Raw genomic sequence first — 71654 nt, 5'->3', positions numbered from 1 at the left:
GAGTCTTTGACTCATCTATCCTTTAGTTGGTGTTAGTGGAGTCTTTGACTCGTGTTTCCTTCTCTTTTAGAGAGTCTTTGACTCATCTATCCTTTAGTTGGTATTAGTGGAGTCTTTGACTCGTGTTTCGATATCTTTTAGAGAGTCTTTGACTCGTCTATTCTTTAGTTGGTGTTATTGGAGTCTTTGACTCATGTTTCCATTTCTTTTAGAGAGTCCTTGACTCATTTATCCTTGTAGTTGGTATTGTTAGAGTCTTTGACTCATATTCCTTTTCTTTCAGAGAGTCTTTGACTCACTTGTCCTTTGCGGTGTTATTAGAGAGTCTTTGACTCATTTGCTCTTATAATGGTATTATTAGAGCCTAGTTTCCCCTTTTAGCCCTAGGATTTTGGCCATAGGGTGTTTTTTTTTTGTATTTTCCCTCCGGTCTTTGACCAAAAGGGTGAAAACATCATAAACCTATAATCCAAAAATATCGAAGCATTTGAATTGTTTTAAAATGTTATGAGTGTAGTTAGAGAGTTCGTTTCGAACTACGTTGGCTTGATCCTCTTCCACGAGGTACGTAGTGCAGCTTGGGATCTTCATCCCAAGTCCAGCCAAACTTTGTAAATAAAAAATGCTTTAACCCTTCAACTTTAAAACCTTGTTTTTAACAAAAATCTTCCTCTAGAGTTAGGAGTTTGTCCTAGATAGAGAGTTTTAGAGTTAGGAGTTCGTCTTTGATTTGTTGTGTGCTTGTTTGTGTTTGTTTTAGAGTTAGGGGTTTGTCCTAGCTAGGAGTGCCTCCGTCCGGTTAGTTGGCGATTCACATCGCCGACTGATGACTAGGTCTTGGATACGTTAGCAATCCTATTGTTTTCCTTAGGGCACACAGCCTAGTTACACATAGGTTGTAGGAACCACCTGCATTAGCTTAGGGCTAACCTGCATTTAGTTAGGGCATATAGGGTGTCCTAAAATTCACAATTCACTGGAATTTAAATAATCGTACAATAAACTTTAATAATTGGTCCGGTCTTTTAGATCGAGTTTAGGATAGAGGTCTAGGTGTCTCAGGCATCCTAGTTTAGAATAGGCGCGAAGAACTACGTTGCCTTGATTCTCGTGGAGGCGGGGATACGTAGGCTTCTTTGGATGAATATCAGACCATCCGAGGACTCGGGCTAATAATTTAGAGTCTTAGGATTTGTTGTGTTGTTATATTGTATATTTTGTTGTGTTTTTCTTACTTCTTGTGCAGACCTTATACCTGTAGTTGTAGCATGCATGTGTTCGTCCACCAGAACTTAGACACCAGTTAGGTATGTCACTCATAACCTAGCAATCATTAGGCGACACATCTTTCATTTTATTTTATGGGTGTTTATTATCTTTGTCCTCAGGAAATGCATGCTTAGGTAGACGACTCCTGAGGATTGTTCCCATTTCATATGATTTTCTCTTGAAACTCTTCAAGGTTAATAGTAAATGGCATAAGAGACCAAGTGTTCGCACTCGGGCGAATTGGGGGCGCTCTTCGGACCTTCCCCATTCGTAACCAGGCACGGACCTTTTGTATCTCTGGTTATCCATTGCAAACAGAGCATTTGTTTTGGTTCCATGGCTTGTCCATGGGTGGCGACTCTGAGTTATTTTCAGATATATCTTGGTTTCGAGCCCTGGCTCCGGATCAGGATGTATCTCTCTCTTTTTATATATCGCCACTCCTGCTATGCTGTGAGGGTGGCAACAGTTTCGAGAGTTCCTTGGTAGAGCTCTCTCTTCCGTTGTGGAGATCTTAGAGGATTGCAGGAGGGATCTCGCGTCCCTCGCCGCACTCGTCCTCTCGGATCGGGGTCCACAGGCTGGCGACTCTGCTGGGGACTTCTTGAAGCATTGCCTAACTCTTTAAAAATGCCATTTTTATTAACTTTGGAGAAATTTAAGCTAAAATCATTTTAAATGGGAATTTTATCGTTAGAATCCAGGGGCACCAGATAGGTGCGTAATTAAAACAAGGGATTCACACACTGCACATCATGCATTGTCATATTTTTTTATCTTTTTCATTGTTTTTCATTGTTTTTCATTATTGGCTCCACGGGATAGATTCAATGCGTGCCCGACTGGGATGTTATTACACCTTGATGGTACTGTTGAATCTATTTCCAAGCTATGCGCCGGAGCTGCAGCCGTAGACACTGGGTGTGCTGGTGTTCTACAGCAGCCGATGAGCGGTGAACATACTCTGTATAATGCTGGGCGTGCTGGCGTTATACATCAAGGGTATGGTCATATGCATAGTACCCATTAGATTGAGTCCGGAGCCCTACTTTGTTTTATATATATTATGTATATACTTACTGACTTAGTGAAACTCAACTAGGAAGTACCTGTGTTTATATACATCTGTATTTCATTCACATAGGGACGAACATGTGTTGCTTACACATGTAAAGCCTAGAGTTAGGAGCTTTGTCCCATTAGTAGACTAGGGTAGCTCATTTTATATGGCTACAGCGCGGTCCTAGTTCACTCATCAGTCTGTCTTGAGTCGAGACTTCCTCGACTCCGCTAGATTAGAATTAGGGCTGGTGCCCCTGGTTAGGATTTGTGTGTATGTGTATATATTTATATATACTGATTATGTATATTAGGGTTCTCCTCTTAGTTAGAGTTCCTTATTCATTTCAATTGGTTATATCCATTCTTTATTCAGATCTAGATCTAGTCAGTGGCTTTTGCTTGCCATTACCTTGGCCGTGATCTGTTATTCGATCTGTTGTTTATAGGATTTGACCCGTTATATATGTTCTCACCTTTGGTCGGTCCTTCATTTGGTCACCTTTCTCTGGTAACCATATTCTGAGCTTATCTTACCACCGTTACTCATATACCTTTGGTTGAGTTGTGGGAATCCTTCCTAGCGTCGTCATGCTGCCGGATTTTGTCCAGAATATTTTGAGCATGACCGCTATCCTTTAGAGTTAGTTAAACCATGGGTTTACCTTACCTTGGCTTTCTTGTCTAGTCGTTATGCTGTCGAATTTTTCGCAAAATATTTTGAGCATGACCGCTATCATTTAGAGTTAGTTAAACCATGAGTTTACTTTACTTCGACCTTCTTGTATAGCCGTTATGCTGCCGGATTTTACCTGGAACATTTTGAGCATAACTGCTATTCTTCAAAGTCAGGGATAGACCATGAGTTTGTTGTATCGTGATCTTTTTGTTTATTCATATTTATCCATTTGTGGATTATCATCAGATTCTTGACTTTGGTCATTATCTATTTTTTTATATCTTTTGGGCATATGATTGATTCATATTTTCCATCATGGATTTACCTTTCTTATATCATGATCATTGATGGATTAGCTAAATCTTGCCTATCAGTCGCGAGTGCATGATTGTTGTTGAGGTCCAAACTCATTTAGATTAGGGGTGTTTATCATTCTTAAGTTTTTCGTACCTCAAAAGAGAGCAGCCATATCTCAAAAAGACTTAAAGGAGTGGATTGAGAATTACTGGAGACCCTGTTGATGTAGGTCGTATTATCATTGCCTATTTTTTCCTTGACCTTCATAGACAGTATCTCTTTGACTTCAAAGATAAAATGCACATTGATGTGTTCAAGATTACTTTTATCTTTATTTGTTTAGAATTTTTATCCCATGACTATTGAGATAGTGTGATTGCTTCTAAGTCAAAAGTCTGTGTTCAACAAAAAGCCCTTCTTCCAAAAGACTGACAATTTCTGAATTCATTCGATACAACAGTCTATTGCTTTACCCACATTGTCAGCATAAGCCTTTTGTTGCCCCATTTAACCTAGACCTTGTGGAGTTGCCTTTTCTGGGATTCCTACTTCGGGATCGAACTTTGTAATTATCATTATCATGAAGAAAGGTGTATCACCTATAAACTTTCAGTGCCGGTTCACTACCTTTGAAGAAGTGTCCTGTGTCTTTAGATTCGTCTTTCTTTGAGTGTACATCAACTTTCTTCTCTCGAAGTTGGAAAAGTTCAGTTATGTTGATGTTAAAAAAAAGAAAAGAAAATGTGTCATGTCAATCAGTCTTTCTCGTTCAGAGTCAGTGTTTAGCTTTTTGATTAAATTCAATGTAGAGCCTACTGAGGCGCGTTCAAAGTCATCTATGTACTTCAAAGTATTTCAATTCAATAAAGCATTTGAGTCTGTATCTTCAATATTTTATGATTCACTCTTGGATTTAATGCTTAAAACAACTAAAGACCCCCTTCTCGGATGAGAATGCAGACGAAATTCACCTCGAGATCTGAAAGATGGTCAAACGAGAGGAAGAGCGTCGAGCTTAGCCACTTGAAGAAGAAATCGAAGCCATTGATAGTGGTATCGAAATTCGAAACTCGAGAAAGATGGAGTGGCAAAACTTTATCTCCCGAAGAGCGCAAAGAATTGATTAACCTGTTTATAGGGGTTTGAGGTAGTCTTGTTTGATCCTATAAGGATAAACCAGGGGAATGCCCTGTCGTTGAGCAAAGCAAGACTTCATCGGCTTTAGACATCCAGTTGAAGAGTAAAATTTTAAAGAGATGAGCATCAGACATCCTGTGGAGCTGATGAGATAATGAGGGAAGGCTTTCATCCAAGGAATTCGTATTATAAATTTAAGCTTTAAAAAGAACAATCGGGCTGCATATTTTCAGTATGATTTCAAGGTGGAACATTTCAAGAGTACAAACATTCCACATGCTTAAAAAAAAAGAAAAAAGAAAAAAAAAGAGACAAGGAGTTGTGGAACCTTAAGCTTAAATTCAAGATCTTCGAGATGGGAGTGGAGCACAGCGGTCGAAGTTTTGCCTAACATGCCGTCACACTCCTCGGAAAAAAATTCTAAGCCTTTGAACCTTAAGCAAAAGAGCTTGTACATCAAATACATCAAGAGGCCATCCTTGGACGTCTGAACTTTTATAGCCAAAATCCTAACATTTTAAAATCCTTTTGAGAACTCTTTGGGCCAACAATTTAAAGCCAAATGTTTCTTTCAAAGACATTATAAACCCGGGGCATTTATGCACCCGAACTACGTCGGACCTGATCCCTAACTCTTCAGGGGTACGTAGGCAACTTGATTAATTCAGGTTCGGTCAAGCCTTGGGATAAAATCCCTTTCAAAATTTTGAAGCTAAATGCTAAACCGTTCTTTGAGAAACCCCAAAGCGAACTACGCGGATCTGATCCTCCATTTTTGGGGTACGTAGGTAGTCTGGCTAGACCAGATTCGATCCAAATCGTTTGAACTTTAAATATCACACCCTTTTGAACCTAAGCCTTCCTAGAAAGTCCTTCTAGTGCAAGCAAAAGTTGAGACAAGTGGTCTTTTAGACCGAATACTGGAAGGCAATGTTGTGACTTCCTGTGAAAAAAGAAATCAAGGAGACAGAGAAGCAATCTCAAAACAGGGCAGGACCCTGGAATCCGAGTAGTGTCGACAAGACTTACTTTGATATCCTTTTAAACTAGGGGCATTAAGAGTGAGCAATCCGAAGGGGGTAATAACTATGACGGAATCCTGATGGAGAAAATTAGATCCTCTTGACATGGTTTTTTAGAGTACTCTAAGGGTGGCTAGCCTTACCATAATAAAATAACACATTTTATCTAAGGGTGAATCAAAAGTGAGTCAAGTCCCTTGAGTAATTTGAGTCTTCTTTGATTGAGTCATTGGAAGTCTTTCCCTTATTTTTATCATTTTTCTCTCTCTCAATGTCCGAAGCGTTTGGCACTGGAAGAGCGAGCGTATACCTTTTGAAATGTGAAGAAAATTCAGAGTAGATCCTGGTTTAGAAATCAAGGAAAGGGCAAGAGACATTTTGTTCAAACTTGTCAGATACATCAAAGCCTCAAGTAGTGAGCAATGAAAGAAAGAAAAAAAAAATCTCAGACTCATCCATTGTGGATATCCTCTTGCTTATACACCAAAGAAAGAACCCATGCAAGCTTGAATTTTCTTACCTGTCCTGGTTTTGCTCTCCAATGAATCCTGTCATGGAAGTAATCATACTAGGGGCATCTTTTATGACCTGCGTCATAAAAGATATCAAATACAAGATAATTGAGATAAATATTTTCAGCAAATAGAAGCAAGAGACGCTTGAACACTCTCTTGAATCAAATTCCTCAATTGAACTCATTATTTGAAAGAGTCAATGTTTCAGAAAATCTAGTCTCCAGCGGAATCTAGAACCTGCTTTTGCAGTTTTCAAACCCAGCAGAATGTAGTTCCCTTGTTAAAAGGAGTCAATACCCTAAAATTCTTTCAAGTTACTTGAGTTTGGTTTTCAACAATGATCATGCACTCCCATTTATTCTCGGCTGGAGATAGCTATGCTATCATTGAACTCGATATAAGATCGATAAATATTTTTGTGTCGGTTTGAGACTCTTTGAGTATAAATGTTTTGTGTTGTGTTTGAGACTCTTTGAGTAGTTGAGACCCTTTGAGTGTTACAGACTCTTCGGGTTGTTGAGACTCTTTGAGTATAAATTTTTTTGTGTTGATTTGAGACTCTTTGAGTAGTTGAGACCCTTTGAGTGTTACAGACTCTTCGGGTAGTTGAGACTCTTTGAGTATAAATGTTTTTGTGTGTGTTTGAGACTCTTTGAGTAGTTGAGACCCTTTGAGTGTTACAGACTCTTCGGGTAGTTGAGACTCTTTGAGTATAAATGTTTTTGTGTTGATTTGAGACTCTTTGAGTAGTTGAGACCCTTTGAGTGTTACAGACTCTTCGGGTGGTTGAGGCTCTTTGAGTATAAAAGTTTTTTGTGTGCGTTTGAGACTCTTTGAGTAGTTGAGACCCTTTGAGTGTTACAGACTCTTCGGGTGGTTAAGGCTCTTTGAGTATAAAAGTTTTTTGTGTGCGTTTGAGACTCTTTGAGTAGTTGAGACCCTTTGAGTGTTACAGACTCTTCGGGTAGTTGAGGCTCTTTGAGTATAAAGGTTTCTGTGTGTGTTTGTTTTAGGCCTCTCGGAGTGTTACAGACTCTTTGAGTGATTGTTTCACATTTGTTTGAGTAATTGACTTACATCTGCATTGATAATGGTCTGCATTCTCTAAAAGTAATTTCATTGTGTTAGTTTTCTTAAAACTTTGTTGTTAAAAAGTGTGTTTGTGTTTGCTTTAATAGAGCCCTTGCGTATTTGTTTTAGATAGTTGAGTCGTGAGTATTAGAGAGAGGCCATCTCATTGAGATGTCGTGATTGCCGAGTTAAGGGTCGGTGAGAGGTCATCTCCCTTTTGCTTCTAGTCTTTCAGTCTCGTAGTGCTATTTTGTTGTTTTACCTTGGTGAACATCATTTAAAAAAAAAAAAAAAAAATTTGCTTTGCTTTGATGTCGGGTCGGCCAAAATGAGTTGTCTTGTCAGCTTTGCCATTCGTGTGACAAGCACCCTCTGCCAAAGAGGGGCATCTGTAGACACCCCATTTTGACCGAACCCCAAATAAATCTGTCTGAATAAATCTCTTTAAAACAATTGAATTTGTGTCCCAAAATCAGTTATAGGGTAGTTCCAGATCCTAAGTAGGTCTCAGCAAGGTTTCAAGTGAATCGAACGAAGCATAGTAGAAAAAAAAGGAGGCGAGCTTGTGCCATCATCCAAAGTTAAGTGTGTGGGTCTCATGTTTCTTATCAACAGGCAAACCAAAGAGAAAAGAGAAAAGACAAGTTGAGTCTGTGTCAATATCAATCCGCGGAGGTGCCCATATCATTTTCCTGCAGGAAGCAAAAAGAAAAGCAATTCATGTTCCCCCTGTTTTCCATGGACCCCCCATATAAGGTAAAAGAGTAGTCAAAGTACGCGATGAGGGGGGGTTGTCCCAAGAGAGAAAAGGGGTGTGATATATCATTTCTTTTTTAAAAATTTGTACCCCTGCTCTTACCAAAGACCACCCCTTGTAGAGTGAAGGAGTAGGCATAAATATGCTAAGTGGGAGCTGTTCCAGGGAGAATGGGGGGGGTGCAAATTTATCGTTTCTCCTTTTAAAGCAGCAAATTAGGGCTTCAGAAAAAAACCCATTTTCGTTGATAGAAGGGGAGTTAGGGTTTTCGCAGAAGAGGGAGCCGCATAGCAAAAGCAGAGGAAGAGGAGAGCTCGCAGCGAGAGAGAGGGAGTTGCAGAAGAGAGGAGCAATAGCAGAAGGGAGAAAAAGGGTTTCTAGGGAAGGAAAGAGAAGCTAGTTCAACTTCAACCTCTTCCATCTTCGGCCGATCTTCACCACCATCGGCCACCTTCGCCCCCGACCACCATCTTCCCCAATCGGAGCTCCGGCCCAACCTTCTTCTCCATTTTCACCTCCTACCTCCCCTCACGACCACCATCTCCGGCCGCCGCCATTAAACCCGACCCAAACCCTTTCAAACCCTTGAAACCCTCTCCTCCGGCCACCTCTGTCACCTCCGGTTAGCACCACCACCACCGAGCCACCGTTTTCCCCTCTTATCTCCACCCTAAACCCATTCTCTTAACCCCATCACCCATTCCCCCAATCCTAACCCCCATTAAACCAGCTCCAAAACCCTTTTTATTTTCCCTGTTCACTTTCCACCTCCATTGATTCTGGTGGCTTCGCCAAGGTCCGATCGCTCTTCCACGGCTGCTAGCTTCGTCATCTCCATGCTTCTCCCCATATCAGCAACTTCATTTTCACCTCCAAACCCACCTTCTTCAACCTCGGACTAATATCTCCTCCACCGAACATTTCAATCTCTTTCTCTTTCTGACTTTTGTAGAAATTCCTACGGGTTTTAAGGAGGAAGTAGAAGAAAATGAAATGGGTTCCAGGGGGAAAGGGTTGCAGGCTTTTTAGGGTTCTAGAGGAGGAAGAAGAGGATTTGAAGGAAAGTAGCTTTGCCTTTAGGGTTCGGTGAAGAAGAGAAAGAGGAGAGGGTTTGGCAGCCATCAGCATAACCCCTTTTCCACCTCATCACCCCCCATTTTCTCATTTCCATCAAAGCCCTCTTTCATCTTCTCCTCCTCGGTGGTATTTCCCTTTATGGAATGTCGATCGGATCCGGCCATCATGCAAACAATGCAATCAAGGTCTTGTTCACCCGAAAATTCCGACAGCGAAGTTTAAGATCTAGAGCCCATCTACAGACAGTGTTGATTTCCAATGACCACATCACTTAAAGGAAATGTGTAATGGGCCCCATTTGATTGCATTTCTACTGATTCGGGATGTTGGTGTATATGTCTAAAAAGAAAAGGTAATCTCCTTTGTCCCTTTGCTCTTTTTCTAGTGTTTTGGGTAATTCTATCTTTCCCCTTTCTCTTCAATCAATTGATTTGAGGACTGCAACATTAGCTTATTCCTTCTTCTTTTTTTTGTATATTCGTTGCTGTGTTTGTGGTTTGAGCTTTCCCTTTCCATAAGGTCAGTGAATTTCATAAAATCTCAGGGGTCAAGTCAAACCTTTAATCACAATTCTCCAATACTATTGTGGAAAACTATTGATATTGCCATCACTGTGTGTTGACAGTAGAACAAATTTGTCTTGCCATTATTGTTTAAGCAATTGTCCAAGGTATATTTTTACCATTGATGTCACCCCTTTTCATGGCCTGTGCCACTTTCTAACAAATTGAAACAACTTGTCCATGAGATGCCTCAGCCTCAGTTCTTCCCTTCATTGGTCTGAAGTGCTCATGATGATTTCCATATTTGGGTTGGCTATGTTTTCTTTTCTTTCTCTTGGAGCTACTAATGTATTGATCCAGGAGAAGGGTAGATGTGGATTGTCCTATAATTTGCCTTTTCCTTCAATCCATAATTCTTATTGCTTGCACCTAGGATAAGATTGGGTTGTGTTTTAATGACAATTTCACCCTATCCTTTGGCCTTCTATGTTCAGGTTCAGATGAGTTTTGGGAGTATATTCAATTTATTCTCGTGACCATTCTCAGGCTTAGTTACGAAATCAAAGTGTGCAAGCTTATTTTCATATTTCCCAATAGTATCTCTAGTCTTGTTTAGTGTCCGTTGGGAAAGCTGCCTAGCATGTTTCTAGTTTGAAGTTTGGGCAATGAAGGCGATAGCCCAAGCCCATCTTTAGGGGACTCGCTCAATCCAAGTAGCGCTCCCATCTTCTGTTTAGTAGGCCTGCCCAACCTTTTGGATTTCTTTTAACCATTTTTTTTTTTAAAAAAAGAACCCTTCTCTGGGCAATGATAAGATTACTTGGAGCCCGTCTTTATGTTTTGTGGCTCACCGCTTCGCACTTGGATCTGCACAAGTTGATGTCCCCTGTATGCACTGAAATTTTTACTAATTGGAATTATCATAATCTTTTGATATTTCTAATACTTTTCTTATCTTAAGCATCGAGTTAGGTTCTGAAGATAATAATGAATGGACTGTTCAGGTGAGACTATCTTGAGGCCTATCATACTTGTATTTATTTAAATAAATTGTTTAAGTGGAGAAGGAAATCAGATGACTACTCTATTCGATGTTATCGACATGAGTACTGTCTGATTTCAAGGCGGTTGGTAGAAATATTATATGTGTATTGAAATCAGATGATTACTTTGGCATCATCTGATTTCGTTGGAGTCCCCGTATTGGGGTTTGTGGTTGGTTTTGAAGTGTTTAATATCATTTTTTTTTACTTCATTAGGCTACCCAGCGGCTGGTCTGGGCTAATTAATGTTGTTTACCATTTTATGATTGATATTCTTACAGATTGTGCACTCTTTAGTTGTAAATCATACTTTGTGGATATTTGTTTTGTTTTTATAATAATTGATTGGAAATTTGAGATTATCTGGTATCATTTTTCCTCTCTCTTTGGATAGACTAGCACAGTCTTTTAGATTTTTGTTAGATTTCTTTAGATACTATAACCTGTACTAGGAGACATACTTTGTCTCGTTAGGCAATCCTCCTTTGGAGGCAAGCCTCTTTTTTTAGTTTAACCTCGGGGAGGTTGCTTTGATTTTGATAAATGGTGTACCTATAGGAGGCATGCGTTGCCTCATTTAGAGAGCCTTTGAATCATTCTTTTGTGTGGTGATGTTATCGGGGGAGTCTTTGACTCATTTGATATTTATTAATGTTATTAGGGAGTCATCTGTCTTGGCTTTGTAGGTATTTAGCCTTTAGAAAGCCTGCTTGGCCTCATTTGTAGAATCCTCTCAATTAGTTGTCTTAGCCTTGCTTACCCCTTGCAAGGGCAATGATAAGGTTACTTGGAGCCCATCTTTGTGTGTGTTTGGGAGACCCGCCCGGTCTCATTCTCTCGTTAGTCCTCCTCTTTGTGCGCTATTTGGTTTTGGGAGAACACCCTACTCGGCTTGGCTTCATACCCCTACCCTTATGGGTATTGGGTTGCACATTTGTTGCACCCTAAGGCTAGGTAGCTGTCCGGCCCGGCTGGGTGTTTTACCTCTGCCAAATGTGCAAATTCGCGTTTCCTTTTCTTTTAGAGAGTCTTTGACTCATCCATCCTTTAGTTGGTGTTAGTGGAGTCTTTGACTCGTGTTTCCTTCTCTTTTAGAGAGTCTTTGACTCGTCTATCCTTTAGTTGGTATTAGTGGAGTCTTTGACTCGTGTTTCATTATCTTTTAGAGAGTCTTTGACTCGTCTATTCTTTAGTTGGTGTTAGTGGAGTCTTTGACTCGTGTTTTCATTTCTTTTTAGAGAGTCTTTGACTCATCTATCCTTTAGTTGGTGTTAGTGGAGTCTTTGACTCGTGTTTCCTTCTCTTTTAGAGAGTCTTTGACTCATCTATCCTTTAGTTGGTATTAGTGGAGTCTTTGACTCGTGTTTCATTATCTTTTAGAGAGTCTTTGACTCGTCTATTCTTTAGTTGGTGTTAGTGGAGTCTTTGACTCGTGTTTTCATTTCTTTTTAGAGAGTCTTTGACTCATCTATCCTTTAGTTGGTGTTAGTGGAGTCTTTGACTCGTGTTTCCTTCTCTTTTAGAGAGTCTTTGACTCATCTATCCTTTAGTTGGTATTAGTGGAGTCTTTGACTCGTGTTTCGATATCTTTTAGAGAGTCTTTGACTCGTCTATTCTTTAGTTGGTGTTATTGGAGTCTTTGACTCATGTTTCCATTTCTTTTAGAGAGTCCTTGACTCATTTATCCTTGTAGTTGGTATTGTTAGAGTCTTTGACTCATATTCCTTTTCTTTCAGAGAGTCTTTGACTCACTTGTCCTTTGCGGTGTTATTAGAGAGTCTTTGACTCATTTGCTCTTATAATGGTATTATTAAAGCCTAGTTTCCCCTTTTAGCCCTAGGATTTTGGCCATAGGGTGTTTTTTTTTTGTATTTTCCCTCCGGTCTTTGACCAAAAGGGTGAAAACATCATAAACCTATAATCCAAAAATATCGAAGCATTTGAATTGTTTTAAAATGTTATGAGTGTAGTTAGAGAGTTCGTTTCGAACTACGTTGGCTTGATCCTCTTCCACGAGGTACGTAGTGCAGCTTGGGATCTTCATCCCAAGTCCAGCCAAACTTTGTAAATAAAAAATGCTTTAACCCTTCAACTTTAAAACCTTGTTTTTAACAAAAATCTTCCTCTAGAGTTAGGAGTTTGTCCTAGATAGAGAGTTTTAGAGTTAGGAGTTCGTCTTTGATTTGTTGTGTGCTTGTTTGTGTTTGTTTTAGAGTTAGGGGTTTGTCCTAGCTAGGAGTGCCTCCGTCCGGTTAGTTGGCGATTCACATCGCCGACTGATGACTAGGTCTTGGATACGTTAGCAATCCTATTGTTTTCCTTAGGGCACACAGCCTAGTTACACATAGGTTGTAGGAACCACCTGCATTAGCTTAGGGCTAACCTGCATTTAGTTAGGGCATATAGGGTGTCCTAAAATTCACAATTCACTGGAATTTAAATAATCGTACAATAAACTTTAATAATTGGTCCGGTCTTTTAGATCGAGTTTAGGATAGAGGTCTAGGTGTCTCAGGCATCCTAGTTTAGAATAGGCGCGAAGAACTACGTTGCCTTGATTCTCGTGGAGGCGGGGATACGTAGGCTTCTTTGGATGAATATCAGACCATCCGAGGACTCGGGCTAATAATTTAGAGTCTTAGGATTTGTTGTGTTGTTATATTGTATATTTTGTTGTGTTTTTCTTACTTCTTGTGCAGACCTTATACCTGTAGTTGTAGCATGCATGTGTTCGTCCACCAGAACTTAGACACCAGTTAGGTATGTCACTCATAACCTAGCAATCATTAGGCGACACATCTTTCATTTTATTTTATGGGTGTTTATTATCTTTGTCCTCAGGAAATGCATGCTTAGGTAGACGACTCCTGAGGATTGTTCCCATTTCATATGATTTTCTCTTGAAACTCTTCAAGGTTAATAGTAAATGGCATAAGAGACCAAGTGTTCGCACTCGGGCGAATTGGGGGCGCTCTTCGGACCTTCCCCATTCGTAACCAGGCACGGACCTTTTGTATCTCTGGTTATCCATTGCAAACAGAGCATTTGTTTTGGTTCCATGGCTTGTCCATGGGTGGCGACTCTGAGTTATTTTCAGATATATCTTGGTTTCGAGCCCTGGCTCCGGATCAGGATGTATCTCTCTCTTTTTATATATCGCCACTCCTGCTATGCTGTGAGGGTGGCAACAGTTTCGAGAGTTCCTTGGTAGAGCTCTCTCTTCCGTTGTGGAGATCTTAGAGGATTGCAGGAGGGATCTCGCGTCCCTCGCCGCACTCGTCCTTTCGGATCGGGGTCCACAGTGGGCCAACACAAATGATCCAAAGTCTATAGAAGAAGGCTTGCCTAGAAACTCAGTCACGTTAACTCTTCATTTGGCTCTACAATAAGTGCTTTTGCACAGCACTAAGGGTAAAGTTGTCATTTTGATTTTCAACCTTTGTTGTAATAGGGGCTATGTAAAGCCTTCCCACCCAATTTTCATGTGGGACCTACTATTTTCATTCGAATAGAATTTGGGGAAAAGTTGTACTCGTTGTTTTCTCACAAGAGGATCATTTAAGCTGGAAATCTAAGCTCCTCCTCTTTGATTTTCTTCTTGATTCCTTGTAGCTTGCAGGGAGAACTCTATACAGAACTTGTAGCTAGATGCCTCCATCATTTAGCTCATCTCTTGAAGAAAGTTTTCTGGATTTTGGAAGCTTCTACAAGGTCTTGATGTTGCTGAAACTGAAGCTGAGCATCTCTTTGCTAGCTGAACATTGGATCTGAGATTTTACAAGTTTATGTTCGTGCATTTCTTCTTATGGTTTGAATGCTTGTTCAATGGTTAGATTCATCAGAATTCCTTGCTGTTTTGTCCATCGGTAATCATCTTTTACTTTGACCTCATTAGTAGGATTTCAATCTATTTGAATTTCAGAGCAAGAACAAGAACAAAAATCCAGGATCTATACTCTGTTCTTGTTCAAGCTAGTTTCAAGGAAAACTTCTAATATTTGGAAGTCTAGCTTCTATTCCTTCAAGATCTGCTCTGTTTGCTCTGTTTTAGATCCGTCAAATCCTGAACAAGGCAGTCCGGATCTGAAGTTTTGGTTTCCTTTCTCCACCAAAATTGATCTAGGAATAATTGTTGTGGAAGAATTGAACTGAACACTGGAACTTCATTAACAGGCTTCCAAATTACAATATAGATCCAATAGTTATCCATAGAAAGTAATCCAAGCATTGCTAGATAGGAGCTCTGTGCTAGTTTACTTGTGTTGAATTTTTCATCTTGCACAAGTTTGTGTTTGAACCAAAAATGTCTCTCATTGAAGCTCAAATGTTTGATGAAATGTGGCATTGAAATTGAATGAAACTATCCTATTGAGTTGTTCAAGACAGGTTCAGTAATTGAATGTACTGTGGAATTGTCCTCTAGTTGTGTTCGTTATAGTTTGGAAATTCTGAATTTAGTGGACTACAGCCAAGTCTTTTGTCTCTTAAAGCTTCTCCATTATGTAAGAAACCTCTCTACTCATCAGTGTCTTATCTTTACCATTTACCCTGCATCAGTGTGCAAATAAAAGAACCCCAACACAAGGATAGAAGCTAGACATGGTTTATCATGGGGAGTGACTAGTGGACTACATCCATGGAAAAACTGATAACAAAATGAATTCACTGTCAAGAAGAAATTATATAATAAGGGCACACGTAAGGGGAAGTATAAGGTATAAATGATCAAATCAATCCAACTCTAAGAGCTTAATCTTTTGGAGTAATTAGTTTTTTTACATAATTAACAACCAAACTCAGAGATGTCAATACCCCTATTGAGAAAATCTGTCAGGCAATTCCGATCTGATCGTGCAAAAAATATGATAATGATTTCGTCTTTTTAAATTTCGACCAAAAAGTCTAAAATTTCAGTGTAAATTTTGGCAATTTCAGTGAAAATTTCACAAATTTAGGTGGAAATTATAACATTTCAGTGGACATTTTTAAAATTTCGATACAGTGGACATTTTTAAGATTTCAATATAAATTTTGTAAAAAGGGTTAAAACGAAATTTCAACAGAAATTTTGGTGAAATTTTGCCTAAATCTTGTAAAGAAACGACTTCAACCGAAACCGAAATTTTTCGGCCATTTCGTTTCATTTCAGCCGAAATTTGAAACCATGCCCAAGAGAACCCTGGCCGGAATAAATCCCAATAGGCAATCCGAGAAGAAAACCTCCTCTCTCAAATTGCTAGCGTCCATCGCAAAAGGCTTTTCGCGGCTGGTCTGTTGCACGTCAGACCAGCCACCTTGTGAATGGAGAGAAAAGTTGGCGATCGAGCTTAGCAAATCCCATCTTATAATTAGGATTTTCAAAACACAAGGCACTTTCCCAACAACCGCAGTTGTTTGTATTCCCAAGAAGCACTCTTTATTATTCACAGAAGGTATTTCGCGAGCTGGCTGCTGCATGAGAGAGCAGCCACCTTACATGAATTAAGTGAATAATACAAAATCTATTAAAAAGTGAGCCTATGTGGCTGCTCTCTCATGCAACCACCGGCCTGCGAAATGCCTTCTGCGATCCTCCCTGGCAATTGCCCTTTAGCAATATTGGAACATACTAAGAAACAAGAAACAAGAAAAAATCCTCCCAGGTAGGAAAAAACGTATAAATTGCTAAGAAGATTGTCCTTTGTTAATTCTCACATCCAGCCCTTCGATCGTGTCTTTGAACATTAGTATCGATGATAGCTTGACAAGAAGTAAACCTCCAGTTCCTAGTGGTTGGTATTTATTTATTTTTTCTTTTTCTTTTTTTTTTTCTTTTTGTGTGAAAGATAAAAACAATTCATTCCATGAAAAAGAAAGGTACAACCGTACAAGAGGGACTGAAGGGGGCAAGCAGTCCCCAGTATCAGCACCCCTTGCCCATCTACTTTTAATAGAGCCCCAATACAAGGCCTTGGCATGCCTGTTCTAAATCGGGTTATTCGCATGCCTTTTGTACAATCTTCAATAGAAACAAAAGAGTGTGCATTTGTCTGAAATAGAGCCATTCACATGGCTAATAGCCTTTGCGAGGTGGGGGTGAAGGTGATTTGTAAATATATAGAGGAGGTGGTGGTGATCGGTAGATGTATCGCAGTGGCAGAGGGGGTGGAGGTGGTGGTGATCGGTAGATGTATCGTGGTGGCGGAGGGGGTGGAGGTGGGGGTGAATGAGGTGGGCTAGGTGGTGGTGATTTTAAGTGATAGGGAGGTGCAAGCAAAGGAGAAGGAGGTGGGGGAGAGTAACTCCTAGCAGCTGCTAAATTGGTTGCTAATACTATGCACAAGGCCACTGCTAAAACCAAGCGATACCCTTGCAAGCCCTTGTTGAGACTATCCATTTTGTGCTAAGTTCATGGCTTGCATTTGAAGAGGCTAAACCTTTTAATAGCTTTGCCCTTCAATAAATGTCCAAAGACTTTTTGTTTTATTAGGTTTACAACCTGTATGGCTGTATGAAAACAACGTGCCCATGGATCAAAATCCAAAGACTTCTTGTTTAATTAGGTTTACAACTTCAAATAAATTTGTCCAAAGACTTCTTGTGTAATTAGGTTTGATTAGGTCTTGCTATGGATGGGACGTGGCCTCTAAATGGATGGTGACACAATTGAAAAAAGATAGAGTTACGTATTCATCGAGAAAGCATCTACAGATTAGAGGGTTAGAATTGTCCGATGGATTTGATCATTGCAATGCCTAGGAAATTAATGGTTTGGATCATTGATTATTAAGTGGACCCCACATGCATTTTTCCACTATAGTATGTGAAGCCCTTGGTCAAATTAGTTAGGCCAAGAACAAGTCAGGAAGAACCAAGATGGAAATTAGGGTTCGGAGAAAAATAGGGCTTGGCGTGGGTGGGAAGTGGGTAAGGTTGTGCTGGGTGAGGGATTTTTTAAAGCTAACTCATGCGTTTTGATTTGAACAACTTCATATGCAGTCTCATGAATTAGCACAGACCGACATAGGAGTCGTGGTTGATTTGGAGGCTTAAGTCAAATTTTCCAAAGGCCTAGTGGTACATTCCCCGGACAAAGGAAGTTGGTATTGGGGGTATGTAACGGTATATTTTGGACCAGGCAAGGGCGATAATTTTAGGGGGCTGATAAATTAGCCGCCCCACTCAACATTTGTGAGCCCTGACAACTAAATTGTGTAGATATTTGTACTTAGTGTGGCCAACAATGAATGGCTTAGATCTTTGAAGAAGGTGGACACTATAAAAAGTAGGGCTGCAACTCGGGTTGGGTGGGTCGGGTTTTGGAGAACCCAACCCTACGCGAGAAATATCTCGGGTCGGGTCGGGTCGGGTTTTTTTTCGGAAAACCCACGATTCCCAAACCCGGCCCTACCCATGATAAATCTCGGGTCGGTTCGGGTCGGGTTGGGTTTTTTAATGTTGATGCAATTTTTTAAGGAAAATTCTTGTTTGGCAAGGCAACTCAACTCATAGAAGCAAAAATTACACTCACATTACACTTGAATCAAACAATGATGTAATTACACTCACATTACACTAATCAAACAATGTTGTAATTACAATCAAACAATGCTGAATAACACTTGAATCAACTCAACTCATAGAAGCAGAAATTACACTCACATACAATAACAGTGGGTGCGTGAGTTTTCACTTTTTAACTTTTAACTAACATTAGAAAAAAATGTACATACTATAACTTATGTAACTCGGGTCGGGTCGGGTCGATGCGGGTCGGGTAAAACCCAGCTCGAGTTGCAGCCCTAATAAAAAGTTGTATTTCAAAAAAAAAAAAAAAAAAAAAACAAAAAAAACTCTTGGACTCGATCACTCTGTTCAAAGATCCAAACCGTTCATTTGTTGCAACTCAACATAAATAGGCCTTGTCCAAAAATCATCTCCCTAGGACGATATGAACTCTTCGATCGTAGAGATTTATCTACTGTATCTTCGTATTAGATCGGATGGTTAGGATCGTCCGATGGAGATTATTTTTTAGGCACAGCCTACTTACATTGACACTCAATCTGGATTTTTAAACAAAGTGACCCTAATGAATTTGCTAAAAATAGTGTTATATGATGCATGAACATAGGTGCCATATAATAGGTGTGCCCAGTGTATATTGTGTCGTTCATAGGTGCGCATAATTTTTGAAAATACAATTAAGCTCACCTTGTTTGAAGATCCAACCATTAAATTGTTGGGCCCAATTACAAGACTGCACCCCAAAAATTATCTTCATTAGATGATCCTAACCCTCTAATCTGTTGATAAACTACCCCATATAGAAATCTCTGAAGATCAAAGAGTTAGGCAAATCCAATGGAGATGATTTTTGTGGTATGACGTATTTAGATTGGAGCCTAACTGAATAATGGTTTAGATCTTTGAACAAGATGGGCCCCACTCTATTTTAAAAAAATATACATACGTATATAACACGTATTTATTAGAAAATTCATTACAGCCCAAATTATTCGAATATCGTTCATTTGATGGGTCCCAATGTAAATAGGTTTTGCTCTAAAATTCATCTCCATATAATGATCCTAACTCTCCGATCTGTAAAGGCTGATCATATGGTTTCAATCATCCTATGGAGATGATTTTATGGTTGAGGCCTATGTACATTAGGGCCAAGAAATTTACAGTTTGGATCTTCAAACCTGGTGGGCCCAAGTGATTATTTTTTTTAAAAATACTCTTTTTAGGGTGTCCACCTTTAAAGATCTAAACCGTTCATTGTTGGGCCCCACCAAGGGTTTGCCATGAAAGAGAGAAGAGAGAGGGTAGTATTGGTGTTGAATATGGGTCGGGTTCAACCCGAACCCGACAGGTTCAACCCGAATTTGGGTTGGATCAGGTTAAGCTTTTCGCAAATCGGGTTAGGTTAATGTTGGGAAAAATCAACCCGAATTGGAAATCGGGTTTGGGTGTCCGGCAACCTGACCCGATCCAACCCGAATTGGAAATTTCAAATTTCCATTTAGTAGTGATGTTAATTCCAACATATGCATATGATCCTAGTTAGTTTATATTAATATTACTGTATTCCATCTGAAGAAGTTCTGTATGTATTTTTCTTCTTCAACATTGAAATAGTCTTCACAGTCCACAATGGACGGTTTGGATAATCCTATGGTGCGGGCCATACCGTACTTTAATAAAGTGAGGAGTGTGATCATCAAAATATAGTAGTATGGATAACATTTCCCTTTGCTAATTGTTAGTCCCTGTTTGTTTTGGATTTTGAGAACAGATTGTGAGTCCAAAACTGATTATTGGTGACTCACTTTTGGTTCTCAAAATCCAAAACAACCCGGCTTGAGTTGAGGTGGTCAACTGTTGGTACCATATCAAATTGGGTCAATCCGACCCAACCCGACCAAACCCAACCCGAATTGGAAATCGGGTTGGGTTGGGTTGGGTTGGGTTGAACCCAGCCAGGTTGAAAATCGGGTTGAGTCAGGTTGGGTTGGAAAAATGGGTACAGGTGAAAATAAGTACAGGTGAGACCTCCCTTGTTCCAAGATCTAAACAATTCAATTGTTAAGCCTCACTTCATAGGATGATCCAAACCGTTCATTTGTTGGGCCAAAATGTAAATAGGTTGTGCCCCGAAAATCATTTCCATGTGTGGGAATATCCTAACTCTGACCAATAGAGGGACTGCAGAATATGGAAACCTCTATTGATGGGAAGGTTTGGATGATCCTATGGAAATGTTTATCGGGGCATAACCTATTACCGTTGTGACCCAACAAGTGAACGGTTTGGATCATCCTATGAATTGGGCTGTAATGTACTTTTTAAAATACTGAACTGTACAGCCATAAGATTTAGGCTACTGATGTTGGAACTACCATGTTTTAATAATTGCAGAAACTCAGCTTATTACAGTTCCCAAAAGCTCTCAGAAGCGAATAAAAAAAAGGGAAAAAGACAAATTGCATTTGTTCAATTATTAAGACATGGTACTGCCAGCCTCATTAGCCAAGATTTAATGAGTAGAAATAGAGAACAAGGGATAAAATTTTCGGTCATTCCAAGGACCTAGAACAAAGCAATAAATAGATGACTGAGTGTAACGAAACGAAGACAACAGAAGGAGAACAAAAACTATACAAAGGAGGTGCATATACAAAATATCTCTTATATGAGCAAGCATATCCCACGATAAGGACGGCGAGGAGAATACTTCTCGTTGAGATACTTCTTTTCTTATATGCATGGAACATATCAAAAAATTCCCTCCTGGAATACATATGAACAGAGCATGCTAAATCTAAGAGGTGAATTATTTCAAACAAACTTCACCCTGTTGGGAAAGTTGCCTTATTTCCCACCACCGTTGTGTGGTGTGGTGGGAAAGGCAGAGGCAAAAATAAGAAAGCCTCTAAATTCGGTTTTTAGGTTTTCTAAAAACCTAAGGCATGAGAAAAAAAAAACGACTGCAAAAAGAGATAGTGGCGTTTCTCTTGTGGGCAGCGGCAAGAGTCTTGGGTTGGAGGTGTGTCGTCTACCTCTTGACCAGGAAGAGAGGGAGACAAAGAAAGAGAAGGGAAGAGAGAGAAAGAAGCGTGTATTCTTCTTGGGTCTTTTCTTGGGTTCCCCTTCGAATTTCTCTTGTGGGTTTCTCTCGGGCTACTCTTGGGTACGATCTTGGGTTTGTGAAGCAAGGAAAGGGTTGCGGGTTTTGGGTTTTGGGTTAAATCCATTGTAATCCTTGTATATTATTTTTCTCATAGTCGAAGATCGTTTTTCTCGCCCGTGGAGTAGGCTTGGCCGAATCACGTAAAATCTTGGTGTTCATCTTGTGGCTTGTTTGTTTATTTTACTTTTCCGTTAAATTTGTGCACGATCAGATCGGATTGCCCGGTGGCCCGGCGGATTTTCTCAACAAGCTTTTAGGGGTGAGTTCTACCCGGTTTGATTCCCTACAAATGGTATCAGAGCTGGGGCGTGGTAACTCCCGGGAAGATCTCGGTAACCCCGGTGTGCCTCCGAGGATGGTGAAATTCCATCGGAGAAGATCTCGTCGTTCCCACGTTGCTGCCGCGTGAGGGGCGAGATGGTCCACGGTGCTTCCATGTGGAGGGAGAGATTGTTAGAGTTCCACGCAAAAGCAAATAGTCCCACATCGGTAAAGTGATGGGGATGGAGCTGGGTTATAACGGAATGGGCACCCTCCCTCTAACAGCTAGCTTTTAGGGGTGAGTTCTACCCGGTTTGATTCCCTACACATCGAGGGGATTCGCAGACAAGAATCCACATCTCTACCGAGTCAAGATACTTTTTTCCTCCTAGAGTATACATGAGCAAAGCACTCTCAATATAGAATCCAAGCATCATGACAAGTGTAATTACATGTGGAGGCAGTGAGAATATCCCCAATTATTTTGCTATGCTCATCCATTACTGTTGTCGCTATATTTCCAGCACTATTGTCCAACTTGTCAAATCGCTTTGAACAGTAATCCTGCCTGGTGTGACCATAAGCTTTGCAATGATTATATTGTATACTTTTTGTTGACCCTTGATCTCATCCTTTTAATATTTTCAGATCCCCTGCCAGTCAACCTTCCTTTTCAATTGGCTCTTAATTCTATCCTTTCAACACATTTAGGTTAATTAACAAATTAGGAGTGTTGATCAACGGTCTAGCCATCAACCATCGTACAGATCATAGAACCCCAACATGTGGACTTCGAGCGTTGATCACAGAAGCCGCCTGTTGATCTTAGAAAAACTCAGTTTAAACCTGAATGTCCACCACCCATTAAATTCTGTCAATACGGATTTACATGGATTAGAATCATTATCTTAAGGGAATATGCACCCTCCTTCTAACAGCTAGCTTTTAGTGGTGAGTTCCACCCAATTAAATTTCCGACAAGTGGTATCAAAGCTGGGCGTGGTAACCCCGGTTTGCCTCCGAGGACGGGAATGTCCCTCGGAGAAGATCTCGGAAACCCCAATTTGCCTCCAAGGGCGGGAATGTCCCTTGGAGAAGATCTCAAAAACCCCGGTGTAGTATCTCGTCGTTCCCACATTGCCACTGCGTGGAGGGGGAGATTGTCCACGTTGCTTCCGCGTGGAGGGGGAGATTGTTGGGGTTCCACGCAAAAGAAAAATAGTCCCACATCATTTATGTAAGATGGATGGGGATGGGTTATAAGGGAATGGGCACCCTCCTTCTAACAGCTAGCTTTTAGGGGTGAGTTCTACCCGGTTGAATTCCCGACATCCTCCATACTCACGGCCTAGGACGATCAAAACTAAAAGCGAACCCGACGTTCAAGCTAAACTACCTTCCACTTCCCAGATGTCCTTGTCCTTTTTGTTTCTCTTCACTTTCTCCACTCACATTGCCCTTCTCTCACGAATATATAGAATTTCACACTTAGCCAATGACCTAGTTCTGGTCTAAATAGAAGACACCTAGACTAACTTTCTATCCTAATCCAACTAGTAACAAAATCATTACAAATTACACCAAGTAACTATTACAAGAAGATCCCACATGAAGTGAGAAACAAGATAAAACCCAAAATAATCCAACGAGAAGAGATTTTGGTGATGAGGCGAGATTTAACAATGCACACTCCACTTAATAATGTCTATTCAAAGTATGTATGTGGATTATCCCATGCTCATAATCCTTGGAAGGAGAAGATAGCTAGACACAAATGAAGAATTAACAACCAGACTAAGATATGTCAATATCCCAAGTGAAGGTATTCTCAAAAAAACACTTTTTATTATTTTTAACAACATTGTGTCCTACTAAGAAACAAGACAAAGAAAACATCCTCCCGGATAGGGGAAAATAAAAGAATAAATTGGTAAGAAGCATGGCCTTTAATTGTGAGTTCTCACAACATCCATCCCTTTGAACAGTAGCATCGATGATAGTTTGACAAGAAGACAACCTCCAATTCCCAGATGTTTGGTTATTTGTATGCCTTTTCTTCATTCTGCAATTAATAGAAACAGAAGAGTGTGCATTGTTTGAAATAGACTTGAACAAAATATAAAAGAGCCATTGATATGGCTAGTAGCCTCTGTGAGGTGGGGGTGATGATGGTGGAGGGGGTGGTGATCTATAAATGTACTGTGGTGGTGTGTTGAAGTGAACTGCACGTTGTGACAATGGAGAGGGTGGTGGAGGAGAGTAACGCCGAGCAGCTGCCACATTGGTTGCTAGTATTATGCACAAGGCCACAACGAAAACCAAGCTATGCCATTGCAAGCCCTTCTCATGACTACCCATTTTGTGCTAAGTTCATGGCTTTCATTATAGAAGAGGCTAAGCCTTTTTATAGCTTCTTCCTCTTCAATAAATTTGTTCAAAGATAATGCTTGTTTAATTAGGTTTACAACCTGTATTAAAACAACGTGGCCGGCCATTTTGAAGTCCATGTTCTTTAAATGGAGCAACTTGGTCAATGATCTGACCGTTGATTTGTTGGGCCTTCCTATGAACGAGCCGTGGATAAAATCCAGCCCCATCGGACGATTTTAACCCTCTGATTTGGGGCCTCTATATAGATGGTGAGAAAATTAAAAGACAAGGGTCTCTCTCTATTCAAGGAGAAAGCATCTACAAATTAGTGTCAAATAAGTTAGGCACCCATCCATTTTGCAAGGCCTAGGAAATCAATGGTTTGGATTATAGATTATAAAATGGACCCCACATGTACTTTTGGACTATAGTATAAAGAAAGAGAAAACAGTTTCTATACAAGTGTAGATACGTTATCTATACACTAGCTTAAAATACAGTGGAGGGCATATTGTTTGAGTGATCCAAACCATTCATTTGATTGGCCCTCACATAGATAGGGTGTCCACAAAAAATCAGCTCCATAGGATCATCCCAACCCTACAGTTTGTGGAGGTAAAATGGACGCGTATAAACCTTCACAAATATGTCCATTTTTTGCCTCCACGGTTCGAAGGGTAGGATGATCCTGTGGAGCTGATTTTTTGTGGACACCCTATCTATGTGAGGGCCAATCAAATGAATGGTTTGGATCACCCAAACAATGAGGGCCTCAGTTGTTTCTTAAGCTAGTGTGTAGATAACTTATCTACACTTGTGTGTAGAAACCGTTTTCTCATTAAAAAAACCCTTTGTCAAATAAGTTAGGCTAAGAACAACTCAGAAGAACCAAGTCGGAAAATAGGGTTTGGAACCGTTTTCTCATTAAAAAAACCCTTTGTCAAATAAGTTAGGCCAAGAACAACTCAGAAGAACCAAGTCGGAAAATAGGGTTTGGAGTAGATTAGGATTTGGGGTATGTGGGTGCGAAGTGGGACAGGTAATTATGCTCGCTGAGCTTTTTCCCAGACTTAATGTGTTGATTTGGAGATGGTGGCACACTCAAGTCAAATTTGGGAGTTTTCCACTAGGTGTTATTTCCAAGGCCGGGTGTTAGGAGTCGTGAGATTAAGGAAGTTGGTATTACAGACATGTAAAGCGATCACAACCATTTATTTGTTAGGGTCCATTTTACCATGGAGACTGCATATATAAATGGCCCCAATCACTAGACAGCCAACAATGTGCAAGGGGAGACTTTGGCAAAGTACGTACCAATCGTTTATCCCTTGTTTGGTTGCAAAAAGTCCAGCATTTGTAGGGGGTTTTACAAGAGATGTCTCCTGGTTGTCTACTCCTTGTCTGCTCATATTCATCTCTTCCCAACAAAATTCAAGCAAAAAATAAAAAGGATCAATTACCAAAGGGGGACAAAAATTAGGCAGAATTATCAACTGGACCCATGCTTTTCAGAAATTACCAATGGGGGACAAAATCTGCCTTGTCATTAAAAGCTGGACGAAAATGCCATTTTCTTAAGCAACACGTTTTGCTTTTCCACTTTTCCCTCTTCTCTCTTCTTTCCCTCTTTTTTTTCACTTTTCCATTTTTAACTTGTTTTTTTTGCCCTAGCAGTCATCTTCTTCATCATTTTAGCCACCATTGGAGGAGGGAAAGCTCAAAAACTTGAAACGTGAGTTCATTCCCATCTCTCTCTATATCTAGGTTTTGTTTTTCAATTGTTTTAGGGTTTTGTATTTCTCCTTCTCCCTTTCAATGGAGGATGAGGAAGATGAATCGTACGGTACAAAGAAAAAAACGTGAAAATGAACGAGTGAAAAAAAACAGGAAGTAAAAAAGTGTTCATAAGGCACTTGATAAGCCCATTCGGAATTTGGTAACCCCATTTTGATACTGGATAACCCCAACTCCAGAGACGTGAAAACCCCCTTCCAAAACTCCAGTACCCTTGGGCAATTTTAAGGGACTTGATAAGCCCATTCGTAAATTGGTAACCCCATTTTGATACTAGATAACCCCAATCCCAAATACTTGAAAACTCCTTTCCAAAACTCTAGTGCCCTCTGCCAATTTTTAGGGACTTGATATGCCCATTCGGAAATTGGTAACCCCATTTTGATACTTGATAACCCCAATCCTAGAGATTTGAAAACCCCATTCCAAAACTCCAGTACCCTCGGCCAATTTTCAAGGACTTGATAAGCCCATTCAGAAATTGGTAACCCCATTTTTTATACTAGATAACTCCAATCCCAGAGACTTGAAAACCCCCTTCCAAACTCTAGTATCCTTGGCCAATTTTCAAGGACTTGATCACCCCATTCGGAAATTAGTAACCCCATTTTTTATACTAGATAACCCCATTCCTAGAGACTTGAAAACCCTCTTCCAAAACTCCAGAACTCTCGGCCAATTTTCAAGCACTTGATAAGCCCATTTTGATACTAGATAACCCCAATCCCAAATACTTGAAAACCCCATTCCAAAACTCTAGTACCCTCGGAAAATTTTCAGGGACTTGATAAGCCCATTCTGAAATTGGTAACCCCATTTTGATACCTGATAACCCCAATCGTAGAGACTTGAAAACCCCCTTCCAAAGTCAAAACATGTTGTATATGCCAAAGGGTATTTTCGTCCAGCTTTTACTGACAAGACCTCTTTTGTCCCCCGTTGATAATTTTTGAAAAGCATGGGTCTTGTTGATAATTTTGCCTAATGTTTGTCCCCCATTGGTAATTGGTCCAAATAAAAATAAAGGTAGTCTCTCTCTCTCTCTCTCTCTCTCTCTCTCTCTCTCTCTCTCTCTCTCTCTCTCTCTCTGTGTGTGTGTGTGTGAAGGCGCCCTCTATCACTACTCTATAAGGTTGACAACCAAACACTTCTTACCACCTTACCACTATTCTACAAGGCAAGTTCCAGGTAAATCCAAGGGTTGTCTCCTCCCTATTGACTACTTACACCATTACTCTACAAGGTAAATACCTACTATTGCTGCTGAAATCTTGACTAACTCTCGGAAGAGGACACGGGCTGAGCTGGCTCTGGAAGGGGAACCTACAAGTGCAGAATGTTAGAAAGAGGGCCGGACTCAGACTCCAGGGGACTCTCCGATGCCTAAGTCAAACATGGTAACAGCAGTACGAGCTGAAGTGAGCTCAATGAGAATGAGAGAATGAATGAGATTGTTAGATGTGTAGTTCTTGCCTTCTGGGGCTCTTTCCTGGCCAGGCCCTTTTCCTAGTCTCTTTCCAAGTTTATCGCTAAGGCGGTTTCTAGAAGGGTTCGGATTGAGAAACTACCCTTTTGCCCCTGTTGCCTTTAAGTCTTCAAGTGCCACATGTCAACTCCTTATTGGTTGGCGAATTTTACCCCCAACACCTTCGTTCTTCAAGAATTTAATGATTTCCATGTACTCCATTCAATTGTCTGCCCTAAAGTATTTTACCTACTTTTCAACTTATTTCTTCTACTGATTGAACATGGTGAAAACATCTAATTTACACTCAACAAAATAAACTCATACCTTCTGCGAGTGATTGTCTATGAAACAAAGTAATGTTTCCAGCCTTACAATGATACTCATACTTTGTCAAGTTCCACGCCATGCTTAGTTCACTCGTATATATGGCCTAATAGCATCTGCCACACATTCGTATTATCGGTGTTGGACTCTGCAGGGATAGAAACTGCCTTATCATTAATGTTGCACTCTACATGCATAAAAACCACTAATAGCATTCTTGGCATATGCTATGCATGGGTTTAAAAAGAAAAGACAAGCTACATTTCTGCAACTATTAAAACATGGAGACTAATTGTAGAAATAGACAAAGGAGGCCTATGCAAAATATATCTCTTATATGAGACTAATTAAGCATATCCCACGATCACGGATTGGAGAGCGTTAATGACTGTTATCTCACATCGACTAAATCCGGCACTCGACACAAGCTTTCTCCATTCTTTTTCCGTCCTCTCTTTTCCTCCTGTTGATATCATCATTATCACGTCAAAGGCGTATCGTGTGCGGGTTATGTTGTGACCTTCTTCAATGTCCATTACAATATCCACTATAATCACCTTTCCGCCTTTTTCAGGTATGGCTTCTTTGCATCTCTTCAGAATCTTCACACAATCTTCGTCGTCCCAATCGTGAAGTATTTTCTGCAACCAAACAGTATTAAGAAATGAGACCCATTGAAAGAAGTGACATGTTTGTGTGTCTAATGGAAAACACGAGTTTTTATATGGTGTAAGCCCTTATAGTCCGTTATTTTTCAAAAAGTATTGTACGGACCACACCATAGGATGATCCAAATGGTCCATGTGATGGAACACAGCTCAAATAGTGATTGGAATACAACGCAAATAAGTTGTGCCCCAAAAATCATTTTGATCCATAGGATGATCCTAGTCATTCAATCTAAGGAGGTTCCATAATATGCAGTTCCTCTATAGATCTGAGGGTTGGGATCATCCTATGGAAATGATTTACATAATCCACTTGTTTAGTGGTGTCAATACACAATCCAATCTTGGTTGACCACTTTGGTGGTATCAACAAAAGATAGAAGTTACATGAAGTATTATCCAAGAGGTTGGTACGTAATTTTACTGTAGTGGTATGTCGTTTTACCTCTTAAATGGGTAGTGAATAAATCAACTAAAACCCACTTGTGTTGTTATCAGAACAATAAATAGGTAAAAATATTTTCTACTTGTCGCTTGGGTGCCTCTTAAACTGAAAAGTTCCTTCAGATGTGGCTACGTGCCAAAACCAAACTTTAGTAGTGCTATAACTTTTGTCAGTTAGAGGGCTACGGTAAATAGTAATAATGATATATTATTATTATTTTCAACTGGCTTGGTTACCTATATCAATGGATTTACATGACACAAGAATCTCGTTTTTATGGATAGGAGTGTAGACCCACGTAGTCAAACTTATGTATAAGGTAATAAGAGACCCATAATGCGTTGTTTAATAAAAACAAGGGTTGAGGTTTTGATTTATCTAAAACCTTACTCCAGTTCGGTTACCTATATCAATGGATTTACATGGCATATGCCACCCACCAACAAGTCATCTTGCCCCCACTTCTGCAATGCAAAACCCAGACGTCAAGCCTTAAGTATTGCCCATTAGTAAACTACAGCATATGTATTTGTAGCCTTTTGAATCAAAACTACAAGGTGGTTACCATCCTTTTCTCTGTAAAATGAGAAGTGTGATAATTTATTTATTTATTTTGTCTCTCTGTAAGCTTTGTTCTCTCAACTAAGTTTGCAAGCCAAGCTGGGTTCCCAACCCACGACAGAAATATAAAGAGTGGAGCAATGACAGTGCCCACCATCCACACGGGCAACGTAACGGTGGCTGATTCAAAGCGGTTCAAAGCCGCAACCTAGGCCGCATTCAAGCCGGGTATTTGATTTTAATTTCAACCTACTGTTATCGTGCTTAAGTAGGTAAAATTAGAATCAAATTCAACCTGCGCTTTGATACCATTGTTGGAATTTTCTTTCGAATAAAAGATGAAAAAATAAAGTTAAATAAACTCACCTTAAGGAGGAGAACACCTTGGCTAAGATGGCAAATCTAATGTGCAGATCGTGAGTTTTCACAACACCAAAAGCCAAGGTGTGATCCTCCTTTTATAGATTAGGCCCATCCCAAATCTCTCCCATTAGAGATGTGGAGGGGAGATAACTAACGAGTCCCTTCTTTTGTGTTTATGCTTATCAATATAGAGTCCTTGCCAAAGTGGGATTAGAGAGAGGAAGTTAAGATAAGATCAAATAAAATTAGCCAATGAAACTAAAACTGATTTTAAAGGTCACGTATCCAACAGACTCGGCGTGGACGCGGCCAAGAATGCAGTTGACACAGTCATAACTCGGGAGAGTCAAAGCAGTTTTTATTGACCTTGTAGGGCAAAATGCGGAATGCATGCAGTCCAAAGCCGGACACGGCCAAGGTAAAAGGGAGTCGACTCGGGCGAGTCCCGAGTCGAGTCAAGGAGTTTTTAAACACCAGCTAAACGGGTTTTAGTTTTGCAAGCAGCTCTCTTTATGAAAATACGTGTTGTTGGAAGCAAATAGCCACTACAGATCATGCAACTTACATGAAATTTATAAATGAACTGAAACAAATCACATAAGGTGAGGAACAGCAGAAGTCCACTCCCAAACAAATTCAAAAGGGCTACGAAATATAAAATCAGCTTAATTATCATACTAAGTCACAAATTTCATTCTTGGGAATATCAAGACAAGGGAAAATCTCGTAATATATAAAATGTTTTATTTTTCGGGTTTATAGCGGAAAAATGATAAAAATAAAATTATTTAAAAATATATAAATTATATAATCTAAGAAAAATATGAAATAAAGAATATTGTAAATATATTGCGATATTTTCACCGTAAATGATAAAAATGAAAATTTTGCTATATATATTTTTTACAATCTCGAAATTTTATCGTTATATTAATATGTGATGATAAACTTGAGATACTTTCAAAATGACAGATATCTGTGACATACCATCATCATAACAGCGTGGTTGTGTGGTATGAAGGAAAACATGTCGCCGGGCACTTGTTCTACCTCGGGGTAATTGGGTATTGTCTCGATAACGTGCGGAAGATCAAGGACGCTGCACTTAATATGTGGAAAGGCTTTGGCAATCGCTCTAGAAGCCGTGCCTGTTGTTTGTACAAATAAGGATGATGAAAGATCAAAAAATGGCGATGCAAATAATCAAAGTAAGAAACACAGAGGAAATAGAATGACCTGTGCCTCCGCCTATATCCACCAAAGATGTGATCCCTTGGAAAATATCCCTACAACCCTCTATCAACGCCGGTGTAACTATCGGGGCATCAGAAGCCATGGCCTCATTGAAGAACTTGTTATATTCAGCATGTTTAGCGGCATAGCTCGACATATCTTCTCCATTTAAAACCTCAAAGGTCGACTTTGATGCCTTCTCTTCTAGCAAAGACCCGAGGTCAAGCCATTTATTGCCGTCCCCCTGTTGATGTTGTTTGTTTTTTTTATTTATTTATTAACGAAAGATAACTATATATTAAAAGAGAGAAAAGATTATAGTTGCAAGTTAACAAGCAAAGATTGCCCAGCATACAAGGAATCCTTAAGCCCCTGATTTAGCCAATTGATCACACTCCTAAATATGGACAAAAGAAATAAATCTAACATAGATCGTAGAAACTTCATCCAAAAACCTAGCTAAGCTCCAAGGACCTACACTCTTACCTTGAGCCCAAGAAATAACATTAGACGAATCACATTCCACCTCTATTTTACCTGTTGGGTAAGCCGTGCGAATGGGACTAAGCTCTTCTCGTCACCAACTAGGATGAATTTCGCGGCGGAGGTGAGCCAATACAAGTCCTCTCCTTGGCTAGTTAGGAGTCCCATGTACACTAAGTAACGCATTAAACGGCGAAGGTTATCGGAGTTGTTGGCCGGCACCGGTAAAGAAGAACTTAGTTGAGAAATTGTGGTGGGGCCGCCACACCAATGGATAATATCGGCTATCCCAAGATCAAGTGCCCATTTGAGAACTGCACTATCCAAGAATGCAACTATATGGCCCCAAACAAGAGCAAGATCATTCAGTTCTTCAGCCATTTCTTTCTTGTTGCTTCTTCTTGGATGACTTTATGTAGAGATCTGTGGTTATTCCCTCAATCCCACGTCTACCTCTTTATATATAATGAAGATAAAGGTTTTACAAATCTATTAATTGGTTGAAGTTGCGTACTCACTTGATTATCATTTCCACGTGATAATCTATTGTGGAGTATTAATTTTCAGGCCCAATATAATTCACAGAAGTTCGTTCCCCTATAGCTATCTCTGTTTTTTATTGCTCCGTGGGCTCCCAAAGGAACGAGACCCTTGATCAGAAGGGTGGTGTTTTCACGTGATCTCACCGTTGATTTCTTGTATATATCCTTTTGATTTAGCGGTTGAGATTTCCAAATTAATCGAGACGCAAGATGCACAATGGGAATATTTTATTATTGATTGTGCCGGCTGTCGGCCTGTCGCTAACAATCCACCAAAATGCACCAAATCGCATGGTGGGACTTTCATGTTTTATAAGCATAGCTTGGAATAGTTGGACCGTTAGATCAACAATCTACTTGTCAATTGATCATAAGACCACACATCTAACATGAAAGTCCCACCATGCGACAAATGAATGGTTAACGATTTAAACAAACGAATGGTTTGCATTTTCGAAAAAGGTGGGTCCTACTGCTTTTTTTTTTTTTTTTTAAATACCAACTTTTGAAGATTTTTTATACCATAAGTTCCTAAATAAATCAATGGAATTGCTTTGCCGAAGGCATTTCGCGGATGGTTTGTTGCATGTGAGAGCAGTCATGAATGAAGACAGACACTCCTCTTTTACCGGCCCTTACACTTCTCACTGTGAAACTTTATCTCACTCCCTCACTCCTGACATCCCCTAACTTTGGCAAGGCAATGGAATCAAAAAGATACAAGTGGGCCCACATCCAAACAATGTGGGCCCACTGTGTTTTTTGTTGTGTTTGGATTCGGGTATTTTGGATCATCCAAACACTACCAAAAACACAGTGGGCCAACATTGTTTGGATGATCCAAAGCATTCATTTGATGGGCTCTGACATAGATAGGGTGTGCCCAAAAAATCAGCTCCGTAGGATCATCCTAACCCTTCAATCTGTGGACGAACTGTCAACTAAGGGGGTCTACCTTACACAAATTGAAACCACAGGGGGTCTACTTGTAACTTTTTAAACATTAGGGGTTAAGTTGAATGTGTCAGAAACAACAGAAGGTCTAAGTCTATTTTTCCCTCTATTTTTATGACCAAACCCACAATGTTATTTAAGGCTCTGTTACTATTGGATTTAGTCCCAAAGTGTTTATTAAACAATAAAATAAATATAGTTTTGAGCTAGAAACAATTTAATCATCATAATGAGACATTAAATACATTGTTAGGAAGGGGATTTGGAAATTGATCAAATAAGGGGAAAAAGACTTATAGAAATGTAGAATCTCTGTTAGAGCCATTCTGCATCCTTTAGTCCAAACACCATTCAATCGGTCAAACCATAGCAAGAAAATAAACAAAAAAAATCACTAAAATTTAATCAACTCTGAGTCTCACGTGCTAGATCAAGTGGTCACAAAGTATAACAACAGACCCCATCTACGCCATCCTCTTTTACGATTTCTCCGTGGGGTAACACCTGCAATACAATCCAGCATAATGAAACCCATAACCAAAAATCAACCCTATGAATACACCAAAATCCAAGGAAAGAAACCCCATCCTGCTATATTATAATAGATAGAAAGCATATAAATGATGCGAGCAACAGTCGTTTGGAATGTTTTGTGCCAAATTAATTCATAACTGATTTGATCTTCTTAGAGGGAAGATCACCCTCTTCATCCACTTTGATGGAAGGATCAATCCTCCTTTGCGTACAAAGACACGATTTTTCAAACAAGTTTCTTCATTCCTTTAAAAGGGTTGCATGCATGTTATTTATAAAAAAAACCCGGAACCTGGATAATTCTTATCTATTTTTTTTTTTTGAAAAGGGCAACAGTATATATATATATATATATATATATATATATATATATAAAAACAGAACCGAGGTGGTCATGAAGGAACAAAGATAATACAAAGATAAGGATAATTCTTATCTATAAAACTCCTCCTCCCCATATCAAACTCCACACAAATCTAAACTAATGTATTCAACCCAAGTAGGGCCATCTAGGTATGTAATACATGTTTGTAAAGTTGTTGGTGAGTCAAATCGTTTTCCTAGCTTCTTGGGGTTATGCTTTTTCATATTTTGTTTGTGTTCTTGGCGAGTCAACTCGTTTTGCTAGCGAGTCAAATGCACTCAAAAGGAGTTTTGGGTTGACTCAAAGAGCTTTCGTACTACTGTTAACACCACATTACAGATGTCAAGTTGCAACACCTTGATGGATGCCTAAAATTGACTTGCCTATGCCAGAAGGCCTCACCTCTTAAAGACTGACTTGTAAACCAACTATAGCAGTGGGGAATCTCCCCCTCGAAGGTCGGAGACTAAACCACATGAATCTTAGCCTCTTGTTGCCCAAAGTAATTTCCTTTATTCCTTAAACTTTATTATGGGAAATAATATTATTTGGGAATTGCTAGCATCCATCGCAAAAGGGTTTTCGCGGTTGGTCTGTCGCATATCAGACCAGCCACCTCGTTAATGAAGACAACAGCTTTTGTCTCCATTCACAAGGTGGCTGGTCTGACGAGCAACAGACAAGCCGCAAAAAGCCGTTTGCGTGGAGCTTAGCAAATCCCATAGTCTTTTCATCATTTGTTCACTTGTGTTACTAGGGTAGCATGGTCATTTTGGTCCTTTTGAGAAATTATATGGTGTAAGGCCTTACAACAATTAAGGCACTTGTACAGTAGAGGTACCACCCCCTTGATGATTGATCCAACAGCAGCTTCTCAAAAAGTGAGCTGCTGTTGGATCAAATATCAAGGGGGTACCTCTACCGTATGGTTGTAAGGCCTTACACGATATAAAAACTCCTTTTTTATGGGGGCATTTTGATGATTTTACTTTAGTTAGGGTATTTGGGTCATCTTACCATCGTAATTGGCTATAAGTAGCCATTTCCCTCTCTTTTCTAGTCAGATTTTGGACTTCGATTTTTGAATAAAAATATGTGGATTTTTTTGGAAGTAGATCTAGATCTTACAAACGATTTTGGAGGGAATATTTCCACAAATTTGAGGACATTGCAAGCACAAATTACCAACTTTTCTCATCAAAATCCACTCCAAGAACATCAAGGAAGAACACATGAATCGTTCAAGTTACTCTTCTTGTAGAAGTGTGTTGCTGGAATGAGAAAATTCATGAATTTTTCCTCTAAATTGTCACATCTGAAGGGCCCGTTTGGATGCCGAGAAGATTTTGATTTGGATTTCTCACATTTGCAGCCCTTTTTGTGTTGTGATTTTGTTAAATTTTGTATTTTCCACTAATTTCTGCATGTTTACAAGTAACAATAACCAGTGCTTAAATAAGCACTTGAAGATAAAGATAAGAACAAGAGATGAAGATCATCCTAATCTAAACAAACTTCCCTAATCTACCACCAAAATGATAAACGGTCAGATCTTATCATGATCCGATCAGATATGATAAATCTCAACACGCCCCCTCATACGTATATTGATTAAAAATCTATATACATTTGCATACAATGAAAATTCGCAAATTGATTACAATAAAAATCCCCAAACAATTACAATAAAAACACTCCCAACACACTCAAGCAATTTGTCGAATCTTCAACTGATATTAACTGCTGCTTCTTGCCAATGTCCCCTGATGCCGATTTCTGAAAGGACTACTGCTTGCAAAAGCGGCGAAGAGAGACTCAAGGCCTCCATGGGCGAGTCTAAATAAAATGGGTCACTATGGACCAATGCCACAGGGGTCGACTTTTGGGATCGATCCACAAAGAATTTGAAGACTCTCTCGAGCACGCACTCCAAGGGACCAAGGATTGTACAGTAATGGACCGAAGAACCTCAACCGAGAAGAGTGGCTATTTATATTTTAGGCACACACCTCAAACGGAGGCACCTCAACTAAAATAGCTCGGAGAATGAAGATTTGGAAGAAAAGGAAGATGGAAAAGATCGGCAACTAGGGGCTTAAGGACACTAATTATTGGCAAACATCAAAGATCATGCGAATCTTTTTTAAAAGGAATTGATAGTGTAAAAAAGAGATGGTAAAGACAAAGTGGTGCGATTATCAATATGAGAGGACTAGTTTCTTGCAAATGACATAGAAACAGGGTGTAGTATTATAAGAACAGGATGCAGATGCAAGGGGGTGCAGATATTAATACCGAGGAATGAAGAAGTGAGGGGTGATATTTTATCTCTCACCATGTTTATCATCAAGTAGTTCTCTGCGACCATTATTGCCTTATATCAATGACTTGCCTTTCCAACCAGGAAAAAAAAGAAGCAATGCAGCCTCCTTTTGTAGTCCAAGCTTCTGACATGCATCAACACCAACAGCCTACCTACTACATGTTTGGGATTTTTTTTCTTGACGTCTTTTGGTGTTTGACGGAGAAGAAAAATCAACAGTAGCTACCACCGTATGTGTGGGTCTAACCCTAAAGCTCCATAGCCGCCTCCACCATCATGGCAATTTTTTTCTTGTAAGTAGTGCCTACATTTGGAATGATGAAAACAATAACTAATTTCCACTACATTTGATACCATGATCGAGTAGCCTTCAACAAGCTCTCCTGAATGATGAAAACAATAACCAAGTCATTTGGAAGTCTACAACTGACGGATCATTTTCTTCTAAAACTGCCTAGTATTCCATCAGGTCCCACTTCACTAAACAACCTTGGCATGATTTGATATGGTTCAATGGGAATGTCCCTAAGTACGCTGTTATAGCATGGAAGGCTACTCTAAATAAGCTAAGCACAAAATATGGAGTATTCTGCAGAGATCCCATATCTGACACATGATGTGTTCTGTGCAGTTCAGAACCAGAGACTAGCAGTCACTTGTTCTTCAAGTGTGGATTCTCTGCTTGGATTTGGAGATCCATTCTGTGGCATGATTTGATATGGTTCAATGGGAATGTCCCTAAGTACGCTGTTACAGCATGGAAGGCTACTCTAAATAAGCTAAGCACAAAATATGGAGTATTCTGCAGAGATCCCATATCTGACACATGATGTGTTCTGTGCAGTTCAGAACCAGAGACTAGCAGTCACTTGTTCTTCAAGTGTGGATTCTCTGCTTGGATTTGGAGATCCATTCTGTGGAGGGTCGGAAACCGGAGGAAGCCTAAGAACTCTTTGTTTGATGAAATCGAATGGTTGAGAGGTAAATTCCGCGGCAAGGGCTAATCTCCACAACGATTAAATTCTGCTTCTCTGCTGCAATTCACAAAATTTGGAGGAAAAGGAACCCGCGAATTTTTGAAAATGTTAAAAACCACAAATCCAATATTTTGAAAGATATTCTTCTTGAAGTCAGATACAAAATCAACTCTTTAAATATGTCGGAAGTCGACACAGCCGAAAACCAAAAAATTGCTGTGCTTTTTGGATATAGATTCCTCCCCTTCAATCAACCTCAGGAAGATGGCCGAGGGGTCCTGTATCTCAGAAAGTAAGTCTCGGTCCCTTTTCTCTCGGATTCTGCGGAGAAATCTATCGTCAGAGTCATCCCTTCCTCTTTGTATTCTGTTTTCTGGCCTTCGCGCCCTCTAAACCTTGTACCATCCTTTCTTTTTTTATATATTTCTGGTCGGGGTCCTGCCTAACCCCTGCTTGCCCATCAAAAAAAACAATAACTAGTGCTTAAATAAGCACTTGAAGATAAAGATAAGAACAAGAGATGAAGAACATCCTAATCTAAACAAACTTCACTAACCTTCCACCATATTGATGTGATCCAATCATATATGATAAATCTCAACAGATTTGGATCCGGTTCAAATCCTTTGATTTCCAAATAGCGACTGACGGTGAAAAAAATCAGATTTGATGTGGCAGTTTCCTTCACCCTCTTTACTCTTCAACCTCTACCCTCCACTAGGAAGTACCCACTTCCCTCTATGTCTCCCTTAACATGAGCTGCCGGATCTATTCATTTTGTATTCAAAACTCAATTCCAAATCCAATTACAAAATAGGAGGTATCCAAACGGGCCCTAAGTGAGCTCTTAAATCCTTGTCTATTGATATTTCATGTCTCTGAGATCCTGCAAGAAAACTTAAAAAAAAAAAAAAAAATCATCAGTTCTTGTGAGAAATTCCTCTTGATCTGTGCTAATTTTTCCATTGTAAAATTCTCCAGGGTTACATCAATCGATTGAAATCTCTGCATTTCCTTGAAACGATCTTGTGATCTTATCAGCAAAATAAAAGAGATAAAGCTTCGTGATCGATATTTATGCTTTAGCATAGTTAAAATTAGGGTATGTGAAATGTGCTTAAAGCATGGCTGAGGAAAGCGAGTGGTCGACCGTCTTGCATAAGAACCGCCCCTATTCCATTGCCTGCCGCATCACATTCAATGGTGAAGGGCTTGGAAAAATCAGGCAATGCTAAAACAGGAGGCTTGGCCATGGCATCCTTGAGGCTGCTGAATGCTTCCTGTGTCGCGTTCGTCCAATTCTTTTTTAGCATTGACGTGAGAGGACCAGCTATCTTCCCATAATCTTTGATGAATTTGGGGTAATAGCCGGTTAAACCCAAAAATCCATGTAGGGATTTGATTGTTGAGGGCATTGGCCAGTTCATCATGCTAGAAATCTTGGCAGGGTCAGCAGCCACACACCTCTTAGAAATAATATGCCCAAGAAAATCAATGCTGTCACAACCGAACCTGCACTAGGAATCTTTTGCAAATAGCTGGTGGGTCCTTAATACTTCCAATGCAGTCCTTAGGTGATTCAAATGTTCAACTTTTTCCCTACTGTATGTTAGTATGTCATCGAAAAATACCAAAATAAAGTTACGTAAGAAGGGACGGAATACCTCGTTCATTAAGCCTTGGAATGTAGATGGGGCATTAGTAAGACCAAATGGCATTACTAGGAATTCGTAGTGACCCTCATGAGTTCGGAATGCTGTTTTTGGAATGTCCGGTGGCTGCACTCTTATCTGATGGTAACCCGAGTGGAGATCTAACATTGAGAAAATCGTGGCACCATGGAGTTCATCGAGCAATTCATCCACCACCGGTATTGGGAATTTGTCTTTCACTGTCTCATTGTTTAATGATCGATAGTCCACACACATGCGCCAAGATCCGTCTGCCTTTCGTACCAATAGAACCGGTGATGAGAAAGGACTTTGACTAGGCCGTACAATTCCAGCCTGGAGCATCTCCCTCACGATCCTTTCTATCTCACCTTTCTGGTAGTGTGGGTAGCGATAGGGCCTTACACTGATTGGTTGAGTTCCCTCAACAAATGGAATTCGATGGTCTTGAGCGCGAGGAGGAGGTAACCCTTGTGGTTCACGGAACACATCCTTGAACTCGCCTAGGACCCTTTGCACTTGTGGATCCATGTCTGATTGAGGTTGGGCCCCGACTACATTGAAGAGTTGTACTAGAACACTCTTTTTATTTGACAATGTTGTCTTCCTTATCTCGTTATCACCCATAACAGCCATGTCAGATGCTGATTCTCCTCGTAAGTTGACAGGCCTTCCATCTAGGACAAACTGCATGGAGAGGTGAGAGAAGTCCCACAAAATGGGGCCTAAAGTTCTCAACCAATGAGCCCCGAGTACCACATCACAACCGCCCAACATCAGTAGATAAAACTCAGTGCAATAGGTTGGTTCTGCAATAATAACGTGACCCCATCGCGTTTACCTTGACTGGCTAGCTTTTCCCCAGTGGCCACGGTCACCTCAAATCGTCCACCAGGGAGAACAGACAATCCAACCTTCTTAGCTATTGCTGGATCGAGGAAGTTGTGGGTGCTATCAGAATCTATTAGCACACAACTTTTTTGTTTCTTTAGGTTTCCTTGTAGCCGCATGGTTTGAGGAGTTGAGGCACCCGCAATGGCATGTACCGATATTTCCGGTGAGATGAATATAGTTGGCAGCTAAGATCCCCATCTGGTTGATCAACTCATCCAATGTTTTCTGTTGGGACTCTTGGCCTTCCTTGATTTTATTTACTGAGTCAGCTAGCTGAGAAATTCTTATTCCATCTGCCATAGCAGGAACGTCTGGCTCTGATACCGGTTGAAATGTGCTTTTTTTTTTTAAGAAATAAAATGACAGAGAAAAGGCCACTTGAGGGGGCTAACCTCGAAATAAGAAAACCAGAGAATGATATTTTTTTCATAATCCTTATTTCAAACAATTACAGGATATATATATATGAGGAAAAGGATTGTACGCTCAAGTGTACCTAACCTTAGGTACGCTCGAGTGCCAAATCACATGGGTCCCACATTTTTTTTGGTCATCTAAATCATTCATTTGCAAGGCCCCATCATAGATAGGGTGCATACCAAAAATCAGCTCCATAGGATCATCCTAACCCATCCATTTGTGGAGGTCAAAATGGACAGACACTGTTTGTCCACAAATCTGCCCATTTTGCCCTCCAGTTTTTGAGGGGTTAGGATGATTCAATGGTGCTGATTTTTGGTACACACCCTATCTATAATGGGGTCTTGCAAATGAATGGTTTAGATGACCAAAAAAAATGTGGGACCCATGTGATTTGGCACTCGAGCGTACCTAAGGTTAGGTACACTCGAGCGTACAATCCTTTTCCTATATATATATATGCTGCATTTCCACGTTCTCCTCCAAATCTCAACAACCCAACACAATTCAACCTACTAATTAGCTATTCTTTATTGGCTAATCCTTATCCTGAGTGATAAGAATCCTACTCAACTCAATTTACTAGTCTCAATACCCCTATTTTACCTCAACAGCCCTATTATTTCTCCCCTCATGCCCTGCTCGTTACAGTACGAAGCCTTCAAAATTTCTGCTTCTAGTGTATGTCATTGTTGCACACCACATGTTTGTTTTAATACCTGCTTGGAGCTTTTATTTGCTATGGTAGTAACACAACTTTACTTTTAAGAAAAATTCCTACAGCACAAGTAGATGGTTGGTTTGGGCATTTAAGATTTTCCCCGTCTCACCTATATTGTTTTGGTTATTGCCACTACATTGGATTTGGGAATTTAAAATGCTTTAAATTCTGATTTGGTGCCAATTATAATTTGCTCAAATTTGATTCCACAGGCTTGAAGGAAGTTGAGAGTCAAAGTGAAACTTTGAATACATGGCTTAGTGCTTAGTGCTTAGTCTCTGTCTCATAGCAAATTATTCGAGGCTTGAATTGCATATAATTTCACTAGCAAATTCGCTGTTGTTGTTACTGCCATTTGGGTCTTGTACAGAATACCACGGATGGAGGTTTATGCTTATGCAAATTTCTTTTACAAACCTCAAAATCAAGAGCATATTTTTTTTTTTTCACAAGTTGATTCCCTGTACGGATTAGATTTCTTTTTTAATTGCGGCAATTTGATTGATATGATCTGATTACTTGTAATTTCTATGTTATCTCCTGTTTTACAATTGCTGCATATTGATATATAATCCGAAATCTCCTTACATTTTCTCGAACACCTAGGACTGAGGACAAGGCATTTAATAGATGACGAGTGTAGGGAAGTGAAGATAATAGAAGGAAAGCATAGGCTATAAGGAGGAGGTGCCTATATAAAATAACCCTTATAAGACTAAGGGGCCGTTGGATACGCGGATTTTAGAATCCAGGTTTTTCGATTGAAAACAGTGTAAAAGAGAGTATTAATCAAGCTGTTGGATGCTGTCCTGGCGGCATTTCTTGGATTTTAAGCAAGAAAATCAGGTTTTAAAAATCTCTCTTACATCCTATAATTTCTAAAACCTGGAAATATGGGAGGATCTGCTACTCTCTTGCTGATGGAATGAAGGGAGAGAAGTAAAAAATAAGTCAAAAACGAGGGCTGATCCGCTTCTTCTCTTGTATCTAATCCTCTTTTACACTGTTTTCAAACTAATTAAAAACCTGGATTCTAAAATCATCGTATCCAAACGGCCCCTAACCGTATCCCACGATTGCGGACTGGAGAGCATTAATGACAGTTATCTCACATCTACTGAATCCGGCACTTGACAGAAGCTTTCTCCATTCTTCTTCACTCCTCTCTTTTCCTCCTGTGTATATCATCATTATCACATCGAAAGCGTATCGTGTGTGGGTTATGCTGTGACCTTCTTCTATGTCCATTACAATGTCCACTATAACCACCTTGCCACCCTTTTCAGGTATGGCTTCCTTGCATCTCTTCAAAATCTTCACACAGTCCTCGTCGTCCCAATCATGCAGTATTTTCTGCAACCAATTGTAGGATGGTTAGCATTATGAAATGAGTAGCCCTTTGAAAATAAGAGATTTTATATGGAGTGTGGCCATATGGTATAGAATTTTTCAAAAAGTACTGTAGGCCCCACTTCGTAGGATGATCCAGACCAGTCATTTCTTGGGTGTGAATAGGTTGTGCCCAAAATTATTTCCATATGATGACTCTAACCCTCGGATCACATAATGGAAATTTATGTAGATCAGGGGGGTTAGAATCATGCTATGGAAATGATTTATGGGACGCAACCTATTTACACACTATCTTTCAAAAAGTACTGCACGGTCCACTACATAGGACGATCCAGACCGTTCAATTCTTGGGCCACAATGTAAATAGATTCTGCCCCTAACATATATCCACAACGAGATATGTGGAGATTTTATATAGTACTTGTGGGTGAAGTCCAGTATTTTTCAAAAAAATATGGAGCCAACTTCATAGGAATATCCAAACCTTTCAAAATAAGGGATTTGCTAAGGTCCATCGTAAAAGGAATTTTGCGGCTGGTCTGTCGCATGTCAGACCAGCCACCTCGTGAATGGAGACAAAAGCTTTTGTCTCCATTCACGAGGTGGCTGGTCTGAAGTGCGACAGACCAGTTCAGACCAGCCGTGAAATGCCTTCTACGATGGATGCTAGCAATTCTCTCAAAAAATAGAGTTTTTGGCCATGGGAGGAGGAGAGAGATTTTAGAGGGCACGTTCGAGATGAGTGTGAAAAGTGGCTAAAAATCAAGAAAAAACACTATCCGATTTTGAGTAGAGTTTTTTGTTTCCTGATTTTTTGCCACTTCCCAAACATAGTTTCGTGTTATTTCTTTCCTGGTTTTTAGCCGCTAGACACCGATTTATCACGAAAGAAAATCAAAATTCATGGTAGGCCCAATATGTAGTATTGGAAACAAGCATTCGGTACTGAGCATGTGACTTATAAATTAACTGTGACGATCTTGGATCTTGTGTAGATATTTTGAGATTTCTAGGTTGTGTGGGCGCGAAGTCCAGTACTTTAAAAAAGTACAGTGTGCTCACTTCATAGGTTGATCCAAGCCATTCATTTGTTGGGTCACAGTGTAAATAGGTTGTACCGCTATATCATCAAAGATCTTAATGCTCAGATCTGTATAAATTTCTACAATGTGCACTCCCTCTACAGATCGGAGGGTTAAGATCATCGTAAGGACTCGGACACCCACCCTAAATGCCTAGCTTTTAAGGGCGGGTTCTACCCGGGTCCCAACAAGTATCATCAGCCCCGGCGTGGTACTTCCAGTTCACTCGAGGAAGATCTTCAAGTTCCCACTTTGCTCGGGCATGAGAAATCTAGCTATTTTGAGAAACAACCAATTACTCCAAAAGCTTAAGCTGTTGGAGTTGGTATTATTTCATACTTTATACTTCAACACTACCCCCTCATGTGTAGCCCTATGTTTTTGGGTTGGCCTTACACGAGGACTTTTAATATCAAGGAGTTGTGAGTTTTTAACCCAGAAAGCTCTGATACCATGTGAAACAACCAATTATTCCAAAAGCTTAAGCTGTTGGAGCTGGTGTTATTTGATCATTTATACTTTAACACTTCTAAGGGCAAGTTCTACCTTGATCCCAAAACAAGTGATCAGAAGTTCGAAAAGGGCTAAAAAATATAAAATCTGCTTACCGTCATCATAACAGCGTCGTTGTGTGGTACAAAGGAAAACATATCACCAGCCACTTGTTCCACCTCCGGGTAATTGGGTATTGTCTCGATAACATGAGGAAGATCAAGAACACTGCACTTTATATGTGGAAAGGCCTTGGCAATGGCCCTCGAAGCAGTACCTGTGCCACCTCCAATATCTACCATAGACGTAATCCCTTGGAAAATGTCCCTACAACCATCGATCAGAGCCGGCATAACTATTCGGGCATCGGAAGCCATGGCCTCATTGAAGAGCTTGTTAAATTCAGCATGTTTAGCGGCATAGCTCCACATATCTTCTCCATTTAAAGCCTCAAAGGTCGACTTTGATCCCTTCTCTTCTAGCAGAGGGCCCAGTTCAAGACAATTATTGTAGTCCCCCTGTTGATTTTTTTTTTTTTTCACAGCGAAAGATAACTATATTAAAAGAGAGAAAATATTACAGTTGCAAGTCAAGGGGCAAAGATTCAACATAAAAGGAATCTTGCAAGGCCTAGCTAATCTGGCAAAGGCCCCTGATTTGGTCAATCGATATGCAAGATCAATGACACTCCTAAGAGTATGGACAAAAGAAATAAATCTACCATACAGTGTAGAAATTTCATCCAAAAGCCTAGCTAATCTATGGGGACCTATACTCTTAAGAATCTCGTGAGATTCAACATAAAAGGAATTTTGCAAGGGCCCTGATTTGGTCAATCAATATGCAAGATCCATGACACTCCTAAGAATATAGACAAAAGAAATAAATCTATCATACATTGTAAAATTTCATCCAAAAGCCTAGCAAATCTCCAAGGACCTACACTCTTCCCTTGAGCCCAAGAAATAACATTAGATGAATCACCTTCTACCTCTATGTTACCTGTTGTGTAAGCCGTGCAAATGGGACTAAGCTCTTTGCCTCGCCGGAGAGGATGAATTTTGTGGCCGACGTAAGCCAATACAGGTCTTCACCTTGGCTACTGAGGAGTCTCAGGTGCACTAAGTAACGCATTAAACGGCGAAGGTTATCAGAGTTCCTGGCGGGCACCGGTAGAGAAGAACTTAGTTGAGAAAGCGTGGTGGGGCCGCCGCGCCGTTGGATAATGTCGGCTATGCCAAGATCAAGTACCCATTTGAGAACTGCACTGTCCAAGAATGCAACTATATGGCCCCAAACAAGAGCAAGATCATTCAATTCTTCCCCCATTTCTTCTTTGTTGCTTCTTGTATGACTTTTTGTAGAGATTTAGGCTTCTTCTCACAACCCCACCTCTTACCTCTTTATATATATAGTGAAGATAATGGTTTTTACAAAGCTATCTTGTTGAGATTGGGTTCTCAATTGATTGTCATTTCCACGTGATAATCCATTATGGAGTATTACTTTTCAGGCCAACTAAAATTCACCGAAGTTCGTTCCCCTATGTATAGCTATCTATGTTTTTTAATCCTCCATGAGCTACGCAAAGGATACGAGACCCTTGATCAAAAGGGTGGTGTTTTTCACGTTGTCTCACAGTTGATTTATTGTATCCTTGATCTTGCGGTTGAGATTTCCAAATTAATCTGGACGCAATTTGCACAATGGAAATATTTTATTATTGATTCTGCACGCTGTAGTTGACAATCCACCAAATGCACCAAATGGCATGGTGGGACTTTCATGTTAATGCATAGGCTAGAATATTTGGACCGTTAGATCAAAAAATCCACTTGGTATTTTATCATCGGTAAGGCACTAGATGGGTCTAGAGGCTTGGAAGAGCACGTATAGGATGCAATCAGGGGTACAAAAGCAAATCCAAATTCAAATTTCAGGCCTGTTGAGTTGGTGATACAGAGTAACTGGTTCTTATTTCATTCTTGGTGTGGGTACCACTTGGCCCTTTTAAGTTGTATATGTTTTTCTCTGTATATATATGTGGTTTCTATATGAAAGAGAGGGTTTGAAAAAGGGGGCACATGCGTACTGCCGCGGGTGAAATATCATCTCCCTTAAATTAACAATAATCATATCATTTCCCTCTAAAATCCTGAAAAGTAAAAAAATTGTCCAAAAAAGGTTTTTGTTTCAGAAATATTTTTCATGCAATTCAAACGGGAGAAAATTAAGGGAATCTGCAAAGGTGGGGGAAGAACGAGGTGAGAGAAAGGGAGAGGGAGGTGGAGAGTTTTCGCAAGATTTTCCTTGAGCGTTTTTTCTCTCATGTTATTCTTATGTACGGTCTTGGTTGAGAGGGCAAGGGACAGTTGGGTTTGCGTGTTTGCATGTTAATCCGCTGTAATACTTTTAATCTTGCTTTTCTTATGGTAGAAGATCGTGATCTTGTTGTGATCCTGTTAATCTTATTTTTCTTATTCCAGAAGATCGTGTCTTGCCATGGACGTAGGCATCTTTGGCCGAACTCGGTGTTTATTGTGTGGCTTGTTTTTATTTCTATTTTTTCTCTCTTTTTTTTTCTTTTTTTTTGCGTACTATCACAGATCGGATTTGCCCAGCAGATTTCTCAACACAGTCAATATAAGATAACATCCATTGAGGCTTTGCAATATGTAAGTGAGGCACGTCTTTAGCAGTAAACATAGTTTCAAAACTCCCGTACATTTTCACATTAACGTCCATAAAAGGTTTGATATATCTGTATAAATGAGGCAAGCAAGAGTAGGTTGGAATGTTTTGCACCAAATACGATGATGTCATGCAAAATTTCTTGGTGGGGTTTTTTTTTTCTTTGCATGTTTCTAAAGTTGTTTGCGAGTCAATTCATTTTCCTGTCTTTTTGTGGCTGTTATGCTTTTTCATATTTTGTTGGTGTTCTTGGCGAGTGGTTTGCTAGCTCAAAGGAGCTTTGGGTTGACTCAACGAGTTTTAGTACAATGGTAAAGACCACACTCTCGATGTCAAATTGAAGGTGTGTTGCAAAATTAACTATGTATGATGCCTGAAATTTACCAGGCGAAGGCCTCACCTCTAGAAGTCTGATTCTCTCAAGTCGGAGACTAAACCACATGAATCTTGGCCTCTTGTGACACTGTAATTTGTTTTATTCCTTGTTTATGGGAAATGATATATTCGCCTCCTTCTTTCCCCAGGCCACCCCTTTCTAGTGTAAAAAGAGTAGTCATAAATATGGGTGCAATTTGGGTCGATTTTTAGGAATTATTATTGAACTTTTACCGTAAAATCGTGTCAGGTTATGGTTGATTCTAATTCATTTATTAGAAAAAGCACAACCCAAACCAACCCAGATTGCACCACTAGTCATAAATACATTAAAGGGGGTGACACAGGGAAGAAAAGGGGCATATATATCACTTCCCTTTTTATTTCTTTCCATTAATTGCAGCATTCCTACAAACTATGTCATGGTGTACATGTCTACATGGTGGGATAAACACCATTTGGGGGAATGCCTGACACACTGATTTGGGGATGATTTGGGGGCCAATTAATACACTGAAGAGCCCCAGATCAATGAATTGGACTGTCGAAGAGTCTTTAACATGGTAGTTGTACCAAAATATAGTGCAAATGAGTCACATAGGATTGTTCATCTGCTAGTTTATCGCACACTTATTGGGTCCTTCATTAATTTGTGCCAGAATACTCTCGAAACTCATCTTATTTTATTTCTTATGCAGTAAAAATCTATCAAAACCATGCTGTATGGACCCAGTTGGAGGCTTGCAAGACTGATCATCTACTGAACAAAAGCTTCTACTAACACCTGATTTTGGTCTGAAATTTTCTTAGCTTGCTCCAATCAATGCAAGAAAAGACAAGAAAGAGAACAAACATCTTCAAATACAAAGATATAATATCTATATACACACACACATACTTCACATTCGGCCCAAGACAAGATAAATATTTTAAACTTACATATCAAACAAAAGAAAATGTCGACTGGAACCTTTCTATATTTAATGAAAGAGAGATGCTTCTTCAATTTGTATGAAGAAAGAACAGATACCAACATAGGAAACAAGAGTGTGACCCAGAAAGGTCATTTTATTGACACAACGCCAAAAGGAAAAAATGTGTCACAACCAAGCAAAAGCAATTCCATCATGTATATGTAAGTAGTAGCTAGAATTAATACTTGAAAGAGAATCTCCCAGCTCATGATTTTCAATTAGTCTGAAGACCTTCTACTTGCTGCAGGAGAAAGGACCTCTTATGGCTAGTAGACTTTGGGAGGTGGGGGAGAACTGTAGTAGTAGGGGGGTGGGGATGGAGATGGGGGAGGAGGAGAGTTGTAGTAGTACGGAGGAGGGGGTGATGGTGAAGGCGGTGGTGGAGATTTGTAGACATATGGAGGAGGAGGTGGAGGTGGTGATTTGTAGACATATGGAGGTGGAGGTGAGGGCGAAGGTGGAGGTGGGGATTTGTAAATGTAAGGAGGTGGAGGTGAGGGTGAAGGTGGAGGTGGGGATTTGTAGATATATGGAGGAGGAGGTGAAGGTGATGGTGGAGGTGGGGATTTGTAGACATATGGAGGTGGAGGTGAGGGCGAAGGTGGAGGTGGGGATTTGTAGATGTAAGGAGGTGGAGGTGAGGGCGAAGGTGGAGGTGGGGATTTGTAGATGTAAGGAGGTGGAGGTGAAGGCGAAGGTGGAGGTGGGGATTTGTAAATGTAAGGAGGTGGAGGTGAGGGGGATGGTGGAGGTGGTGATTTGTAAACATAAGGAGGTGGTGGTGAAGGCGAAGGAGGCGGTGGTGATTTGTAAACATAAGGAGGTGGCGGTGAGGGGGATGGTGGAGGTGGTGATTTGTAAATATAAGGAGGGGGCGGTGAAGGCGAAGGAGGAGGAGGGGATTTATAAATGTATGGAGGTGGTGGTGATGGCGAAGGGGGAGGTGGTGATTTATAAACATATGGAGGTGGTGGTGAAGGTGAAGGAGGAGGAGGGGATTTGTAAATGTATGGAGGTGGTGGTGATGGCGAAGGGGGAGGTGGGGATTTGTAAACATATGGAGGTGGTGGTGAGGGTGAAGGGGGAGGTGGGGATTTGTAAACGTAAGGAGGTGGCGGTGAGGGGGAAGGAGGAGGTGGTGATTTGAAAACGTATGGAGGTGGTGGTGACGGCGAAGGAGGTGGTGGAGATTTGTAAATGTATGGAGGTGGTGGCGATGGCGAAGGGGGAGGTGGTGATTTGTAAATATAAGGAGGTGGCGGTGATGGCGAAGGAGGTGGTGGGGATTTGTAAACATAGGGAGGTGGCGGTGATGGCGAAGGGGGAGGTGGTGATTTGTAAACATAGGGAGGTGGTGGCGATGGCGAAGGAGGGGGTGGGGATTTGTAAATATAGGGAGGTGGTGGCGGCGGCGAAGGAGGAGGTGGGGATTTGTATATGTAAGGAGGAGGCGGTGATGGCGAAGGAGGAGGTGGGGATTTGTAAATGTATGGAGGTGGCGGTGAGGGGAATGGTGGAGGTGGCGACTTGTAAACGTATGGAGGTGGCGGTGGCGGCGAAGGGGGAGGTGGTGGTGACGGCGAAGGAGGAGGTGGTGATTTGTAAATGTATGGAGGAGGTGGTGATGGAGATGGTGGAGGTGGGGACTTGTAGTAGTATAGAGGTGGTGGTGATTTGTAGTAGTCTAGAGGTGGTGGTGATGAGTATGAAGGGGGTGATGGTGATGGTGATGGTGGTGACTGGTAGTAGTAAGGTTTTGGTGGAGAAGAGTCCCAAAAATCCTTCTCTTCAGCAGCAACACTAGTGGCTAGCAAACACAATGCCACCACTAAGACCAGGTGAGGCCAATGCCACACCTTCTCCAGACTCCCCATCTCCAATACAATTCAGTACTAGTAATCCTCCTCGGCTCTTGTGGTACAAGTTTCTTTGGTGTTCTAGTTCATGAATTTGATTGTAAGGAGCTAACTCTTTATATAGGAAGTCCTTGAAACATATTACACACAAATATTATTTGTACAATGAGGTTTACAACCTGTAAATGACCTTATTATATTATAAACATATGTTCCATGTTTGACAGTATCTCTTTTATTGGGTCTCCTCTAACTCCCCCTTTTTGTCTTTCTTTGATTGAGTTTGGAAAAGAATAATTCAAGTATAGGGAGGTGTAATTTTTTCTTTCTTTGATTGGGTTTGAGGAGTAGAGAGTAGGTTGCAAAACGCGGAAGGCTGAGCATTTTTGCAATGTGACCAAGTCTCATCTGACCAACCCCTCTTACAACTCAGATATGAAAGCAAATGTGAAGTTTCTTACGTAATAAGGTCCCTATCAAACATCTTTTTTATTCTACCAACCTCCTCTAAAACTTAGAAATTTTAACTAAGCCCCTCGTTTTTCATTATCTTAGAAAAATACCCCAGCTCATTAGATGACGTCATCAGAGGCAAACATGCCTCCTACTCATTGGTGCTGCCACGTGGATGCTTATCTAGCTGGCATTGTGAAGAGCATGAACTTTAAACTACTAACTTACCCATCGATTGTTTCCATAATAGAAAAAATGGCCTGTCACAAAACAAGTTTGGTGAAAAGGGAAATGATATATCATATTTTCACTTCCCTAAAACCCTATTGGTTTTGGATGTTGACAACCGATTATGAGTCCAAAACCGATTATAGGACTCAAAATCATGTTTAATGCTGAGCCCAATAATCAGTTTTCGACTCACAATTGGTTTTCAAAATCTCAAACCCAACAGGCATTAATAAATATATAGTGCCAAAAAAATTATTAGCACTTGAATATAGGCAAAAGATACAAGCATTCTCTTAGCTAGAAAATTTTAAGAATGATGGGCATTTGAGTCATCTGACAGGGAAGATGTAAAAACAAGAAATGCGTGTGATCAGGTAGAACCTGAAAAGTACTAAATTTTTAGATGTTAGATGGAGTTTTCAATCTTATTGAGTCAAAGACGCGTCTCTTTAGGGCTTCTATACTTGTCTGTATAAAATAAGTAATTGATAATTTCAGAGAGTTGGATACTATTTTAAGAGATTCCATAGTTAATAATTTTCTAATTTGAGTATTAGGGCGCTTAATACTGCCGAGACAAGTGGAAATTGCTTTTTTGACTACATGAATTCAAGTACATTAAAAGTTAAATCCCTCTTTTTATTAAGAGAATTTACATGATGCCCAACCGTCAAAATAGCAAGGGCTAAGCGGCAAACCACCCAGCCCTTGATTTTTTATCTGGCAAGGGCTATTGTAAATTTCCCGGTCGGCCATCTTATAAAAACTCTTTCATTAATGGTAAGTTGTCATACAGAATTAATGAAGTATTAATAAGTGAGGAAACATAGGTTAAAGTATCAAAATTATTTGGGTTCTCTTATTCCTTCTTCCAAATATTTTTTCCCAAAAAAAAAAAACATCAATTCAAATTTGTAGCATTCTTTAAATCTCCAAGTTCCTTGTTATCAGCTTTCGTTTCATAATAATTATTTGCAAATAATAATTATAATAACTTTAGAAATGATATATTGGAAAATCTTTGGGGTTTTTTACTCTTCCTCAATCCTATCCGAAATGTAAAATATTTGAATCAATAGAGAACCTTTTCTTATATATGAATAATTGACGTCTCATTTGAAAATATGATTAACTTAAAAAAATCTTATTTGCTAATAGGGGCTAATTTTGATGGCGTGAAAAGAAGCGTGTAATTTATAACTTTCGCCGACTCAAAACCAAATACTTTTTTTTTTTTTTGGAATGATGGAAAATATATTAAATCAGATGAGAAAACCTCCAAGACCGCGGAGAATACAAAAGAGAGGGAGTCTAGACTGAAGGAAGCCCTTGCAAAAAAGAGGTGAAAGGGGTCCCCCATTGGGGAAATGATATTTCCAACCCCTTTTCCTGCCTTTCCTTTCTCTCTTATTTATATTTTCCTAAAAATGGCTAATTTTTACCAACTTTTAATTCTCTTTTACTGCATTTTCAGGAAAAGACAAACAGAAGGGGTAGAAATGCTGAGAAAGTTGGTGGGAATATAATTTCCCATTAATTTTATTCTTTTGGACTGTAAAGTAGCTTATTCAAGCCCTTGAGTGATTTCCTATTCTTGTATTTAATTTTATTTTTAACTTTTTAATCTAAGGAGGCCTCTCTTTCCATTTCTTTCAGGCTATAAAATAATAAGAACAGAATTTCATCCAACCCCTTGTCATTTTCAAATTCCAAGAGGACTCCTCTAAATATTTAAGTGTCTTAGCTGCAATCTACTGAAAGAAGAAAATGAAATAACACCCCCACCTGTTTTTTATTAGACAGAAATAAATTACTCTTTTTGAAGAGAAACTCATGAAAACACGACAAACTTCATGAAATCATTCATACAAGCTAAATTTTTAACCCTTTCCCCTCCCTAACAAACCCATGAAAAAATCATTACCATAGGCCAAAGAAATTTGGGAAAAGTTGAAAAAAAAATTCAGAAAAAATTCAGAAATTTGGGTTAAGTGCATATGTTTGTTAGATTAGGATGTGAGTTCAGTTTTCACTATAATGTCTCTTTCAATAATTTTGAATTTTTTCTCATGAAACATATCAATAATGTAGGAGAATATGATAAATTATTGGTTAAATTGTGTTTAATTTGTGAAATTTACATTTAATTCAAAAATGCAAGAATTACTGAATTGTTCATACATGTGGCAGGCTATCTCAATCGCAATCTGCAGTATCTGTATTAGACCCGGCAAAATGGCACCCGTACCTGCGGATACACCGGCCCCGTAGCAAAATTTGGGGGTACGGGTACCAATTTTGTTACCCGCAGAAAAAAAGACCCGCACCCGTGACTAGCTGGTGGGTATGGGTCGGGCCCTCGTACCCGCGGGTTACCTGTCAAAAAACAAAAACCCTTTTAAGATCTTATTCTGATTATATGCTTTTCGAAGTGCTTTCGAAGTTCGGATAAAAATAACAGTTCTTCTTCTGATTATTTTGCTGTTTTCGGCATGAATCCCATCTATGATCTTACCTATTGGATAGACGGTTCAGATTACTATGAACATAGCCATGTGCACAGTGACAGTGGAGAAGTAGCCTAGATTGTTGCCTACGTTTTTGTTTGAAAAGTTTTTTGTCTATTTTTTTCCAGTGGCTGCTACCATCAAATGCGAGTTTCTTGAGGAACAGGATTAGCCTCCGACACAAGCAAGCAATAAGTAACTTGATCGGATTGCAGATCATATAATCTTGACCGTTGATTTGGTCGGTCATTCATTGGGTCTAGATCCCACATTGAGAGGAGTTTTCCTGGGTTACCCGCGGGTTTACCCAACCCGCACGGGTTGGGTCTGGGTTAGTGAAAACCGAAATTCTGCTTGTTGAATATGGGTAGTTTGCCCATTATTTGCAATTTCTTTTAATTATCCATTTTTAGGGCCCACTGGTAAGCTAGGTTATATTGTTCGATTGCCCATGTGGTGCTAGGGGTGCAACTTGGGTCGGGCCCAGCATTGGAAAAGCCAATTCGAATTAATTTCGGGTTGGGGTTGAGGCCTCGGGCATCTTGACCCAACTCATTCCCCTAATTTTATCATAATGTTCAAAAATTGAGGAATGATAGATACAAGAGAGCCCTTGCATAAAGAGCCAAGAAAAAGGGCTATTGATTGGATCCACATCATCAAATGTAACTGATTGTACTTTCTCAACCTATTTTAAAATGTAACTGAAGATGATGTGGGTCCAATGAAGAGCCCTTTTGTGGCTTTTTATGCAAGGGCTCCCTTGTATCTATCATTGCTCTCAAAAATTTAGGATTCTGATTTTTTATATTTTTCCTATTTTGTCCGGGCCAAACCAAACCCGAGTTCCAGAATTGGGTAAGACAGTGGGCAATGATAAATAGACAGTGGGCAATGATAAATTCGCACCCCCTGTAGGTAATTCACACCCCGTTGTGTTAAAAAGCGTTAAGGCCTGCCATGTTAAAAAGTGTCAAGGGGTGCGAATTTATCATCACCCTAGACAATATGGTCTAGGGGTGGGACATTTAAAAGCAGGTTGGGTTAGGGTTGATCCTCCTCGACCTGATGACTAGGTTGGGTCGGGTTAGTGTTGAGGTAATGCCACCTCGGGTTGGGCAGGGTTGGCTGGGTTAGTGTTGAGGTAATGCCACTTTGGGTTGGGCAGCCTCAACCCGACCCAATCTGATCCTTGGGTATGGTTGGTCTCAACCTGGCCCAAGTTGCACCCTATATGGAGCCTATCCACCTGGTGACCCGCGGGCCTTTTTGATGTACACCAAGCAGCTTTCTTTCAGTAGATAAGGTAAAGAGTGGAGAAAATTGCGAAAACCATATTCTAATAGACTTCTAACCTGAATATTATACCCTCTTTTCTCAACAAACATTCTTTCCAGGTTAGAGATAAACATCCGGATGTATGCAAGCCAACTTTGTCGGCAGAGAAAACACGACTTTTTCTTTCCGTTTTTGCTCTTTATTTTTTTTCCAGCCACGTAGTTGGTGGCTTGTCTGTGTTAAATCTCTCTCTCTCTCTCTCTCTCTCTCTCTCTCTCTCTCGTCCCCTTTGCCTAGGGCTTGCTCTTGAATTAGCTTGTTCCAGTAACCTATTGTGGAGTACCCAACCGATTACCTATGCATAGTTTTGAAGATTTGACATGTTAAGTAAACAACTATGAGAGTCAAAATTGAAAGAGCTAAGCTTAAAAGGAGAGGCTTGATAGAAGCCTCTTCATCTATAAACATAGTCACAGCATCACAGGCCTCTCGTCCCTCATCTAATGCAACAAGCACCTAATAGCGAGTGATTTGCACGTCTAAGAATAGTCTCTCCATCTTCTTCAAAAAAAAAGAATAGTCTCTCCATCAACCTAAGCAAGGTTGTAACAGGAAAGATGGCCTATTGCGCTTCTTTCAAAACACAACCAAAAGCATCAAAAAAGCTTTGTTGATGATGGGTCGGATTTCCTCCCCCCCCCCCCACCCCTTTTTTTTTTGTGACAGCAAATATCCCAAGGATCCAACCCTAAGGCCCTGTTTGTTTTAGATTATGACAACCTATTGTGGAGTACCCAACCGATTATTGGACCGAAAATTGCACCAAATTTGAGTCCAATAATCGGTTGGGGACTCCACAATCGGTTGTCATAATCTAAAACAATCAGGCATTTCATTTCCTAATCCATCATACATTCATACACAGTGAATGACATGCACCACACGGGAAGTTAACAAAAGGTTAAGACAGCTGATTATGCCTAATGATTTCGGGACCGAAAAAATAGGATATAACAAATTATGATTTCTACTCCATCACACAGAAGTCCAAAGATGTTAAGAAAACTAATAATTCCCAATGATTTTGGGAGCCAAAAGAAGGAATACACAACTTACATTTCTAACATGCGGGGCTAGTGCTGCTTGTCATTGTTTGTGGAGGAAGACGTTCCCCCGTTCTTGAGTCTGGTGGGTGCAATTTTTGCAGGAGTAGAACGCTCTGACTGAGAATAGAGAATGAAGATATGCATAACAATTGTCACCAGAAGTAGGGGAGCTGTCGAAAGTGCAACTCCTTTCCATGTGGAGAGTAATGAGGACCATTTGAAGAATTTGTAAGTGGCAAATATCAAGAGACATGACCAAGATAGAGCTACCTGTCAATCAAACAGTACAGAGAAATAAACTCCCAAAGGAAACTTTGGTGGTATATGCCCATGATTATCTAATTCAACTAAAATAAGATTTCTCCGGTCATTGAGATTGTATAAAAGTTTATATGAACAGAGAACATCCATTCTTTCAGATGAATTTATAGTCCAACAATTTATGCTAATAGTGAATATTTCCAGCTTTTATACATGTAGATATATTTTCTGAATTGTAATGGAAGATTTTATTCAGAGAACAAGGAAAGCCCACGGCCAAGCTGGTCAGAAGCTATACAAGCAAGAAAAAATAACAAACAAAATCAGGGAGGCAAGAAATAAAAAATCTCTAAAGCTGCCTTGCCTCCTTCATACGAGACTATCAGCAACAATATTTGCCGATCTTTTAAAATGAAGAAAGCACATGTGGAAATCAGATAGGCGCTCCTGAATATATTCAATAGTAACAGAAAATATCCACCCCCAATGGGGGTGACTACTGTCCATCCATCTGATTACATTAACAGAGTCCCCTTCAACAATCAACCTACAAAGGACACTTGCACCTAAGCTTCTGATATCTTGTAGAACCACTTTCAATTCCACTTCATTGGAATCAGCCACACCTATAGGACCTGAAAATGTCCATCTAGATAGTTTTAATATCTCTTGGCTTTTGTTTGTGATCTAGTTATTACCTTTTATGCAATGCTATGAAGTAATCGAGCTATGTAGGCGTGAAGTCTCTATCTTTGTGAGAACTCCAAGTGGTAAGGAATTGCTCAAATTGAAATCTTTGTTAACTTACCAACTTCTCCAAAAGCTTAAGCTGTTGGAGAAAGGCGTTATTTATCTTTTATACTTTAACACTCCCCCGCACGTGTGGCCCACTTGGCAAACAGGTGGCACATGTGGTCCCACTTTGGGTCAATCATCACATGTGGATTTTTGCTATCCGGGAGGTTTGAACTCCAGACCTTCGGCTCTGATACCATGTTAACTAACCAACTTTTCCAAAAGCTTAAGCTGTTGGAGAAAGGCGTTATTTATCTTTTATACTTTAACAATCTTGAAGGATAGAAGAATATGGAGGTTGAAAAGATTTGCTCTATTAACCATTAAAATTTATTAATAATCAAAAGGCCTACGGTCGAGGTGACCACAAGGCTAAGAAGAAAGTCACGGCAAAATCCAGTCCCTCTCCTTGAATATGTTGAGACCAGTGAAAAGGGCATGTCCTTTCACCTCATTTGAATTCTCATTTCTGATTTGTCCAGAATCACTCCAATATAATTTCTAAAGACCACTCCAATACTAGTAGAGCCCAAGCTACCTTGAGAGTTTCTATCAAATTACTTTGATAGAATTTGGTGGTGGTCTCCCTCTTGCTTCGTCTAGTAGTGCTCCAAGCAATCCTCCTCCAATCCGGAGCTAAAATGACTAATGTCATATTTAAGACCAGTCATGCAACAAACCTAGAGAGAGAGAGAGAGAGAGAGAGAGAGAGAGAGTTGCCATCGTAGTAGCATCCAAAATTCTAATCATAAGGCTGATGGTGCTCAGAAGAATCATTTTTGTCATCAAATACACAATTTTAAATGTTGTCATCTCAAAAATGGAAACCCATCAAACTCAGAATCTTGGGAGAATCTACTGTGGTAACTGGCCAGAGCCCTACCAATGTAAGTCTCCACAACTTACGCAATAATTAAAAAGCCACACCTCCATTTTGTTCTTAGCAGCTGGTTTTGTTTAAAGGATAAAAATTTTACAAAAATAAAGGCGAACCCACACCCATATGTTACCAAGTCCAGTACTGATTCTTCAGAAAACAGGACATTTGAAGTTTTGAACACCTGGAGCTACTCCATCACTTGAATCAGGGTTCCGCTAGTCTATGTGTGTAAATTCCAACATTGAAAACAAGATTAGGACAAGATCACCAAAATTCTGGTAATTCAGTCGCACGCAACACTGATATGATTCTCTGGCATCCTCAAGCATTTTCATTAGTTTTCAGCAGAACAAATCCACTTAATCATCATCTCTAGTCCCTGATCAACTGTGATTCATCATAGCCCCTATTCTCTAAGAATCAAGTGTCAATCGACAAATCAACCCACACTATTGCATTTTCAAGGGATAATGTAACAGTCGCTCCGCTAAGATCCAGCAATTGAGATCAATTCAAGAAGATCTAGCAGCTAAGATAGGTCGCAATCATTGTATAAATGGCGAATTAAATTGACAGCAACGTTACCGTGTCAGATGCTCCTCGGGTTTTGAGATTGATGGATTTTTATTTTTAAGAAGACATCATTTAAAATTGTGTATTTGATGAGAAAGAAATCCCTTCGAGCACTATCGACCCTACGATCAAAATTTTGGATGATGACAGGATATTCATATGAAATTAAGTAAAGACATGTCCTTTCTAGGGGTGGTTATTCGGTTATAACCACCGAAATAACCGAAATTTGATAACCAAAATAATTTCGGTTATCAAATTTCAGTAACCGAAACCGAACCGAAATTTTTAAAAACCGAACTGATAAAAAATTCGGTTATTTCAGTTATTTCGGTTAACCGAATAGTGTGAGAAAAAGAGGGAAAAAACAAAATAAATTTTCGGTTATTTCGGTTAACGAATTTTTTTTTTGAGATAACCGAAACCGAATAACTGAATTTCAAAAAAAAAAAAAAACCGAAACCGAACCAAAAAGGAAAAAAACCGAACCGAACGGACCGAACCAATTCGGTTATAACCGAATAATGAACACCCCTAGTCCTTTCCAATAGCGATGGTTGCTCTCTTCTTCCTATCCCTTTTGTGCGTGCGTGTGTGTGTGTGTGTGTGTTCTTTCTTTCTTTCTTCTTCTTCTTCTTCTTTTTTTTTTTTTTTTTGTGGCGTGTGTGTGTGTTGTTGTTGTTGGGGGGGGTGTCGTCTTAGCATGGCAGATGGTAAACATGATATTAGTCATTTCCATCTCCTTTTTTCTTTTTCGTTTTTATTTTATTTTATTTTTTGCATGCCTGATAGTGAACATGACAGTAGTATCTTTCATCGATACACTAATAATTTTTTCATCACATTTAATGTGGGAGAAACGTCAAATTTAATTTTGTGGAAGCTCAAGCAGGAACCTAGGTGCTCTGAAAATTAATGGTGCCATTAAAGATGAAAAGTGAGAGATTAATATAGCATGCTTAGGTCTGATGGAGATTAAAAAAGCAAAGAAGTGGAAATGAAGAATCTATTGGAGGAACTACGGATATTATTCATAATTCTTGATGGAACTTATGGTGAATGGAGACCTCAAGGAATCTAAAAATGGAACAAGATGGGCGCCTCAAGGAATCATAACTTAGACGTTGCTCGTTTCAGATCATGACAACCGATTGTCATCCCAAAACCTATTATCGGACTCAAATTTACATTTAAATTTGAGTCCAATAATAGGTTTAGCCGTTTAGGGCTGAAAATTGATTGTCATAATCTGAAACGAACAGGGCTTTTTGGCTTTTATAATTGATTAAGCTTGACTTGTAGAGATCATTTTTCCCATTGTTTGGAAAGGCTAACAGGCCACATCAATGCCAAATCTCTTTCTATGGAAATGTTTCTATTTGCATTCAGGATCACTTTGCCTTCCAAGTTGAAAGTTCTTTCTTTAGTAAATTTTCTGTTTTATTGGCAGAGCTTATTATTTATCAAAACAAAAGGTACAAAGATAAGGAAATTTTTTGTCCTACCCTTATAAGATGTGTTGGTTCTGATTTGCACACTATCGAATTGATTTTACTCAGAGACAGCATTAATTGCAATTTCGAGTATCACTACTGAAAAAGGCATTTACTTGGCATACTTATTTCTGTTTCTCACAAAAAAAAATGTATTGCTATTATCATGAATGTAATAATTCCTTTGTCAAAATGGTTAGAATAATATCTTACCAATAAAGAAATTTTTGGCCGACCAATTGGTTGAAACTCTTTTTCATCAAAAGTTCCATCTGCTTGATGTTTGTCCAATAAAGCATCCTGTGATACAGCAACCAGAAGACTCACATTCAGTAGAGAATTTAAAGTTAAGATTGACCACAAATAACAGCAAAACAAACGTTGGTATACAATTCAGGACTATGTTTCTTTAAGAATTTTATACTATTGGTCTGAAATTCAAAACTTCTACAACCCAAAAAGTCCAGTACTATCCAAAAGTTAACTGCATGCCTTTGCAACAAATATATCACGACACCACTGTGCAACCCCATCGTCTGTCTCGGGCAAGTCCTTCACTGAATATCTCTTTAGGTGGACATGCACCTGAAAAGTACAGAACATCTTAAGACACATAACCCTCATAGAAACTCAGTTTGGAAATATAGAAAAACAGGCACGAATCCTAGAATCACTACATACTATTTCATGATACAGTTTCAATAAAAAGCAACTCAGACCATCTGATTGGTTGGTAGCCAGGGATTGAACTAATGAGTTGAAAATTAGAGCTCTTTGCCAATAATTAACCGGGTTTAGTTCAACCTTTGTCAATCATTATCAGCTCAACTCAATTCAACTAAGCCATTGAAAATTAGAGCTCTTTGTCAATCAATATCAAGAAGTCAAAAAAAAGCCTCGTATTTCTCATCAAATAATATATAATCATAACAAGCATGCAGAATTCTTAAAGTTTTCAAAGCATTTTCCTCCTCACAGTGTTTCAGGAAATACCTCAAACATGAATTTCTCATAAGAAGTATTGTTCTGAATTAAATATCATGATAGATAACCTATCTCATAGCTTATCATTAAAATGTGTTCCATAACACTTTACCACATTTTACGCATAAAGCGTTACAAAATTTAATGCGCACACATCTTTTTATATTTAATTAATGAGTAGAATGATTTGGAGGTTACCTTGTACATTTAACAAAACTTTTATGAACTAAATCCATCAATGACAGATAGTTACCAGCACATGTGCAAATTGTACCCTTAATGATATGCACAAGCAAAACCTCAGTCTCACTGTATGCCCATTAACCATGCATAAATTATGATATTCGGTCAGATAAAAATGTCATTTGTTATCCAACAAAGATGAAGAAGACCTCAAAAATAGTTAATGCCTGAGAATGAGATTATGTTTCCGGGAAAAAAAGCCCTGGCAGATTATCAGCTATCCCTAGGTCTGCTACCATATTCAAGAAAGCTCTCTGTTTTTCCTTCTTTCTACAGTTGTATATATAACTATGCCATAGTCTTTAGGGATCTTGATCTAAAGAACAACAAATCATACCTAATTTTAGCTAGTAATTACCACCTGGTTTTCACAAATGCCAGTGCCAAGTAACCTTAAATTCTGATGTGACGAGTTTCAGAATTTTTTTTTTTTGAATTATCAGTGACTGCTTTCGGTTCAGAACTCAAATACTCAATGTTTACACCTTTATTAACTTGAGCATAAAAGAATCAAGGATTATCCAAGGATTCTTGAAGCCCTAATATTGTGATGGGCAAACACAAGCTATTCTAAACATATAAATTGAAACAGTATAAGAGTAAATTTGAGAAGCACATGAATGTATGAAATTTGAAAGCACGACTAAATCAGCTGTTGTTGAAAGATGAAGCTACATTAGGAGAGTTCTGAGGAAATATGAACTATCAGATTATTTTTTTTCCTTTCTTGTTTAGCTTACCACAGAAGATTCCCCCTTCAAAAGTCTCAGCATTGTAGGTGCAGGCTGATTTTTAGGAACGGCCACAGTTACATCATATATAGCTGGAAGAAAGGACCTCATATTACTTACAGCTGTAACAAAACCCTAAATAACATCGAAATGAGTTAGAATAGAGCATATACTGACAGTCAAAATCTAAAAGCTTATTATGACTAATTGTGGATGGCAAAACTTACGAAGTTATAACTTATAAGCAAGAGAATTATGCTCAATAAAAATAAAGAGCAAGACAAAAATGTAAAACATTAAAAGTTTATGTATGTGATTGTCTTGAGGCAGATCGAACAGATACCAATGAGGTAGAAATATATTTAGAGTTAGAAGAATATCAAAAGTCCACAAAAATGGGCAACAAATAATTAGTCATAGTTTGATTGAAGTTGATGAGCATAGTGGGCCCCCCATCAAAGGGCTCGCACTTCTCTCTTAGATTTATTATGTATCGATGGACCCTATCCTTATATTGTCACTTATGAGTGACATGCTTGCAATATTGGGAAATAAGGACATAATATTTTTTTTTAATTTTTGTGGGGTACTCTAAACGTCACGGATTCTCCGTTCCCCCATTCTTGGAACTAAAGCCTCTCGATCAAGGCTAAATCTATCTTCTATACATACAATAATCTCATCCCTAAAAAACACCATGATTATAACTTCAAAAAACCGTAAATCCTATTGCTTTTTCTTTATCGAAATCCTAAAACCACAAAATCACCCTAAACCCTCTATTTCCTTTCACCCTTGTGCAAATCATAGATCAGCCTCAATAATCTTTTTCCTAACATTGAAATAGAGATCAAGAACAAAATGATTGAAGGAGAGAGTTAAGAATACTGCATACTTTCATAGCATAGTGAGGGCTAGATGTCATAGTAAATGGTTAGAATAATATCCATTTTAACCTCTACAAATCGAAGGGTTGGGATGATCCTGTGGAGCTGATTTTTTGGGCACACCCTATCTATGTGAGGGCCCATCAAATGAATGGCTTGCATCACCCAAACAATGTGGCCCCCCACTTTTTTTGGCCGACTTAGCAAATAAGTTATCTGCTCGACCAAGCAAAATCACCTCTCTCTCTCTCTCTCTCTCTCTCTCTCTCTCTCTCTCTCTCTCTCTCTCTCTCTCTCTCTCTCTCTCTCTGTGTGTGTGTGTGTGTGTGTGTCATTTTACATGGGAACTCCCTTAAGGGAGACTCTCACCTTCTTTCTCGCTTCTTCTTCTTCCCTTTCTTCCCCTTCTTCTCTTGAAACCGTGTTAATCTAACATGGTATCGGAGTTGATCTTGGAGTAATGAAGCATAAACAAAGGAGAAGAGAACAACAAAGAAAAAAAGAAGAAGGGAGCCCTATCGCTGGCAGCCACCATCTTCTCCGGCCATTCACCGCCGCCGGCAGCCACCATTCGCCGACGTCGACGCCGCCATCATCCCACCCCTTCGCCGCCCCTACGGCCATCCCTACTGCCAGCAGCCACCAACCTCCATCCCCCTCTGTCCCCTTGCCGGAACCCACTTCTTCCCTCCTCTATTTCTCCTCCCGCCTGCCACCATAACCCTAACACCCTTCCCTCCTCTATTTCTACTCCCGGATACCACCCTGTACCCCTAACCCTAAAATCCCACCCCACCTCCATCTTCTCTATCCAGCCACCACCTACCTCCATCAATCCATATCCCGTAGCCAGCCCCAACCCTACCTCTTATGCAACTCCCTTCCACCACCAATCCTCCCTACGTAACCCCACCTCTTGAGACCATGCTAATCTAACAACACAGATGTTGATTCTTTAGCGCGAGCGAGAGTTGGTAGAGAGGAGATTTTGTTAGTAGATCACTTGACACCTTGAGAGAGTGTAGTTTGGTTGTAAATTCTCTTTTGTGATATTTTCTCTATTTTCTTTTGTTATAACTCTTTTGTCTTCTTATTTTTTTCGAAAGACATCTCTTTTTCCTTCTTCTTCTATTATATATTTGTATAGCGCCTTTAGACCATCTCAGTCTTTGGGTTTTGTTGTTCCTCTTTTAATAAATTATTTATCATTCATAAAAAAAATTATAAAGCAAGAAGTTGAAGATCAAAATTTATGGATGTTTTCATAGATTTGCCACATCTGAGGCAAGAAAAAGTTTATTCAAAATTTGTGGGTGGAAAGCACCCCTTAAGAAGCGAAGAAAAAGATGGAGGGAGCCATAAATAAATATTTTTTCATCTTTATTTCTGTCAAGTGGTGATCTATGGGGATTTATCATGTTTGTCAATGGGGTTAGGATTTCTGTGAACCCCCCTTCCTCTAACGAGGCATTTATAGAAACCATGTTTAGCCTTCAAAAAGGACAACGGGCTACGGCAAAAGAGCTTTCATTAGCTCTTTTCTAGGAATTTCGGGGTGTCACGAAGCTGATATAGTGTATGTGATGTAAGAAGTTTTCTTCTATCACAACACTAATTGAGATTTATATCAATTATTAAGCCTAAAATCAAGTAGTGGATACTGCAAAATAGGCCCTAGATATGAGCTTTGCCGTGTGTATGACCTTTGTAACCCCTTTTTTTCCAATTAGATTGAACCGGTTGCCGCCTTGTACATGCCATATTGGTTTGCAATTTAGAGTGGAGTTGAGTAAATTAGGTAAGATAAGGCTAGACAGGATCAACTAGCTAGATATCGAGAATTTGTTATACCTCTGGCTGCGGTTACTAAGTAATCATAAGGTTGACGAGCTATGATTTGTGGGCACGGACACGGGTGTCGCGTGTTGATACGGACACGGAGTGTCGGACACGGAAAACCCCCAAAATTTAGAAACGGGGACACGGCTAAAATAGAAAGTATATATAATCATTATTTGAGGATACGGGTTCATGTATCCATATGTATCCGGTTTTGACATGGATACGAGTTGTCTAACATGGCAACATCTAAAAATCTAGAAATGGGGACACGCACACAGAATGTCACACTCGACACGGTACAAAAATGTGTCCACACACTCACATTAAGTCTAACACTTCTAGCAGTACATTTAAAAGTGTCCAAAGGAGTGTCGACACATGTGGACACGCGTGTCGTGTCGGACAAATTCAAAGTGTCGGCTAAATCATAGTTGACGAGTCAACAAATGCATTTCATTTATGATTTATCCAAGATTCCCAATTTTTCAATATATATTTAAAGGAATATACATCTAGCCCTCCCCATACCCCGCAATGGTGGGAGTCTCGTGCACTGGGCTGCCCCTATTTAAAGGTATATACACTTTAACAGCTCTTTAAATCTAGATATATGATTTTTTTTTCAGCAAACAAAATCAGCAGCATTACACAAACTAACAAGTTCGTTCCACCTAAAAATGGAATCGAGAAGAACAGCCAGGGCAGGCGCTTGAAAGTCATGCAAAACAAAAATTTTATATAGCTTCATTTTATAAAATAATATGATTAATGCATGATGAAGGCAAGGGCATAATGTGAAATGATGCAGAAACGGGCTGAGGGGATAGATTGAAAAGGGAAATAGGGAAGATATGAAATCATATTCTTGTATTCCAAAAGTGAACAATTTGACAAGAATTTCACCTTGGTACGAGGAATCAAAACATTTCTAGGAACAGGCAACCCTGTTGAAGCTGCATATTCTTGAGCTGCTAAAAGCTTGGCTTGTGTAAAACGGGTTCCCTCTACAAAAAGAGCCAACCAAAAAGGCAGAGGGAAGTCCTTCAGCCGTTGCATTCCCGACTGCAGTGCATAGCCATATGTTATTTAAATGATAAAGTACAAAACAGAGCCCACAGAAACAGAAATGTATTCACCATTTTATGTAGCTTACTATACCTTCAATGTGCTTTCATCCTTGGCCCAGCTTCTCTCCAGAAAGACATAATCAGAAAACCACATTGACCAACCAATGACCTGCATATATTGATGACGCTTTTATTCTCAAAATAAAAGAAAACGCAGAAAACCACATTGACCAACCAAGGGGAGATGACTAATTTCCAAACACAGTGAAAAGGTTGAAAAGTTTGGAACAAAAGTACATCCATATCAGTTGAAACATTTAAGAGAACCATCTCAAGAAAAAGGGTAAATGAGGATTATTGCTAGACTTCACAGATAAATGAGAAAAAAATGAAACAATAGGATTTTTAGTAGGCATGACTCCATGTCAGTTTGTTCTATGTGGTAGAAGAGAAAATAAGAGAATTATTTGAATTTCTCCCAAAATTCTAATAGAATTACACATCACTTTTTTTGACTTTTTTTAACAAAGGCACCCATTCAACCCACATATTTTCAATCCTACCCTCTCCTTTATGCTTTTTAACAAAGGAACCCATTAAAGCCACATAATTTTAATCCTACCCCCCTTCTTTATGCTTTTTTCATAAACAAAGTGGACAAAGTCATGGTGGCGTTTTTGTTTTTGCAAAATTACGGATTGGGTGCATATGTTACATAATACTACGGATTTTTGTTATCATATTACATAATACTACGGCTTCAGGACACCTTTCAAAATATTGACGAATTCCGGGCACCTGAAAAGGAACAACATATTATGGAAACCTCTATAGACTGGAGAGCTAGGATCAGCCTATGGACAGGATTTTACGGGCACAACCTATTTTTGTTGTGTTCCATCACATGGATGGTTTGGATCAACCTATGATGTGGTCCGTACAGTTCTTTGTCGGCCCGTGAATCGCACGGGGTTTTTTACTAATACACACACACACACACACACACACACATATATATATAGGTTACTAATATCAGCACAACAATATTTTGATAATGAGGCAAGCTCGCCTTGTTTTTTATTGTTAAACTAGCTGCCCCCAAAAAACTCTCAGCAGCCAATTAAAAAGTGTAAAACAAGGTAAGTTCGCCCCATTATCAAAACATGGGTGTGCTATCTGTTATCGAATCCATCCTACCCATAATGTAGTCCAAGACTCCAAGCAACTCTACTCCACCCTATCGTACGCTTAATCCATATCCAAGTTTTAACACACCCCATTCTGCCCATTTTTATGGGATAAACAAGGATTTGAATTTCGGTTTCGATCGCGTTGTAAACAGAAAAGTTTCGGTAATGGAAATCATGTCAAATCATGGAAATATATAGAAACATATGCAAATGATAGAATTTCAAGATGAAACTTCAGGAAATGCTCAAATAAACACACACATACATAGTTAGAAACCACTACATAAGCAATACAATCATGCATAATGGTTTAAAACCATCGAACCCCAAGTGCATGCGCTGCATAAGCAAGAAAAACATGCATAATGGTTTAAAACCAATGGACACCTAGTGCATGCACTGTCGTGCATGCAATTCATATAAAAAAATTATGTAATATATATTGATATAGAATACCACTATTATACTTACGATTTTGGTTTATGCATTTTGGTCATCTTGGTTTCAGTTTTGGTGGGATGGAAACGAAAACATTTCGATCATTTCGGGTCGGTTTCGGTGGAAATTTATAACCATGAGTATAAATTCACGCACTCAATAGTAATCAAAGCCCCACACCACTCCACCCTATTGTCCATTGTGTGTGAGTGTGTGGATAGACATTATTGAGATAAAACTCTGAATAAATAAATCATATCATGGTGGGATAGCTATGTTAGATGGAGACTTCGCTGCACTCAAGATGAAGCAGTTTGTTGTCCAACTTTTCAAATTAGTTTCATTGATTGAGAATGTTTGACACACAATTTTATCATGTCAAACGAGAACGTTTTTTTATTGAACAAAATCTCAACGACTGGCTGTCAACTTCAAATTAACTTCATGAATGAAGACAAAATCCACCGAAAAGTGAGCCTGTGTGGCTGCTCTCACATGCAACAGCCCTTCCGCGAAATGCCTTATGCGATGGTCGCAAGCAAATCCCATAATAATAATAATAATAATAATGATGGTGATGATGATGACAACAACAACAGCTCACCGGAAGGAACTTTGATGACTTCTTCATGACAGCTAGTGTGCTTCCAAGGCAACCTGAGCGCTGGGATAAGCAGATCAAATCACCAATAAATAGAGAACAAAAGCATTGGTCAAGTGTGTAATGAAAAAGTGTGAATGCTACTTGTAAGAGCACGAGTAGGATACATCCGTACCCACAAAACATAATGTGGCCATGTGAACATGTAAACTTACAATTTACAATGACAGAAGATATGCACCTGAGCTAAAACCCATCCGACAAGCCAATCGATGTCACTTTTGTGATTGGATATGACAAGTGCATGCTCTTTACCTGGAAAACTCTCCAATATAAGCTATAAAGCTAATATAAACTATTCTGTGGCTGTTTATCAAGGAAATATGTCACGTATATCACAGAGCATAAGTTTAGACCTTACCCATTGAATGGAAACTTTCTGAATCTGCATACAAGAGGACCTACAACAAAAGGTTGTTTTTTCTACTTAGTACAGTATTTGTTTGAAAAAAAATAGCTTTTATTTAACGATATTTTATTTGAATGGTTTGAAAAAAAATAGTAGGAAAATGGTATTAGTAAATGCATTTCTCCAGATGCAAAAGGTATCAACGCAATAAACTTCCCAACAAAGGAGACAATATTCTATTTTATATTGTTATTTGGTCAAGACTTTTCATTAGGTAAGATACTATTGACAATATGTCAAGCAAGTCAATGAAAATTCTTAGAACATGAATTATAACAGAGAGGACAGTATGTTCTCATAGAATACATATCAAAAAAGCAAATTGAACAAGCAACGCCTTTAAAAAGATGTATAACTTCCGAGCTAAATTACAAAAGGTGCATACTTGAAAACCTGACAACATCTCACCAAAGATCTGCACCTCCAGCATGGAGTTGCCCATATCAACACCATGTTTTTTACATTCACCCCACCCTAAATTATCTTTTGAAGTTTAGGAAGAGAGGAAATAAAAACAATGAGTGTTATCTGAATCAAGCAACATATTAGGCCAATAGCCACTCTTACATTCCTCTCAGTAACTTGATTTTTGTTCCCATCACTTGTACGATTCAAAGTTACAAAGAACTGAGATCTCTATCTAAATGGGAGCGCGACAACTATGAAACATTTTTTACATGGGAAAGAACTACCTGAAGCTAAAGAAATTATATGTGAAAATAATTGTCACGAAAAAATTATAGCAAATACTAATGTGAGTATGCCAATGACAGCAGGGTATATACCCCCATGGTGCATCTCCAAGAACAAGGTTCATTGAGTTGTCTGTGATTACATGGCTTGACCTTTAGGTGGAGGAAGAGTGACCCAAAAGGGTATAGGAGATGACATCATTTCCAGAAAAAAAGGCAGCCAACTGTCCAGCTTTAGGAAAATGTAAGCAAACGATATCATATATAAAAAACTTGTGACTTGTTGCTGGGAAGAGTCATTTTGTCACCTATTATTCAACAAGAAAATGTACTAGAAACTCAACACCATGCGTAACACCTGTATCTGAAACAAACAACTTTAACACACCCTCGAAACGCCATTTGAGGGTTGCACACCTTATGAAAATGTAAAACTCCCCTCAGTTCTTGACATTAAGAGGAGAAGAAGACGTGAGGAAATTTACTAAAAAATCAGCAAGACATTAAGAATGATACCCCCGCTGATGGATAAAATCCCCCCCTTTAAACGTTATTCGTTAAGTTTAAAATGCAAAGAAAAAAGTTAAAGGGGGTGAATTTATCCTCAAGCAGTGAACCATTCTGACAGAAACCGTTAATCGGGGAAGCAGGGGGGTATCATTTCCCAAAAGAAAACTCTTTTAATTATATTTGATTATTTTTCGCGTCTTGATGATTCCTTTGTCTGCTAGAGAAACAAATAAAATGCAAAGGAACGGATCAGATTAAAGAAAAATACAGGAATAGATGCTATAGATGTTCAAATCACAAACATTAAGGCATACGAACAATTGCAGGGTCTATGTCTGCTGACCACTAAAAAATGGCATAAAAAATCACATTATATTTATTTGATAAGATGGAAATCATTGAACAACTGATAAATTAAATTACACAATGAATGTGAAGTACAAAAGCTGGCAAGGAAATGAACTAACATGAACGACACAATGACAATACCTTGATGCCTGCCCACCAATCGAAGAGCCATACAAGCTCCAACCACAGCAACTCGGCGACTACTTTATTAATCCTTCTGTACACACTCTTTGACAGTGGACGAAGAAGAACAAAGCAAATAGCCTGGAAAAGAAAAGGGAGAAAAGACAGCAGAAAGGAAAAAAAATTAGCGAAAACCCAAACTCCATAAATCCAAAAGAGAGAGAGAAAGAGAGGATCATGTGTTCCAAAATTCAGAGAATTACAAACCAAAACAGGACAAAGGGAGATCATCAGAATCACATAAGATTAAAATCCCGACTGGCTCGGTCGTGGTTTGTTCTTATTAATAAATTTTAACCGTTTCAAAAAAATTCACGTAGATTGAAAAAATCAACTAAAACTAAACTTCCACAGATCTAGTATGGGAAACCCCGATCCCGCAAGCATTGGAGGATTGTTGCGGAATGAGGAAGGGAGAGTAATTTGGGCATTTAGAGGCCCGATTGGGGTGGCAGACGCTAATGAAGCAGAGGTCCGTGCCATTCATGAAGGAGTTAAAAGGCTTCGGGATGTGGATTTCAACAAGTTAGTAATAGAGGGAGACTCTCTCAACATCATTAGATGGTTAAGAGGCACACGTAGACCTCTTTGGAGATTTGCACCTCTATTTGATGAAATCCAAGATAGATTGGGTTAGGCAGCACTGTCTTTCAAGCCATGTTAGACGGTCAGCTAATGGGGAGGCGGACAAATTAGCTAGAGAGGAAGTATCAGGGGAGAGTATAGAACTATTTGATTTTCTCCCTCCTTCGATTCTAATCTTTGTATTGTTTCGTCTATTCGGTTCTTTAGATTTTTATTGTATCTTGGAGTCCTTCTCGGTCTCTTCTTTATTAACGAAATCTCATTACCATTCAAAAAAATCATGATTCATCTCAAACCCAGTAAATATCGATAAAAAAACAAGAAATTCTGGGAAAAAAAACAAAATTTCATACAGAACATGCAACGATGACAAAGTTATCAACCTAAAAAACAAAAACCTATTTTAAAGTAATGAAACGAAAACAAAACATCCACGAAACCCAACCAAATAATTTCCAAAGAATTTCATGAAAGGATGACAATCTCAAACAAAATTTTTTTTTTTTTTTTAAAAAAAAACCAAATCAACACTAAACAAATTCAGTAACGGAAGCTCAAACCAATAGAAATGCTCAAAATCGAAAAAAAAAAAAGAACAAATAACTTCCTAGAGAAACAAAACCTAACATGAAAATAAAATAAAAAATAAAAATGAAGCGCGGATTTCTAAAACCAGTCCAAAAGCTCAGAAAAGCAAATAGGTAACAATAAAACCAATAATTTGATAAAATTAACACAAACTCAAGCCAAAACCACATAAAATTCCCAAAAAGATTAAAAAACATACCTCTAACGAATCAAAACCCTAAAAGGTAAAAAGAAACAACCGCGTTATATACATTTACCTGAATGAGATTTACAACGAGGCCAGATAGAAGGAAAAGAAACCCTAAGGGCACAACTACTGCTGCTGCCAAGATCGCCATGGCCTCATAGAGAGAGAGTAGAATGCAATAAAATATATAGAGATGTCAAATATTTAATTTGATTTTTGGATTTCACATTTGTAAGAAGAGAAAGAATTTAATTTGCTAATTAGAAGCACATTCCATGTTGCTCGCTCAATCTGGACCATTAATACATTGGGCCCATGATCAACAGATTATCATTGCCCTTGATTAGAAATTTACAAGATTTTTACTGAAATAGATGAAATTTAAAACGCTAGATATGATCTAGGCCATCCATTTGTGTCCTACATTGAAGGGGACATGTGTGTGTAATCAAGACCGTTGATCCGTAAGATAACCTATTATCCATAACCATAAGATTGTGTGTTAGGGGAAATTAACTGCCAAATGATTAAGAGCGGTCAACTGCCCCAACGGCCCTAACTACCAAGACGGCACACCATTACTCACGCGATCCTTTGTTTTAAAAATGGGTATCATTGGGATCAATCCTAACCATCAATTTTGGGTCTCGCCATTAAGTACAATCGAGACCGTTGATATTTTAGACCATAATTAGGCTACCCACATGGTCTTCAGAACACCATTAATCGCGTGATCCTTTGTTTTTAAAAATGGTCCCTCATGGGTAGCCTTGGGATCAATCCTAACCATCGATTTTGGGTCTCGTATAGAGACCGTTGATCTTTTAGACCATAATTATGGGGAAGTGATATATCCACCCCTTTCGATCACTAGTAACACCCCCTGTCAGTGTTTGTGGCAATTAAGGGGCACTGAATTCTTCCTACATAAGTACATTAGTCACTTATGCACTGACAGGAGGTGTTCCTAGTGATCAAAAGGGCCGGATATATCATTTCCCTAATTAAGATACCCACATGGTCTTAGTCCCATGCCCGACAGATGTCACATTTGCTTAAACATTGCTTGATTGATTGAGGGCTAGGATTATTCGATCCAGGTGGGGTCAATGGCAATAATCTGGACTCATGCTTGTGGGGCCAGAAAGTGCTGTTAGACACCAACTTTTTAGAATGAGCTAATCAAATGTTAAAAAAATCCAATCAAATTTTTCCATGCATCCAAATAGCCTGAGT

At 39.4% G+C, this 71654-nt stretch overlaps 4 protein-coding genes across 4 annotated transcripts; all 4 read right to left on the bottom strand.

The window, feature by feature from the left end:
* Positions 1 to 27476: 27476 nt before the first annotated feature.
* LOC143860528 ((RS)-norcoclaurine 6-O-methyltransferase-like) lies at positions 27477 to 31515 on the bottom strand. The gene is made up of 4 exons (XM_077371214.1): positions 31129 to 31515; positions 30595 to 30835; positions 30346 to 30506; positions 27477 to 27962 (listed from the first exon to the last, which is right to left on the bottom strand). The coding sequence occupies exons 1-4, from the start codon at positions 31453 to 31455 to the stop codon at positions 27669 to 27671; spliced, it is 1023 nt and encodes a 340-aa protein (XP_077227329.1). The 5' UTR covers positions 31456 to 31515; the 3' UTR covers positions 27477 to 27668.
* Positions 31516 to 41438: 9923 nt separating this feature from the next.
* LOC143849313 ((RS)-norcoclaurine 6-O-methyltransferase-like) lies at positions 41439 to 44907 on the bottom strand. Its single transcript, XM_077358302.1, has 3 exons — positions 44403 to 44907; positions 43517 to 43918; positions 41439 to 41826 (listed from the first exon to the last, which is right to left on the bottom strand). Exons 1-3 carry the CDS (start codon positions 44727 to 44729, stop codon positions 41533 to 41535), a joined length of 1023 nt encoding a protein of 340 aa, XP_077214417.1. The 5' UTR covers positions 44730 to 44907; the 3' UTR covers positions 41439 to 41532.
* Positions 44908 to 47322: 2415 nt separating this feature from the next.
* LOC143849304 (uncharacterized) lies at positions 47323 to 49401 on the bottom strand. Its single transcript, XM_077358293.1, has one exon. It carries the CDS (start codon positions 49312 to 49314, stop codon positions 47707 to 47709), a length of 1608 nt encoding a protein of 535 aa, XP_077214408.1. The 5' UTR covers positions 49315 to 49401; the 3' UTR covers positions 47323 to 47706.
* A 5293-nt stretch (positions 49402 to 54694) lies between these two features.
* On the bottom strand, positions 54695 to 70644 carry LOC143849293 (1-acyl-sn-glycerol-3-phosphate acyltransferase PLS1-like). Its single transcript, XM_077358284.1, has 11 exons — positions 70489 to 70644; positions 69017 to 69139; positions 67278 to 67317; positions 67098 to 67171; positions 66860 to 66919; positions 64719 to 64796; positions 64464 to 64622; positions 60841 to 60966; positions 59366 to 59458; positions 59087 to 59173; positions 54695 to 55141 (listed from the first exon to the last, which is right to left on the bottom strand). Exons 1-11 carry the CDS (start codon positions 70567 to 70569, stop codon positions 54899 to 54901), a joined length of 1164 nt encoding a protein of 387 aa, XP_077214399.1. The 5' UTR covers positions 70570 to 70644; the 3' UTR covers positions 54695 to 54898.
* Between the last annotated feature and the right edge of the window lie 1010 nt (positions 70645 to 71654).

The sequence above is a fragment of the Tasmannia lanceolata genome, unplaced genomic scaffold, assembly GCF_043159265.1.
Source record: "Tasmannia lanceolata isolate RefF3 unplaced genomic scaffold, GAP_Taslan_0.1 ptg000003l, whole genome shotgun sequence".
Taxonomy (NCBI): Eukaryota; Viridiplantae; Streptophyta; class Magnoliopsida; order Canellales; family Winteraceae; genus Tasmannia; species Tasmannia lanceolata.
Note: the sequence above shows the minus strand (reverse complement) of the source record. Positions and strands in the feature narration are given on the sequence as shown.

Excerpts from the sequence above, each read along its gene's own strand:
- LOC143860528 (XM_077371214.1), bottom strand. The coding sequence starts at position 31,455 with ATGGCTGAAGAACTGAATGATCTTGCTCTTGTTTGGGGCCATATAGTT. Across the intron at positions 30,836-31,128 it reads TCGCACGGCTTACCCAACAG|GGGGACGGCAATAAATGGCT; the intron begins GTAAAATAGAGG and ends CAACATCAACAG. Across the intron at positions 27,963-30,345 it reads ACCACGCTGTTATGATGATG|AAAATACTTCACGATTGGGA; the intron begins GTATGTCACAGA and ends GTTTGGTTGCAG.
- LOC143849313 (XM_077358302.1), bottom strand. The coding sequence starts at position 44,729 with ATGGGGGAAGAATTGAATGATCTTGCTCTTGTTTGGGGCCATATAGTT. Across the intron at positions 43,919-44,402 it reads TTGCACGGCTTACACAACAG|GGGGACTACAATAATTGTCT; the intron begins GTAACATAGAGG and ends AAAAATCAACAG. Across the intron at positions 41,827-43,516 it reads ACGACGCTGTTATGATGACG|AAAATACTGCATGATTGGGA; the intron begins GTAAGCAGATTT and ends AATTGGTTGCAG.
- LOC143849304 (XM_077358293.1), bottom strand. The coding sequence starts at position 49,314 with ATGGGGAGTCTGGAGAAGGTGTGGCATTGGCCTCACCTGGTCTTAGTG.
- LOC143849293 (XM_077358284.1), bottom strand. The coding sequence starts at position 70,569 with ATGGCGATCTTGGCAGCAGCAGTAGTTGTGCCCTTAGGGTTTCTTTTC. Across the intron at positions 64,623-64,718 it reads AGGATGAAAGCACATTGAAG|TCGGGAATGCAACGGCTGAA; the intron begins GTATAGTAAGCT and ends TATGCACTGCAG. Across the intron at positions 59,459-60,840 it reads TGAAGGGGGAATCTTCTGTG|GTGCATGTCCACCTAAAGAG; the intron begins GTAAGCTAAACA and ends TGTACTTTTCAG.